At 39.0% G+C, this 72,089-nt stretch overlaps 6 protein-coding genes across 7 annotated transcripts in view; all 6 read left to right on the plus strand.

Annotated features, from left to right (window-relative positions):
- Positions 1-18,271: 18,271 nt before the first annotated feature.
- On the plus strand, positions 18,272-30,423 carry LOC117376324 (ectonucleoside triphosphate diphosphohydrolase 2-like). The gene is made up of 9 exons (XM_033972766.2): positions 18,272-18,466; positions 22,493-22,610; positions 24,099-24,249; positions 25,732-25,891; positions 26,831-27,058; positions 27,770-28,042; positions 28,615-28,728; positions 29,334-29,468; positions 30,060-30,423. Exons 1-9 carry the CDS (start codon positions 18,350-18,352, stop codon positions 30,264-30,266), a joined length of 1,503 nt encoding a protein of 500 aa, XP_033828657.1. The 5' UTR covers positions 18,272-18,349; the 3' UTR covers positions 30,267-30,423.
- Positions 30,424-31,290: 867 nt separating this feature from the next.
- Positions 31,291-42,807, plus strand: nelfb (negative elongation factor complex member B). The gene is made up of 13 exons (XM_033973162.2): positions 31,291-31,551; positions 32,116-32,276; positions 32,355-32,454; positions 33,038-33,268; positions 33,969-34,154; positions 34,407-34,519; positions 34,593-34,695; positions 35,152-35,247; positions 36,034-36,176; positions 37,123-37,229; positions 37,624-37,765; positions 40,504-40,612; positions 41,932-42,807. The coding sequence occupies exons 1-13, from the start codon at positions 31,450-31,452 to the stop codon at positions 42,088-42,090; spliced, it is 1,752 nt and encodes a 583-aa protein (XP_033829053.1). The 5' UTR covers positions 31,291-31,449; the 3' UTR covers positions 42,091-42,807.
- A 5,187-nt stretch (positions 42,808-47,994) lies between these two features.
- Positions 47,995-48,971, plus strand: LOC117376148 (P2Y purinoceptor 2-like). Its single transcript, XM_033972554.2, has one exon. It carries the CDS (start codon positions 48,003-48,005, stop codon positions 48,969-48,971), a length of 969 nt encoding a protein of 322 aa, XP_033828445.2. The 5' UTR covers positions 47,995-48,002.
- A 5,468-nt stretch (positions 48,972-54,439) lies between these two features.
- On the plus strand, positions 54,440-57,523 carry LOC117376149 (lysophosphatidic acid receptor 6-like). Its single transcript, XM_033972555.1, has 2 exons — positions 54,440-55,361; positions 57,372-57,523. Exons 1-2 carry the CDS (start codon positions 54,440-54,442, stop codon positions 57,521-57,523), a joined length of 1,074 nt encoding a protein of 357 aa, XP_033828446.1.
- A 9,198-nt stretch (positions 57,524-66,721) lies between these two features.
- LOC117376150 (P2Y purinoceptor 2-like) lies at positions 66,722-67,702 on the plus strand (the record flags this gene model as incomplete). The annotated part of the gene is made up of 1 exon (XM_033972556.1): positions 66,722-67,702. A coding segment is annotated over one exon (981 nt), but the record flags the coding sequence as incomplete, so codon positions are not given.
- A 1,428-nt stretch (positions 67,703-69,130) lies between these two features.
- arrdc1a (arrestin domain containing 1a) overlaps positions 69,131-72,089 on the plus strand; it is a 16,524-nt gene continuing 13,565 nt past the window's right edge. For both annotated transcript variants that reach the window (XM_033973375.2, XM_055224101.1), the window contains exon 1: positions 69,131-69,308. In XM_033973375.2, coding sequence (XP_033829266.1) covers positions 69,191-69,308 — 118 coding nt within the window. In that variant the 5' untranslated portion in view covers positions 69,131-69,190. The remainder of the gene's footprint in view (positions 69,309-72,089) is intronic.

Raw genomic sequence — 72,089 nt, forward strand, 5'->3', positions numbered from 1 at the left:
AATGTAAACAAGTCTAACAATTCATCTGAGGTTTGCTGCATCACGCTTTTTAACTGTCACCCATTCATCAAAGTAATGTTTTTTACAATTATCAAGCTATCTTTAAGTCATTACAAATATAAGTACCAAGACCGTACCTTCAAGTTGTTGCTATGAAATGTGTGAATGTATCAGTTAGATTAAGTATTGATTTAGTATAGAACTTTATATGAAATGCCGAATCGTAGTTGTGTGAAGAAAGCAAAGCATCCAAACAATTTGACCCCTGAACGCTGCTATTGGGAAAGTGTTCATTTATTAGAAATTAGTTCTGGCTGAAGAAACACGTGACCCCATGTTCCCTGAGGACACATCGGCCCATTCTATTTGACTGGTTTGGGATTTTGGCCGCTCATTGATAGTCATTTTCAAGATTTATTCTGTCATCGGTCCTCAACAACACGTCAGACATATGCGTGGTGAAGTCATGAATCCTGCAGTCAAAACATGTCCAAAACCTCAGAGGAATTCATCCAAAATCAAAAGAATACAGCAGGCAGACTAGGTTTAAATGGTGTGAGCTAGAGTGGTTGGTAACTCACAGCACTGGTTTCATCCTGGTACTTCAGTTTCCTTCCACAAATACAGGTATAATATTGGCTAGTCTTCCAGAAAAGTCCTAAATCAACATCTGGGGAAGGGTTACTGGGCAGTGCATTTCAGTTGCACCGCTTCCAGCAATGTACCCTAAATGTTTCAAATGCAAAGCTATATCTGAATAGCAGTATTAAAAAATTGGCCTGCTCCTTTTTCGTTTGTTAGAAGTCTCCACACAGCACTACGGTTTCTACTAGAGCTGTGCAATTAATCCAATTTTAGTAGAGAGATTGAGATTCTGTCATTTTCTGATTTCCAGTGAGAGGTCAACCAATGCCATTACACTTAGAATATTATGTCCCCCGATGTTCATATTACTAAGAATTGATCATTGGCCACAAATAAATGTCCAAGTATGTTTCTAAAGTTTACATTCATGAAAATGCAACAACACACAATCAGCTGGGCCGCATGAGGTAGAGTAGAGCAGAGTGGTCCACGGGGAGCACATCTGCAAACTGTCACTCACCCTCAGCTACTTCTGGGAAATTACTTTATTTTAGCTAACCTAAGACTTTTGTTTTAATATGCGATGACTGACATTTATTTTGCATATGTTATACACCAGATGCCCTTCACTACACAGCCTCATTCATTTGTCCCTGCCTGGTACTAGTACAAAAGAGCAGTAAATTGTGATGACAAAGCTAATGTAATGCAATATGCATGTTCAAAGTGTTGAGTGGTAAAAACTTCCATGTCTTCTGCTGCTTCTTCTAACTGTCATAAGTAAAGTTTAGACTTGAGTCTCTATATTTCTAATGAGCTTAGGGTGAGGGAAAATGATTGATGGAACTTTTAATGCAGGTGCAAACCCCTGAAACAGTAATGCTATATCTATAATCACAATTCACATTTCATTGTAAATTAATTGATAAACCCGAACACCACTGGTTCCCGCTCTGACCCCTGTCCCAGCTGTCCCCTCCCTCCCCTTCTGCAGTTCTCACCTGATCAACACTGACTGCACTTCACACAGGAATTTTCCATTTTCTATTTTCTGTCTGCTGAGCCCGGGCCGCCTCCGCCCCCTCCACGCCACGCAAACACAAGTGCTGCCCTACAACACAAACGGCCCGGTGACACAACAGCATGCCTGGTATTTCAGGACCACCTCCATGAGTCCAGCGCTGTGGACACAGGGTTATCTGGGTTGTCTATACATTCTTCAAGGAGCTGTGGAGATTGGGACATTTATTTGACATGGCTTTATGAACTGAATAATGAAGTCAATATGACCACATCAGTGAAGAAAACAATACCTCAATACAGCCACCTACAATACCTCAATACAGCCACATAGTGAACCTACATAGGTTCACTATGTAAATTTTCTGGTCGGGGTTCGGCCTCCTGCTTGTTTTCATGGAGATGTTATTGCTTCGCCAAGAATGTTCTTCAAAATGGAAATATCTTATTTATTTTGCATCTATCAATAACCTGAAGAACATGCATTCTGACTATGAGTTCACAGTCAGAATGCATGTCAGTCACCTCTCCACAGATTTGACCTGTAATGGCAAATGCCATACTATGGAATAGTATAATAGACTAGGTGAAGAAAAACAAGTGGTGGACACTCCATCAGAAAAGTTACATAGTGCATGTTTAAGCTTTCAGTAATTGAGCTTCTCTGTGGTGTTAAAGTTACGGTAAGTTTAAGGTTTGTTTTCCTTGTAGGGAAATTTATCATTTGCATTTCACCCATCCGCTGCTATCTGCTAATGCTACCTGTCAGGAGCAGTCAAACCCAACAGTCCAGACCCATCTCCAGATGTTGTGCTCGGCTTGGTCAGGACTACCTGTTGGTGGCATGAGGGTTAGATTTCAACTCATATCAGGAAGGGCGTATGTTTGATTCCTGAGGCATAGTGATGGAAGAATTGATGAATGGTGCACATAGAGTTCAAAATTCTCTGTGGGGGCAACAAAAAATACAATCTATAAAAATTAAATTTGAAAGATACTTTGATTTTTTCCCAAAGCAAATTAGCAAGTATAAGTGAGTTATCTCACAGAGTTGATTAATTGAGTTCATAGAGTTGGCTCTTATTACATTAGGTGTCAAGCTCTTACCTGGCCGACCTCTTTGGAAGGACTTCACTGACCCCTGTCCATCTCGTCTTAAATCTGCCCCTCTCGCAGGCTGATCTGAGCCCATATGCAGCACAGGAGGGACACACACACACACAAGTTCAGAGCCTCAGAAATGTGTCCCACACAAAGCACAGCAGGTAGGGAACTCGGCAGTTTATAAGTTTATAAGTTTTTTGTGCAACTGATGGAAACGATAATGATTTGATAGATTTAAATTGTCATATAGCAAAGCGGGTCACATGAGCCACATATAATAACTTAAATGTAACACTTACAGTAACAAAAATGTCGCCATTATTAACATATTTATTAACTGATTATTTTATCTTTAAGACAATATGTTACCTAGCATTAGCCGTTACTATAGTAATAAAGTGTAAATCCCTGTAAACTGCCCAGATTAGCGGTTAACGATAGGCCTATGGTAGTAGGCCTATTAGCTTCCCAGTTCAGGTCTCACTTCTTGTGAAGGAGCGGGTTCAAGTAGCCCCTATCTGTGCTCCTCTGATAACAGCGTTTGATGTGCTTTGGCCCAAGTGCAGAGCAAACACGGCCGGGGGTCAAAGACGTTAGCAGCAACGCCATTAGCCTGCACTCAAACAGGTCACAGGAGCATGAGCTGAGAGCTGCTGCCATTGCATCTTCAAAAGAGCGTTAGCATGCTATTAGCCGGCAAATAATTACCATCTAATTATGCCCTAATGAGCCCAGCTGATAGCATGACAAACATAGTGCCTCTTGAAGAGCTGAGGAGGCCTGGGTTTATAAAGAGCAAATACCATGAACTTCTGATTCTGCCATTTCACTTCACTTTGCCTGGTCCTAAAAATCTTAGTAACATAAATGAATATATACGTCTGGAAATATATAGCACTATTATAAACATCAGGTAGGTGAGGTTACGCTAGGACTATATTCACAGAGCATGCATTCCAAAGAAATTTGATTGGAATTCATTTTTTTATAGATCTTTTTCAACATTTATTTAAACAGGAAGCTTAAACAGAATATAGAAATTTGTGTCAAAATGAATGGCACTAGGCTAGTTAGTAGATGCAATTATTTGTTATTCAAGCTAGTAGCTTAGGGAGAACCAAAAATTACATAATTGGAAATAAATAAATAAATAAAAGAATAAATGCTGGAATGTATTAAATCAAATAGTGAATAAAATATATATATAAATAGATAAGTGCATTTACACATGTCCGTTCTGTGGATTCAACAGATAAAATATGCTTGTTTTTACATTTCTGTATTCATTTATTAATTTCTACATTTATTTCATTATAAAAGTATTTATGCTTAAATATATTTTTCAGATATTTTTTATAGATTAATTTTTAATTAATACATTTTTTATTATCAAATAACAATATCAATTTTCATGTATTCATTTACACAATTATTTATTTATTTACACATTTATTTTTACTACTACTTCTACTACTACTATCACTGCTGCTGCTATTACTACTACTAGTAGTATTATAGTATAGTATTTGAAATAGTGGTATTGGTACTTGAAGTAGCTGTAGGAGTAGTTGTAGGAGTTGTATCTGAAGCAGTAGTATTTGAAGTAGTGATAATAGTATTTGTACTAGTAATAGTATATATAGTTGCAGTAGTAGCCTAGTAGTAGTAGTAGTAGGAGCAGTGTTTTATGTGTTCACTGTTAGTTTGCATGTACAAATTTGCTTCCTTTTATATAGTTCCTGTTTTGTGTTCAGACAAATTTTATGAACTCAAATAAAGTACGCTATTGTATTCAACAGACTAAAATGATGAAACCAACTTTAAATGCATTGTCTTTAAACTGCTTTACAAAGAACTACACACAAGTCCACTCAGACCAGTTGAGAACCACTGATGTACTAGCTCTGTGGCTTTATTACCTGTACGACTTCTCTAAGTTGTCCTGTTCTCGTAGTTACTCCATAAAGCCCCTTAAGTGCCTCTAACCATCCCTTTGGTTCAGACAATTACGAGGAAACCACAGGGGCTCTGCAAATGTTTATTCCTCTCAGTGTCCCGATCAAACCAGGCTGCCTGCACTGCACTGGGGCAGGCAGGGGGCAGTCAAGGAGGCAGGAGAGGGGGGTAGAGAGTGAAGGGAGAGGAGGGGGTATACAAACGGGAGCAGCAGTCAACAGCTCAGCGCAGATAAGGCTCAGATCTGACAGAGGATATGGTTACATGTCACTTGTGAGAGCTCCCGCATTCCTGAGAAGAAAAAAAGTCTAGTGCCTAAATTTCACTTCAGCACCTACTTGGATCCCCCCTACACGCCCCACCCTGTCCCGCTGAGATGGCCTATACAGACTTTAGTAACAGCAATATATTCATACGGAGTTTTACACAAGATTAACTGCAATTAAAGTTGAAATTGCAATTTGAATGGGTACAATTAGCAAAAGTACAAAATCTCCTGTCTAATTCTGCATAAAAAAGACTCTCGCTGCAGTTTTGGAGTTTTTCTTCTGGATAAGTTTAAAATGTAAACATCAAACAGAATTCTATTATAAAAACATAAATTGCAAATCTAATCACAGTTGCAAAGTTTGTCAGAAAAATCCTAGTGAGATTTTTTTTTTCCCCCCAAATCATTCAACCCTAAGACTTGGATGCAGGAAAAGATATGGACATCATTGCAATTATGGTTAACTAAAACGCTGTTGACTTTATTTTAGCCATTTCAAAGTGTGATTAGCTCATCAGATTTGTACAGATGGTTGTAGCTTGAACTAATGATCTAATTTGCAGTAATGAAATGCTTGCAGACACTGGCTTTGTTTACATGCACACCAAAGTCTGATTATTATCTGATTTCTGGACCTTTAAGGGTATTTAAATGACATCCAAACCTCAAAGTAATCAGCGGGATCATGATCAAAGACAAATCAGATGATTTTGCAGTTCACATGTCATTTTAATAGTCTTATAACTCCAAAAATCTGATTTTGAGTGTGCGTATAACCGCAGCCACTGAACATCAAACATTGGTTGACAAACTGTTGAGGAGTCTAGTGCGTGTTTGTATGTAAGTATCATTTCATGTATCTTCTTTTTAGTTGTGCATTGTTCTGTCTGATTCTTCCTTTTTTTTTGACTTTTTTGGACTTGAGTTAATCCAGATTTGTGCTCATTTACACCACCAAACTGATGCTTGACATTCTTGGGGCTGTCCATGGAACCACTGACCCATTTTTAAGAAATATCTTAATGCATTTTAAGTGATTCATACTTTGAACTTACCTCTGTCATGCAATAGTGGGCCTCAATTAGCCTATGTTAGAATAAGGCTGGAAAAAATTTGAATTTGCGGTCTATGCGGTTGATTTGCAATGATTTTTTTTTTTTTTTTTTTTTCAAGATTAAGTTCACAGTTCACATTTTATTTTTTTACAGAACCATTTGTATTTCAGATAACATGTAAATATACTGAACTATTTAAATAAATGCACTTTTTAAACAAGCATGGGACATTTGTTTGCAGAGGGCATTATATAGTGCAATATTTGTAAACATACATACAACAATTAAAGAGCCTTTACCTGTTTTGTCCTAGTGCAGATAAATGGTATAAGCAACTCTTGAGGTCAACATAGGTCTGCTGTGTACTCTTTACATGTAATTATAAAGTATTTTATTGTCTAACCATCAGGAATTGTGCTGTGCATGCTAATTGTTGGTAGCCTTACTATGATGGTAATGAATAATTAGGATGCTAGGAAAGTGAAGAACAACTTTGGACTTTCGCAAACCTTTTAAAAGGACCAACTTTTGTTTTATAGTATCTTTAATCTTTCAACCCTATGATATGTTTAAACTAGTTAAATTAGCGTATTGCTCTAAACTGTGTGTTGTAAAAATGTGAAAATATTAGCATGCACTGTATCACTCATCCCCTGCTGCAGATAACTGTAATAATGAATCGTCTAACCACTACATGTGTCTCAAACATCAGTTTTCATGTCCGGACAGTTGCTCCAGCCACACATAGCGCTGCATTGGGAGGGGAGTTTTGGTTGTCTTGCTGTCTTTTTTTTTTAACACATTCCGGAAACAAGCGATGAATGACACCCTGCATCCGCCTCAATACACAAGTGCACCTGAACCGTGAAAGGAAGGTGAAAATTAAGTCTACTTTGCCCCATTAAAAACGTCCTATAGGGCTTATCTACCCCCATAGGTTTTTGGAATGATGCCCTCCCCAATTTGACACACAAGGAGGCAGCGGGGAACAACAAGTCAGCCCTTTACAATGGAACACTATAGAAACAATTAGTCCAGAGTGCCAGGGTCTTGATTCTAGCGTCTAATTGCCAGTGCAGACATTGGGACAGTATGCATGTGTGTGTGTGGTAGTCGTAAGCGCCCCAAGGGAAAAACCAGTGTCCTACAATAGGTACCTTTATTTCGGGACAAAGTGGGTGTGCTCCTAGCTTAATCCCGCATTCAAAGCTGACAAGAAAAGTCATTCATATTGAAAAAGGTGGGTACAACACTGTTTCAGGTGCCTCCGAAGCTAATCCCATAGGAAAGAAAAAAAAAATTAGGATACTCCTCTCTTTCCAATCGCCAAAAGAGGAACTTGATACGTTGCTATCCGTGAATGAATGGTGGGGCTTTCGCTCAGACTAGGGACCATTCCTGCAGTGTGAGTGATGAGTGGTTGACATAAATAACAGTAGTCTGTGCATGTAAAAGGATGAGACCGCGCATTACAGTGCTGTTTCAGAGCGCAGCGTGGGATTTCAACTGTTCTCAAAGTTGTTTTTTTTCTTTTTCTCTTTTTTTCAGTAGCACATACCAGATCCCCCTGCTCTACTCTTAAATATCACCTGGGCCTTTAATCGCCCCAACAGCATTCCTTCAAGCAGTTTACAGCAGTCTGTCATGCACCGGTACAGGATACAAGGAATCCACTCCAAACAAATGTGGGACAAGATGAGACACTTAAGTAGAGTCAGATGCTATTTCACTAATTGATATACACAATTTGGATAGTAAAATCGTGATTTTTCTCAAAGACATTCTGCAGCATTGATAAAGACATGTTTCTTATGTATTAATTTACAATAAATATGTCATATTAGGTCAAATAAAAATCTTTGTTGTTAAAAGTTAAGAGTTAAAGGTATATGGTATTCCTGCGCTCTTACTGGTTTCTAAAAAGATCTACAATCACAGCTGTGCTGCCAGGGCCTTAACCTGCAGGTAGATCACACGTCATACGTTTTTCTCATTTTTAGTATCTGGATATGCCATGTTTCATGTGAAATCTCAGCCTTCAGAATTCACTCACTGAACTGCAGAGGCTGCACTAGCACTGATTAATAACTGGCTCCAGGTGCTGGGGTTTAGGTAGTGATTATTTGGATCAGAGGCCTTTTAGGTTTAAACCAACTAGATTTATGAGTTGAGGATGTCCATTGTGTTAGAGGGAATAAATACGTACTGCTGGAAATAAATACGTACTGCTTGATTTGAACATATTTACCATCTGGCAACACAGATATTTTTTTACATTTTAAACCTGCATCTCCTCACCATGTAAAGATGGTACATGGTGGAGAATTTGTCTGAGGGTCAGTAGTCTACCCTTCTACCCTCCAGTACCCTCCAGGGTCTAATTCCTCAAATGGGGTGGTATGGTTCACTTTAGACAGTCGGAAACACTTACAGCACATATTGATCCACTTTAAAGCTAACCAGTGGCAACGAGGCACATTAGGTTAATATGTAAAACCTTTTCTCTCATCACATGGCATGACCAGATAATAATTATTGATTGAAAAATTGGATATAATTGGTTGCACAGCTTATAATTTATTTATATGTCAAGTCATCTGCATGATAGAAATAGAAATAGAAAGTTAAAACCATACTTCTCCATTCTCCTTGGGGATAGATGAGTTGTATGCCATACTGTTGAATACTATACCTAAAGGAATAACATTCAGGAGAAGGTCCTCCTACGTTTATCTATGTTTTTCAATACAATAAAAACATAAAAAACAAGCTTACTCTGGATCTGACCACCATAACCTTTTAACTGTGTGTCTTCAGAGTGACAAAGCGTGTTCACATTCAGCAGAGAAAACCTTACATTTCCACAGTGCATGAGCTTGTGAAGCCACATCAAAGCCCAGCTCAGAGGGCAAAAGTGTCCCAGGACCGACAAATGCACCCGTTGTAAAACTTAACAAGGTGTGAATGCCCCCTGCGCGCCCCTCTCTCTCTCCACTCCCTGACAAAAATGTGGATTCAAATGACAGGTTTCTGGGTGTGTTGATCAGACAGAGGGGAAACCAGACCTATTTTTAATACACATTAGACAGTGCGTGAGAGGGGTGAGGGAGTTTGTATATTGACAGTTTTGGTTAAGTGGGTCTTAACTGTTCAAATCACATCTAATCAGTCGTTTGCATATCAGTCGCACTGTAATCTGTTTCCTATTGTGACCCTGAAGGCATGAGCAATGAGGAAATTGCCGAAACTCTTTGAAAACAGGAAGTCTCTAATATCTTCATTCAGACTGGGTCAATATCACACAGCACAAAACTTTCTAATAATTTACTTGTAAATATGCAAATCTGTATGTACATTTTAATTAGACCCCGTGTTACTCACATTTAATGTCGACTTATATATTATTATGTTATTAATTTAAAACAAGTTTTATATATATATATATATATATATATATATATATATATATATATATATATATATATATAAAGCAGTGTCAATAAAGCAGTGTTTCCAATAGATTCTGGGGAGACTACGGTGCCATAAGATTGTAATAATTTCATTTTTTTTTTAACAATTTTTGGAGTATAAATTATTATTATAGAATTATTTATTCTTAAATTTGTCCTTTTAGTCCAGTATAGTTACGTTTAAATGTTTATGGTAAGACAAGGGCCAACAAAGTGTGCACTTCCTGTACTACCACATGACATCACAAGGTGGAACACAATGTTTTCAGTTTGAGAGAAGGCCTCAGCCAAAATATGCTGGATTTGTGTGTTAAACATGTGTGAATGAAACAAAACACAACTCCAGGTATGTTTGTAATAAGGAAAAAACTTTATAACATCAGAAAACAGCGTAATATGGGCACTTTAATCCAATTTATCCACTTTAATCGTTTTTGTTTCAAATTGATTGCTAAAATGCATATTTTCAAACATGTTTTAGATCAATTAAATACATTTATATTCAGTTTTTGTACATCAATGCATGGGTTTGCACTAGTATTTTATCCATATTCTATACAGCTTTTGTGATTCAGATGTTGCTGTACATTTTAATTGCAATTGCTGCTAAAAATGAATTAGATATTAAAAGAGATTGTAAAAGTTTGAATATTATACAACCAGCAAATACAGCTGACATACTTACCCATCCTTGCTTCTATTATAGGAGCGACTGGCGCTGTTGGACCTTGTTCCCTGGACACCTCTGATTCATCTGAGCATTTAAGAATTATGTCCCGACCTTTCCACCTTTCAGCCATTTGTGTCACCCCTGAACACTCTGCTCGGGCAATCACCCCCTCCTCCAACCCTCCCCCCCCCCATCCCATGTACATCTCACTGTCCACTGCTGCAGACATGAGACAGACACTGGACAGAATTCTATTATATTAGACTCTTCCATATCTCAAAAGACCTCCAGAAACATAGATATTACCAGAGGTGGGTAGAGCAGCCAAAAATGTACTGAAGTAATGTTACTTCAAAATAATATCAAAAGTAGTGGTCCAAGAAATTACTCATGAAAGAGTAAAAAAGTATTTGGGAAAAGTACTAGTAAGAGTCACTCAAAGGATAACTGTTGGGACATAACATCAGATTTATAATTTGAAGTGAATGTAATTTGAAAGAACAAACATTAAATGACTTTAGTAACATTAAATAAATTGGTTATGTTCAAAAGATAGACATAAAATTTAGAAAAACTACATTATATCTGAAGGAGCGTGACAAGAAACACAAATCATTTCATATTGTCAACATAAAGGTTTTGTCACTGGCACATTCTCTGGGTATAAGCTAAGCAAGAAAAACATTAGATCCAACAGGCCTTTAGACTGCGTAGGAATAATTTTCTCAGTTAGGCCTACACCCATAATCTCCTCCCAAAAGAGTGCACTTTCCTACAAGAAACAATTGAACCAGTGGCCCATTCAGTACATTTGGACACACATCCGATATATCACTTTTATATATTGAGATGCACTGGTGTTACATAAATTCACATCCATTTGAACTGTGTTAATGTGTGGCATAGTATATATGAACAGAATTACGCACGTATTAGGCCTATGTAGTGCACGGTATTAAATAACCTCTACATTTCATATGTTAAATATTTTCTCAAAAATATGATCACAGCTCCCTCTTGTGGTCACTAAAATATACTAAAAATATACTTTTTCTTTACCCACACTTGTGCTTTTATTGGGTTTTGGGCGACATCTGCTGGTGAAAGTGAGGTGACAATCTATCAGTGGAGGCAGTTTTGTTTTAGAGTAATTGTATTGTAAGTGTGTAAATTGATTTAAAAGCTTTGTACTATGCCTATGTCTTAATTTAAAAGTCATAAACCAGCAGCGGCAGTTTGAACTGACACTTCAGCCTCCTTTTCCAAGTTGTGTTTTGTTTCATTCACACATGTTTAACACACAAACCCTGCATATTTAGGCTGAGTTTTTCTCTCAAACTGAAAACACTCTGTTCCACCTTGTGATGTCATGTCGTAATACAGGAAATGCTCCACTGTGTTTTAAAACTCCACACACCTTCACTAGAATCATTTGGATAATTTCAACCACAGAATTGCCAATCTCTACTGAACTAAAAGTAAAAGGTAACTGTTCACTTGAAATGTACCACTTCATGACATCATAAGGTGGAACAGAGCATTTTGAGCTTTGGAGATGTAGACAGACTAATAATAAAGGGCTACTTAAACGTGTGAATGAAACAAAACACAACTCTAGGTGTGTATTTGAGGAGGTAACAACATTATAACATGGCTTAAAGCTTAAAGAGTGAGTTTTGTGTAATATAGGACCTTTTATAGATTCTTAAAATCAAAAACCTTTAAAAGTGAAGCTGTTTTCATGGGTATCATCATGGTTTCATCTCGAGTAAAAGTTGAAGCAGCAGGTTTCAGAGCTTGTGCAGTGGAGCAGGCGCACAGGGAGCAGTGCACAGATCAGTTTCAAACCAAACACTCACATGAAGGACAAATCTAAACTTTTGGGAGGAATGAATTCAGGATGAGGCTATTAATAATGAATCCCGCACGGAGAGTGTGACCATTAGGGGGCATTGCTTCATTGCTCAGAGCGGAGCTGTTCAGGGCCTGACTCACAGAGGGTCGTCTAATCCCATACCTCACTTTAGACCACATGTGTCAAACTCAAGGCCTGGGGGCCAAATGCAGCCCACCATGTCATTTTATGTGGCCCACGACAAGGTAAATTTAAATGCATGAGTGTCTTACAATGTCAGTTTATCAGGAGTTAAGCAGTTACACAAACATAGATGAGGCCCTGTGATGGAGCTATATCTACAGTTACAACACGTAGACTGATTAACAGAAGAACAGTTAAACTGTTCAATCAGAGACATTTAGTTTACATTCCCTGTAAAACGATAACATCCAGTCCCACTGAAACTAATCTGAAGCTTGCTGTGCTCAATGTCAGATCTTTATGTAACAAGTCCTTTTTAATTAATGATTTTATTTCTTCTTTTAGTCTTGACTTTATGTTTATAACTGAAACATGGCTTGACAAAAACACAGGTAATGCAGTTCTAGTGGAATCAACTCCACCCAACTTCAAATTTGAATCTGAAACATGAGTAAACAAAAAGGGTGGAGGTGTGTGTGCATTTTTTAGAGATAATTTAGTTGCTCATTTGGGGTGTTTTCATCTTTTGAGTATGTTTCATTCAAAATGGAGCTAAAACAATCAAACTTAGTCATATACAAACCTCCCCACCACTGTCTGAGATTTATTGATGATTTTACTGAGATGCTTTCAGTCGTATGCACAGAATTTGATGGTTTAGTCATTACAGGTGATTTTAATGTAGATGTGGATAATGTGTTTGACAGAAACGCTAAAAAGCTCAGTTAGGTCCTTGAAACCTTTGGTCAGACTCAGCATGTCAGCGAGCCCACCCACAACAGAGGACACACTCTGGACCTGCTTATTACAAAAGGAGTAAATATTTCAAGTGTCAATGTGGTGGGTGTTGCTCTGTCTGATCATTTCTGTGTCTTCTTTGACCTGTCTGTTATTCCCAAACCAGCGGCTCGTCCTGCAGTTGTTCGAAGGAGACACATAAATGATAACACAGGTGCACTGTTCATGGAAATGATACACTTTGAAAATGCCTCATGTTCTAATGTTGATGATTTGTTCAACTCTGTAACTTCGAGTGTTTTGAATGTTCTGGACACCATTGCCCCAATGAAGGTTAAAATGGTTAAAGATAAGCAGAAAGCGCCATGGAGGAATGATGACTTGGTCAGGGCACAGAAAAGGGAGTGCCGGAGGGCCGAGCGGGAATGGCGCAAGTCAAAGCTCCAGATTCATTTTGAGATTTACAGAGAAAAGATGCATATGTACAACCACAGTTTATGTCGAACAAGGCAAAGGTATTTTTCTGACATTATTGGAAGTTGCAGTAACAACTCTCGTGTCCTGTTTGCAACAGTAAACAGATTAACAAACCCCCCAGCTCCACTGCCGTTAGAACTAATTTCCACATCTAAGTGCAATGAGTTTGCAGTGTTCTTTAATGACAAGGTTCAGGGCATTAAAAATGCCATAAATTCCACAACACCAATAACAACCCAGCACCCACCTAGACACTTAGAGCTGACTCACTTTGCACCTGTAACTGACAAAACTGTCCAAGAGATTGTCACCAGTCTGAGTTCATCTACATGCTGCCTCGATGTGTTACCCACTAAATTTCTAAAGTCTGTGCTCAACAGTTTGCTGTCACCACTCACTCACATAGTTAATATGTCACTTCAATCTGGAACATTCCCAAGCGCTTTGAAAACTGCAGTTATCAAGCCTCTCCTAAAGAAGAGCAGTCTTGATGCCACAATATTGAACAATTATCGATCAATCTCAAATTTGCCGTTTTTAGGCAAAGTCCTCGAAAAAGTTGTTTACCAACAACTTATTAACTTCCTCGAAATGAACAACTCCTTTGATGTCTTCCAATCAGGTTTTAGACCCCACCACAGCACTGAGACTGCTCTTATCAAGGTGACAAATGACATCCGCCTGAACACTGATGCAGGCAAAGTCTCAGTCTTGATCCTGTTAGATCTGAGTGCTGCCTTTGACACTGTGGATCGTGGGATCCTCTTACAGAGACTAGGGGACTGGGTGGGCATCTCTGGTACTGCACTAAACTGGTTCAAGTCCTATTTAGAAAACAGGGAGTACTTTGTAGAAATTGGAAAATGTATATCAGATAAAATGTCCCTGACCTGTGGGGTGCCCCAGGGTTCCATCCTGGGACCCCTGCTGTTCAATCTCTACATGCTGCCGTTAGGCCAGTTAATACGCAGCAATAATGTGTCCTACCACAACTATGCAGATGACACTCAGATCTATATCTCACTGGCAGCAGGTGAATATGGACCAGTGGATTCACTCTGCCACTGCATCGAGCAGATCAGTGTGTGGATGCAAAACAGCTTTCTTCTGCTAAACTCAGACAAGACTGAAGTCATCATCTTTGGCCCACAGAAACATAGAGAAAGTGTCAGCAGTCACCTCCAGTCTCTCTCTCTAAAACCTTCAAATCAGGCTAGAAATCTAGGGGTAATAATGGACTCAGACTTGAACTTTAACAGCCACATCAAATCAATAACATTTGCAGCTTTTTACCACCTAAAAAACATTGCAAAAATCAAAGGTTTACTGTCAAAACCAGACTTAGAGAGACTTATCCATGCATTTGTCTCCAGTAGTTTAGACTACTGTAACGGCCTGCTCACTGGCCTCTACAAACGAGCCTTAACACAGCTGCAGTACATCCAGAACGCTTCTGCTCGGGTCCTGACTAGAACCAGGAAGTACGAGCACATAAGTCCTGTGCTTAGGTCTCTGCACTGGCTTCCTGTAGCTCAAAGAATAGACTTTAAAGCAGCTCTGCTTGTGTATAAGTCTCTCCATGGCCTAGGTCCAAAGTATATCTCCGACATGTTAGTGCCATATGAACCATCTCGCAATTTAAGGACTTCAGGGACCGGCCTCCTGCTGGTGCCCAGAGTCACGACTAAACATGGGGAATCAGCGTTTCAGTTTTATGCAGCTAAAACTTGGAACAGTCTTCCTGAAGATGTGAGACAGGCCTCTACTTCGACAATATTTAAATCCAGGCTCAAAACGGTTCTGTTTAGCTGTGCATACGACTGAAAGGTTTTTATTCTGCACTCCTCTCTTTTAATGGTAATTTTATGATGACAAAAGAAACATGGACTGATGGACTTTTATTAGACATAGTAAAGTGACAGGAAAGTATTTCAGAAGTGACAGGAAAGTTTTTTTGTAAAGTAATGGGAAAATTCTTAAACTGAGCAAGAGTGCGAGAGAGAGTTTTTAAAGGGTGCAAACGAGTTGCAGATTGGGCGATTATTTATGTTTTGATTTGTGTGATTTTAATGTCTTTCTTATTCTGTAAAGCACTTTGAATTACCTTGTGTACGAATTGTGCTATACAAATAAACTTGCCTTGCCTTGCCTTATATCTTTGCAAATTTGAGACGGACCATTTTGCTGATATGGCCCCCGGTGAAATTGAGTTTGACACCCCTGCTTTAGACAAAAAGAGACTGGCCCTCATTTACAAAAACCCCATAAGGTGAAATCACTTTGTATATTGGATGTAACACCAAGACGAGGCTGACAGTCTGAGGTGGCCTACCATATACCAGTTCAAACAAATGCTAAACTGCAAGAAAACTACTTTTAAATGTATGAAACGTATTGCCCCTTAATATCTTTGTTTATTTAGAATCAGTTGCGCCAAAAATGCAGTTTAGGTTTTTGAAGTTTGACAATCATAACCTTGTTGCTTGTTAACTATTGCTGAAGGTGCGCTTTTTAAATGTCCAAGTAATCACCATGAGCTCATTGCTTTAAATAAAAAACTGCAGCATGCATAAATTTGAGCACAACACGATGCTCGCAGCCAGGACCAGCCCTAGCTTTCAGGGGACCCTAAGCTGAATTTACCTCTGGGTCCCGCGGCAGTGGATGGATCCTGGCTCGGCTATTGGTGATTCACATTTGACAACATTATGACTCTGCTCTCATCACCTTGACCAGTTGCATTTGTATTTATATGACCAACATCAGACTGAAAACATCCAGATTGTCACAACTACTATAGCCACAAGAAAAGTACACAAACATATAAGGGAGGTCAAGAATTCTAGACAAGTTTCTGGTGGATTTTAATGTCTTCCAGTTGGCGACAGTGGGCTTATATTTACATTATAAAGTGTCCTTGCACCAGTGTAAACATGTAGACTTCTGTCCGTCAAAAAAACAAATGTAGCAGCAGCAGATATTTTGCTACTATAGATATAAAACAAATGTAATTGTTTGAGAGTGATATTTAGGCTGCTATTTTGAGTAAAACTTATATTATTATTTTTCTTTTCTTTTCTTTTCTTTTCTTTTCTTTTTTTCTTTTCTTTTCTTTTCTTTTCTTTTCTTTTCTTTTCTTTTCTTTTCTTTTCTTTTCTTTTCTTTTCTTTTCTTTTCTTTTCTTTTCTTTTCTTTTCTTTTCTTTTCTTTTCTTTTCTTTTCTTTTCTTTTCTTTTCTTTTCTTTTCTTTTCTTTTCTTTTCTTTTCTTTTCTTTTCTTTTCTTTTCTTTTCTTTTCTTTTCTTTTCTTTTCTTTTCTTTTCTTTTCTTTTCTTTTCTTTTCTTTTCTTTTCTTTTCTTTTCTTTTCTTTTCTTTTCTTTTCTTTTCTTTTCAATATAATATATTCTCTCTTGGGCACCTCTGGTGGCCTCGGGGCCCTGAGCAGCTGCTTAGTCTGCTAATAGGCTGGGCCGACCCTGCACACAGCCTGGAACATAAGCCATAAATACGGGTAACAGCAGCAGTCGACAGCGGTAAAGGCACAGAGGCACTGACAATAACGCGCGCTCTTGTCGTATCTCCACGCGCGGCACCGAACACCACTACCCGCTCCATCTCCTCTGAGCCTGAACCAGAGCTGCTCTCCGCTGCTTCATTTATAGTCCTTTGCACGTTGAATTAATAAATAGCCAAAATAAAAATGTTTATAGATTATTAAATGTACAAATGTAGGATATTTGTGTGGTTAAGGTTTGTTTTCTACAATACCACACATTTTCTGCATTTTCCAAGAAGCCAAAACATATTTCCAAGAAGCCAAAACATATTTCTTCTTCTGTTCTATGGAATTCTTTATGATTTTTATGTAATTCTTGCGTAATGAACGCAGCATTTGACTGTACAGTATTCTGTTCCCACTTCAGATATGAGTATTTTGGGGCGTTTCATTCAAATTACGCAGTTTATCCGCAGCTGCTCGCGGGGGTTTCGTGTAAAAGTTCAGAGATACCACGCTGCACAAATATACACACAAATATCCAGTCTTTTCACAGCAGTTTTAGTAAATGAGGGCCACTGTCTTTGTAAATGGACAGTGGTGATGAGTGGTGATTCAGGGGGGAAATTATACTGTCTTTTCATTAGCACTTCTGAAAATGGATGCATGTTGTAGAATATACACTGCTTTAGACTTTACTCACTTGACTCCGCTTTAAACTGCTTTGAAGGTTTCTGGACACTGCCTTTAACCTGATTGTATTGCTGTAGCCGAGATCTATAGAAGGATTTCCGTGCCTCTGCCCCTGTTCTTGATGCAACAGAACAGAAACCGACAAAGCAGGCATCTAAACCATGGCATATGCATTTTCTCTTTGCCACGCTCCTGTGGTTAGTGGACTAGGTGTTCTCGTCACACAGTCATAGAGGGCAGGAAGCGTGATGACATTTGTGTCAGTTACAGTCTTCATCAAGCCATATGCCTGGTTCTATAGTAGGCTCTATGGTCCTAGTGTATTTTTGTGTGTATTTTTGTGTTTTTTATGAAGACGTGTAGATCTGTAGTCCTTATGCACTGACGTAAATAAATTGAAATTGCTTAGGCTCTACTCTCACAATATTCAGTCTCAGCCAAAATAATTGTACTAAAACGTCTTCATTGGCAAAACAGAGCCTCATGGTTAATTGATTGTTTGCAAAAAAATATTGCCCATTACTGCATAAAGTGAATAGAGGAAGCAACCATATGATATAATCTGAAACCTGAACTAACAATATACGACCAACCAACCACACAGCTTTAAACTTTTGTACACACGCCCTAATGTGACTCCTCCACTGTGGTGCACGTGGTTTGTGCTCGGAGCATCTGTATTAAAAAGCACCTCACGAAACGAGTCATTATAACCAAAGTCACCGAGCAGCAGAAGCGTGCGTAACCAAAGACACAGAGCAGCAGAAGTGCCAGCCAAGATGACTCTCCGTTACGCACAGGTCGTTCCCGCCTTGGTGCTCCTCTTGTTGGGGTTGATTGGGATTCTCCTGCTGGCCCTCTCCACGAGTGTGATAGAGAAACCACCAGAATATGAGGTATGGTGAGAGTTTATGTTTAAAAGGGACATAGTGTAGTAAAAAAAAAAAAAACCATTGGCCTTGAATGATAAACGAAAAATGCTGATAGATATGCAGGAAAATAACCAAAGCAAGCAAAATAGTCTACATTATAATATTGTATTAAGTTTTACCAATCACCATTTGACTTGAAACAGTAAGCAGTGCCCAGACAATGAACTAAAAGGAGCGCCAAATACACTTTAATATAAAAAAGTGTCAATTTTGTGTTCAAAGCTTCAGTTCAGGCTTGGCGGCTGCTCTATACAATGAACTAAACTGTATTACATAAAACACTATTCTAGACCTAATATTTGTTGTGAAAGGTAGATTAAAAAATGCATTCAGCTGCATCTGCATTTGTTTTGGGATTTTTTCAAACAACTCACCACACACCAACTGAAAACAAGATTGCATAGTGGGTTTTTTGGGGGGGGGTTTTTATTACAATTTTATTACATAGACTAGGGCAAATACATCTGTTCAGTTATGTTGCCCTGCAGACATTTTCTTTAGTTTTTTATGCTCCTGACTATAACTACCATTCTTCTCTGAAATATAGCTAGACAAGTTGGTACAAAGTTTTAGACAGGTGTAAAAAGTAGGTCGGTGACAGAAGTACATTCTTTTTATATAGTTGTCCAACGAGTAGTGGTCACAAGCAGAAGGACTGTACGGTCTATACAAGTGGTTACATTTTACAAACTGTATAGGTTTTAAGTTACACACTTCTGGTTAAAATACAAAAAAGTTACACAAAAACTTTGAAAGAACTATTTTATCGTTCAGTGCTTCCCATGGGCAACCTCTTCAGATGATAAAGGCATATAATATATCGTTTGTGGACAGCTTTGAAGTCAAACAATACAAAAGTACTAAAACATATTGTAATAGAGTTGAATGGGAGAGATACAGTTAAGCTTTTGATCCAAGTCAATACACTTTGCCTTTTCACAACCTATTATGGTAAAGAAGTGGATTCATTAATCTCAATTAGTCATAAAACATATGCCTCATACTGCAAGGTTGGGTTCTAATTTAAGTTGATTGCTGTCGGACAACACTAAATTCATCAAGATAAATTAATGCTAGATGTAATAAGCAGAAGAGACACATTAATAAGTCGATTCAAGCTTTTATTATTTGTTGAGGAGGATACCTGCCTTTGTGGAAGAAGAAATAGTGAGGCTCAGGATGACGGTGAGAAAAGACTGAAAGTATTTGAATGACATGAGACGTGATTGGTCGAGAGGCAGAAGTAGCAGGTTGTGATTGTCATCGACAAACAGGTGACAAAATTATGGTTTGTCATAGAGAAGCATCTGGAGGGGAAAATAAAAAGTAACCTTAACCTATGACCACAAATTTGTTTTTGCCGCAATTCCTGTACATTTACCTCTATATATTAAGAGGTATTTAACATATATTTAATAGTGTATTCAAGGTGCACTATGTATGCCTAGGGCAGTGGTTCTTAACCTTTTTGGAGGTACTGAACCCCACCGGTTTCATATGCACATTCACCGAACCCTTGTTTATTGAAATAAATAAATAAATGTGTGTATATATATATATATTTTTTTTTTTTTAATTCAAGACATATGTATGTTTTACTGGTGCACAAAATGAATCATGCATTAACATCACTGTGTTAAAAGAATAAAACCAGTACAATGCATGAACTCAACAAACTCACCTTTTTTAATTCTACCACACTGAAATTATTTACATTTTTAACCTTATGTATGTCAATAATGAACTTATTGTATTTATGCTATTTATTATTTTTAACATTTTAACACACACCCATCACCTAATTTCCATCGGGCTAGAATAATAATGAATATTTACTGCAAATCAGTGTGACTTCTGCTGTTGCCTTTGAGAGACCAGTTCAGAAACGCGTGGCTTCACCTTGGCAAGTGCCACTCTCATGTCATTTTCACAGCAAAGTCTGTTCCTTTTCTTCATTTTTATGTCATTTTATGTTTTTATGCCGTTCAAACGGCTTATTTAAGTTGGGCAGGTACTTTGATAGACACATCAAAGGGTGCATTTGTTGAATTGGGCCAACGTCTGAAGATGCTAGCAGTCTGTTAATCATATGAGTCGGGTGTGTGTCTTGACCTCCGCCGAACCCCTGAGAGTGACTCACCGAACCCCTAGGGTTCGATTGAACCCAGGTTAAGAACCACTGGCCTAGGGTCTGCCACCTGCTTGTTACCATGGAACTGTTATTGCTTTGCCTGGAATGTTCCACTCTATGGCATTAAACCCGGAGGTGCCACCAGCTGCTTGTTGCATGGATTTAAATACATTTAATGTCATATTATGTGACATTCCAGGCTAAGCAGTAAGTTCTCCATGGAGACAAGCAGATATAGCGGACCCTCCACCACACAGTTGAAACCAGATGTTTACATACACTATGTAAAAAGACACATCGACTTTTTTCTCACTGTAATATCAAATCAGACTAAATTTTTTCTGTTTTAGGTCATTTAGGATTACCAAAATTATTTGTATTAGCTAAATGCCAAAATAATGAGAGAAGGATTTTTAAAAGACAATTTTTCAATACTTTCTTGAAAGTCTGATGTCAAAGTCACAAGCTTCTCAATAGTTAGCAGGAATTTTGGCCCATTGCTCTTGACAGAACTAGTGTAACTAAGCTATGTTTGTAGGCCTCCTTGCTTGTACATGCCTTTTCAGGTCTGCCCATACATTTTCAATAGGATTGAGATCAGGGCTTTGTGACGGCCACTCCAAAACTCTGACTTTGTTTTCCTTTAGCCACTTTGGCAGTATGCTTCGGGTCATCGTCCATTTGGAAGACCCATTTGCGCACAAGCTTTAACTTTCTGGCTGATGTCTTGAGATGTTGCTTTAGTATTTCCATATAATATTCTTTCCTCATGATGCCATCTATTTTGTAAAGTGCACCAGTCCCTCCTGCAACAACCCCACAACATGATGGTGCCAGCCCTGTATTTCACTGTTCAGATGGGGCTCTCAGGCTTGAAAGCTTCCCTCTTTTTTCCCTAAACCGTTGTTCGTTATAGTCAAACATTTACATTTTTGTTTCATCAGACCACAGGACATGTCTCCAAAAATTAAGGTATTTGTCCCTGTGTGTGTTTGCAAATTGTAATTTGGGTTTTTAATGCTTTTGGAGTAATGCCTTCTTCCTGACAGAGTGGCCTTTCAGCCCATATTGGTACATTACTCATTTCACTATCAGTAATGACACACACTTACCAGCTTCAGTCAGCATCTTCACACGGTCTTTTGCTTTTGTTCTTGGGTTGATATGCACATTTTGGACCAAAGCATGTTCATCTCTGGGACACAGAACCCATTTCTCTCCTGAACCGTATAATGGCTGGACATTGCCATGCTATTTATACTTGTGTATAATTGTTTGAACAGATGAAGATGAACCAAGTCTCCATTTCTCTTCCTGTTTTCGTGGCTGATTTCTTTTGACTTTCCCATGATGTTGCACAAAGAAGCAATGTGTTATAGGAGTGCCTTCAAATACATCCACAGGTGTGTCTATAATTAACTCAGATGTTGTCAATAAACCTAGTAGAAGCTTCCAAAGATGTGGCATCATCATCTGGGTTTTCCTGGTTTGACTTTGAAGAAGGTAATGAACCATAGTTTTTAAAAATAGTTCTCTCATTATTTTGGCATTTAGCAAATAGGAATAATTTTAGTGATCCTAATTGACCCAAAACAGGAAATGTTTAGTCTGATTTCATTTCAGACAGTGAGAAAAAAAATCTCTTGTGTCTTTTTATATAGTGTATGTAAACTTCAAGTTTCAGCTGTATAAAAGTTAAAACGTACATCTCTGAACAGTTTTGGTTTTATAGGTGCATTGCTTGTGTAAAATGTGTCTTTCCCTGGTACTTTATGTGTATGTCAGTGTACTGTGTTAAACAATAAGGGGGAACAGCTATTTTGTAATATTTATGTGTACCATGTCTCCCCCTCTCCTAGTATGGAATTGTCCTGGATGCTGGCTCCTCCCACACATCTATGTACATCTACAAATGGCCCAGCAATAAACAGAATGGGACAGGCATTGTCACCCAGCACGATGAGTGTAATGTGAAAGGTAAAACATTTGACACCCAGTACAGACTGTTTTTTTCTGTGGTTTTAGTGTTATACAATACAATATGCTTTAACCACACCATGACTTTTCTGAACACCTTTATGCTGAGAAGGTGAGTTAATACAAAAGTTCAAACCATAAAATTGTCAGCGGTTAATGAATCATATGTCAAGTCCTGATGTGCACATTTTGACCCCAGTAGTGTGCCTTTCACTTCCTCTGTGTGGCAGTGCCAGGACATGGTCAAGTGCAGTTTGTGTTCAATTTTGCAAGACCTCTGAGTTTAGTTCCCTGCTTCTCTGTCCGTGCCTTCTTATTGAGGGGCACTGATTCCTCTTCTTATTTCAGTTTGTTGTTTGGATTTCCTTAGAGACATTTTTTTTGTTTTGAGGAACCTTGATTGCGTCATAGTTCATGTAAAGGTAATCCATATGCCATACCATTTGAAAAGGTGAATTGTTTGCCTTAAAGCGTGACTAAACACCTAAACTCGGTCCACAGCCACATTTCAAATAGAGCTGCTAAACTGGGCAGTGTCTGGACTAAAGAAGTGAGTGAGGGGGAGGAGGGGCAGGGCCTGGGGGTATAAGGTACAGTGTGATGATAATGGTTAAGTCATAATCATTAGCAGATAATAAATGATCTTCACCTTTAAATAAATAAATAATATTCAAGGGGTCATGCAAAATAGAACTTTATGAGATGTAATCATGTTATATTGTTGTTTCCTCATCATTGGCTTACTCAAAGTTACATCTCGTTGGCTTCTTGCATGTTTGAGTATTCCTGCACCATCCTGCTTTGAAGAAATTTACGTTTTTATCTACCCCCTACATCTGTCCACAGTTTCGAACCTACTTACTATTCTCTTAAAATTGCATACTCCAGAACGTATAGGGTTAAACATGTTGTGCATTCCTCAGAAATGAAAACTCATAAGCGAAAGTCCTTAGCTTGCTACAGTAAAAACGCAACTAATAGGAGATTGGGCAGAGAATCAGTTCTGCAGTTTTGAACAAGAAGTCAGGGACCTGTTTCTAATATTAACACATATCTGTGTAATCACTCAGTCATCCAGGTTCGATCCATTGTAAAAGATGGATGAGCATCGAAACGTCTTCACTCCTACAACGTTTTGTCCAGTTGACAGATTTTATTTTTCTTTGGCAAATATTGATGCATATTAGATTAGATGATGTAGATTAGATGTAAAATAATGATCTATGCATGTCATAAATTACCACTAAATATCAGGAAAAAGCATATTATATTTCTTCAAAATAAACAAATTATAGGAATTGTTTTACCGCATATTACTTCTACTTCAACCGCTGCTATTACTATCCACATTGCCACTGTTCATGCTCTATGCAATACAGTTTTCTGTCATCTTCTTAACCAACAGCCTATAAAATCTCATAATGAATTACACTGGATTAAGCTGCTGAGTTAAACTTTATTTTCGCGTGCCTGTGTGTCCCTGTATAGGTAAAGGAATCTCAGGTTATGCGGGTGTTCCCGGTGGAGCGGCTAAAAGTCTGGAGGAGTGTCTTCAAAAGGCTGTGCAGAGCATCCCCAAGGCCAGACATCATAAAACCCCTCTGTACCTGGGGGCCACGGCGGGCATGAGGCTGCTAGAGTGAGCACTTAAAGGGAACATGTTGTGCAAAATTGCCTTTTATGAGTTGTTAAGCATGTTATAATTTCTGTTTTCACCTACCCCTCATCTCTGTCCTCATCCCTGTATTAGTTGCAATCATTTAAATGAGTAAGCCTATTAGGGGTATTATGTTGTGTTTTATAAATAAAAACACATAAATGAACACCTACTGCTTGTAAAGACGTAAACTCAGTAATGACTCAGTTCTGCAGTTTTGAAGAGGAAGTAAAATGTCAATTAATATCTATTTATATTACTAAGCTAATGATTCAATGCATAGGGAGGGTATTACTATTATTAGGCCCGAGCCCATACTCAGGCCTATTGCTTCACAAAGTTGCGCTCTTCGCGCGCAACTTCATGGCAGCACCGCACCTTGCAGACTCCTGTGTCCTAGCAACCCATGCCGTAGGCATGGGACATGCATATTTGTTGTTGCTAGCATGTCAGCGTCAACATTGAGTCAATGGGCGAAGCCCATTAACTCAATGACTTTGCCCATTGACTCAATGTTGATGCTGACGCTGACGCAGCGCGAAGCGCTGATGTCCCCAAACACACTCCTGACATCGAGCCCTGTCCAAGCCCCCATGCCGCAGGCATGGGCCATACTTGTTACTGCTAAAATGAATGGAAGTCAATGGGAGGTCAATGGCGGACCCCTAACGCGCTCGTCATTCGCCATTGACCCCACGGTGACGTGGGGAAAGTCGAGAGCTTTCAAAAAACGTATAATATGTCATTGTAATGTTATCGGATATATTGTTTTTGCTAAAAAATATTATTTTGCACAGTGTTGCCATGGCGATGCCTGGAAAACCCATGTTTTTGCATTTTGTGCATCAGCACTTCCAATGTGTTTTGACTTGTTTTGTGCAAAATGCAGCACAAAGCCCCAATAAAAAAGGGACAAGTGGCGCGTCAGCGCCACCCACAGGGAGTGCCGGGTCGGCCGAGTGCGAAGCACGGCCCGCAAGGGCCGTCCGATGCCGCTTGCGGCTTTTATTATTATTATTATTATTATTATTATTATTATTATTATTATTATTATTATTATTATTAGTCTATAAATTCTTCCAGGAGAATTACTTATACATAGCATAAATATGTAGTAAATCAAAGGAGGATAATCAAAAGCAGCCCAAAAATATCGCCAGAGCTTGAACAATCGGTATCAACACTGGCCATAAAAAAAATATATTTGGCAATTTCTATCACAGGCCATTAAAACTGTAATTGAATAAATACTACATAAATGTGTTAAATGCCATACTGTGGAACAAAGCAACAATGTCATGGAGATAAGGCGATGGCATATATCCTTCTCCAGAAAAGTTACATGCAGTTTTGACGTCATAATTATGTATACCTAAACTAATATGTCCCACTGTCTTCTATTTATTCTTTATTACTACGTATCAGCCCGTCTAATGGTTAATATCCACACTGTATTGTCTACAGAATAGTGAATACCTCAGAGTCCCATCGTGTTTTAAAAGAGGTGGGCGCCAAACTGAAGACGTACCCTTTCAACTTTAAAGGATCCACCATTCTGAGCGGACAGGAGGAGGGGGCTTATGGCTGGGTCACCGTCAACTACCTACTAGAGAACTTTGCAAAGGTATATTCTGTACGACCAAATCCCTCGAGTAGGTATTGTGCAATAATCCAATATATATGTACTTGGAGGTTATTACACAAAAAACAAAATTCCTATTATTCAGACGTTACATTGCAGTCTTCTCTTCAGTGTTGGGAACTAACCAAATTGTAGCCTTCTGAAAATATGTCATCAAAATACCATTATTCTGATGCAGTTACTTTTTCATTTTGCATATTCAGAATACATATTGGACCATGTAACGGAATATATTACAAAAAACACATTTTAATGCTAGTATTTTGTATTCAGTAACTAAGTGTTCTTTCTTGCATCACTGCTTGTCTTCCCATGGAGGGTCTGCAAGGTTGAAAGGTGATGCCTTGCACTGATATTGTCTGTGGAAACTGCTTACACATAACACTTTGACCACTTTCGCAATAAGTTAAACTTCCCTGAAATCCTTCCTCTTTTAGTTTTACAACTCTTATTACTAAAAGCTGCATTGTCATATAAGGGCTTAATGTTGTTAATTACGGCATCACATCATTTTTTCCTCCATTAGACTGTGTGGTGGTGTGATACTATGGACAGACTCATCAACATGATGTTGCCATTTCTGCACCGATAACTCCTCCTCGTGTGTTTTTGAGTCCGGTATATTTTTTTCCTTTTTTTCTTGTAAGCAGCCTTATTTGTTTTGATAAGGACGGACCATGCATGTCCCTGATTGGCTCATCAACCTGTCCATCATGCCCACCTCACATCTTTGAAAAGTATTGAAGAAGTGTGCCTTTTTTGGATCCCAAGCAACCTCGAACCACCACTAATCACAATCACACTGAGAAGTGTTTTGCCCAAAGACACAACAATGTGATGCCAGTGCTAAACCATATACTATTACCAGTGATACTACTGTCAAGTCAATCTTCAATAAATTTAATCTAATCTGTTTTTCAGTATGGTTTTGTGGGTCGCTGGTTGAACCCTGGTAAAGGCACGATTGGCGCGTTGGATTTGGGCGGAGCTTCGACTCAGATTACATTTCAGACTGAGGTGCAGACCGAGAGCCCCGATACCTCTATGACCCTAAAGCTCTACGGAGAAAACTACCAGCTGTACACTCACAGCTTCCTCTGCTACGGACAAGACCAGTTCCTGCGCAAACTGCTAGCTCTCCTTATCACCGTATGTTACAGTGATCTTTTTTTTTCCACTGTGGATTTTCTTATCACTATCTTCCTTCATTGAACCCTCTCTAATACATCCTCTTTTAGGTCTTATATATAATTTATTTTTACAAACACAAATTCTTTTACTGTAGACAAATAACAGCAATTCTACGCCAATGACCTGCCTGACCTATAAAACGTGATGTAATAAAAATAATTAATATCACGATGTTGTGCAGTTGTGAAATATAATCACACCTTAGTTGCAATCAGCTTTTTCATGTAAATATCACTTACTATTCCTTTTCCTTTTGTCTTTGGCTGAACTGTTTTCTAAAGTATTAATGTAAAATTTCTGATTTATTGTAAATAAAAATTCTATTCACTTAGTTTCTTTCTAAATGTGCACCAAGGTCCGTCACCTGCTTTTTCCATAAGATACTTTGCTTTTTTCAATTAAAGGTGTTTTTATTAGAATACCTCGAAAAAAAAATGCCTTCTCCACAGATCTGACCATAACTTAAATGCTCAACTGTGAAATATTCCAGCAACAACATCTCCATGGAGACAAGCAAGTGACAGACTCTCTACCAGAAAACTGAAATAGTGCATCTTTAAAAATGTCTATGAGCATTTGTGAGAAGATTGAAACTGAAACAAAATAATTGAAATTTAGTTTTGTATTTTGATTTGCAGTTTGTTTGTTTGTTTTTTTTTCTTTTTTCAGACTCAAGGTGTAAGTAGTGGCAAAGTACTCCACCCCTGCTATCCCAATGGCTACGTCACATCTGTAAACTTGGAGGCAGATGTTTTCTCTCCTTGCACCGAGCAATACAAACCCAAAAACATTGACCTGAAGAAAGATGTTACGTTACAAGGCACAGGCAACAATCAACAGTGTCTATCCACTGTCCAAAAAGTGTTTTCCTTTGACAAATGCAATTTCTCCAAGTGCAGCTTTGATGGAGTCTACCAGCCTGCCACATCTGGGAAATTCATGGTAAGAAATGGAAAGAACTAGTTATATAGTGTGTTATATAGTGACAAATTCCCACGTTATGATAGAGTTCTCAGTAGTTCAAACATCAGGCATTGTTATGTTATCTTATCCAGACCAGTGTAGTCACAATACGAAAAGTTCAAACTCCATTTGCTTAAAAAATATATAGAATTGATACCATGGAATGCAACTGTCAGTAATAGTAGTTTCTTTGTTATATTACCATAAGGTCTTATACTAGTTCTAATATAGATCAAGATTATTCTAAAACTATTCAGTAAAACTCAAATGTAATCCTATGTGTGGTTTTCTTTATGTAGTATTTATACTTGTTGAAGTCAGTGTTTAGATTCAATACTAGTTTTACTTTTTTTTGATAACCCTAATCCAAGCTAACATTGACTAAATCAGGATTGAACTAGGACTTAACCACAACTAACTCAAGGGAAATGAAGAACTAAACCAAAACTAAATTACAACCTGACCCTAATAAGTCAAGTCTCACTTAGTCAAAAAAAATGGCTAAACCAGGACTAACATTTTCATATGTGACGTTCTTGTCTCCTCTACAGGCTTTCTCCGCCTTTTACTTTTCCAAGAGCTACGTCAGCGCACTCACCAACATCTCAGACCCACGCCTTATGAAGATGGCAAGCCAGCGTGTCTGTAACATGAGCATCAGTCAGGTGAAACAAATTAGTTTATCATACAAAAAACACAGGGAGGATTTACTGGTACATTAGAACAATAGGTATACTGTCGCAATTCATAATAAATCAATGAGGAAGTAAAACATTGATTCTCCTTTCTATGGTATTTTATGAAAAGAGGATGTAAAAATGAAAACAAATTATAGGTACAGAAAATGAATGTATTGTATTTTGTCTAGTCAATGAAATCTTATCTTAAAGTATGTCCAGCCAGGTGGGAATACTATGTAACTTTTTTTTGGAAGATCAATCACCATGTAGAAGTTACTGGTTTGCAAAGAATGTTCCCCAGTGAGGCATTATATTCATCTATCTTGCATTTATTCAGTTACAGTTTTTTTATAAATCAATATACATTCTTACAGTGTGTGCGGTCATCTCTGCACAAATCTGACCTGTAACTTGGCCTGGTGACACCCGTTTGTCTCCATGGATTTAGACAAGTTTAATGCCGTATTGTGGAACATTCTAAGCAAAGAAGACAAGCAGCTGGCAGGTCCTCCATCAGAAATGTTACATAGTGCACTTTTTAGAAGAAAATTCTATATTTATGAAATATACATGATCTTGCATTCTCACAGATGACCACAATCACCAAGCAGCCCGAAAAATACATGAAGAACGTCTGCGCTGTGTCCAATTTCATCCACGTCCTTCTGACACAGGGTTATGGTTTCAACAACTCTACGCTTCCCATGATTTCCTTTGAGAAGAAGGTAATAAGAGAAATACACACAGAAATAGGTGCTGTGCGAAGATTATTGAGAAAAATAGAGTTTTAAATTCAAATACAAAAATAACACACATTCTGTAGCGTTTTTTTATCACTGTTGTTAAAGAGGGGGTATTATTAGAGGTGTTTTTATAAGTCATCCATGCATATTTAAGTAATCTTGCCCGGGCCCTATTCAAACCCACATTATGGCTAGGAGTCCACGCCTCTTATACAAGGCTCAGCCAACAACCCTAAAGCCAAACGTCACAAACTTGGGTGCCGATTTTGCTGTGATGGCACACTGAAAGCACGGGGAGCAAGAAGAGAGGGGATTTAGAGCCTCAAAAACAAAACTGAAACCAATTAATCATTTTAGTAACTTGTTTTGGGCAAATATTGAATTTTCAAAACAATAAATGGTAACATGATGAGCTAAATATGTTATGGGTTAACGATGAAGACCTCATAGTCTAATAACTCCTCTTTAAATTATCATGTGTGAGCAGCATACCGAGTTGTAGCTTGGTTCAAAGTAACTATAAAATGGAAAGGAGCAGATTTGAGTAGTAAGCCTTTTTTTTTTATTTTGCAGGCAGGAGGGGCATCTGTGGGCTGGTCTCTGGGCTATATGCTTAGCCTTACCAGTCACCTGCCACAGGAGAGCGTCAGTGTGTTGAAGGCCATACCCTCCGGACCCTGGACGGGGCTCCTGATCCTCTTTTCCGCTCTGCTTCTCATGGCTCTGGTTCAGTTAGTGCTGCTCTGTAGAAAAAGCAAATCTAAGATGGACGTGATATAAAAAATAATACTTTTATGCAACTGGACACCTCTTTTAGTGGGACGCTTGTATTTTAGATAAAAGTTTGTGGAACATTTGTGCTGGAAAATATTATCACCACAATCTTTCACTCAAATGACCCTCTTTGTAATATTGAATAATTAAATTCAGAAATGAGAATATAAAAGCATTGATTGTGTCACTTTTTTTTACATTAGTGCGTTTGAATTTGAAACAATCTATGTATGGTTTTCAGAATGATAAGAAATTAGTGTCATTACCAATTGACAAATAAAAACAAAATATAATATCTTTTGAATGGAAAGTCCTCAAAATATAGCACATAACAGAAAGCTGCTACCCATAAATAGTACATGCACAGACACATTCCAGTGATTTTCTACTGCTGACTGATGTGTCCTTTTTACCTCTTAACTCTTTTTTATGATTTTGCCATGAAACTACACACATAATAACGATTTGAGAGTCATTTGTTTTAAGTCAGAAGCCAGCTCCCTCATTTTCTAAGTAATGACTGTACCATGTCAGTCTTTAGGGTATACAGTTAAATCTGTAAAATACTGTTTATGTTGGAAATGTTTCACTTTTTAGACCTCATTTTGATAGGAGAGGAAACCTAGGTCTTGGCCCAAATAAACTATTGTGGAGCACCGCACCCTTGTGGTTACACTCTGAATTGAATACAACTAGCTACTAGACTAGGTGGTTTTCAGCATGGTTTTCAGATTCTTGATGTCGTACTTCCAGATGAGGGCCAAGAACCAGCTCTTGCTATTGATTAGATGGCATTTTCATGTCATATATTTACTTGGAAAATTCACAAATGCTGAACCTGGTCATTAATGTTAGTGACTAAACCCTAGAACTAACTATATAACTATATATATTACAACATTGCCCTGTTCACTGAAAGAATTCATGTTTTTCAAGGCAGTTTTGCACTAGGGGGCAGCAAAACCCTAACTCCACCACAGTGGACCAAAAATAAGTAAGCGGAACTATCGAACTGTCGTAATTGTTTCTCGGGGACTGTACAAAGTCGTTACGCGGGATGTCTGTGGTTTCCATTGGCAGAGAAAGTGCAGAAGTGATTATTCATAGCCAATTTAACTTGTAATTCACAATAGAATTATTAATTTAACGAATGCATAAGTTGTTATTTGTGTGAACAATTATCGGCAACATGTTTGCGGGGCTTCCGGAGCTCGGGATTTCCAACGGAGAGGATTTAAAGGAGACTCTGACCAACTGCACAGAGCCACTCAAAGCTATCGACCAGTTTCAGGTTTGATTAATGATCAGGAAATAAATCTATCACACTTAACATGTTTTTCTAATGGTATTCCATTTGTGTAATTTTAGATTAAATGGCTTTCTAATTTTGGCTGCAAGGCTTATTATGTTATATTTGTTGTGTTGGCATGTTAGCGTTACCATTTATTAACTCTAAATAAAAAAGCATTGCGACACATTTATGACCTTTATGACAAAACGCAGAGAAAATCATTCCTTTGTTATATCATTTCACTAGCTTTATGAAATTAAACGTTATGAATGAAGTAATTATATTGAAATAAACAGCCAGATTAAAAAGCACTTGACATGTAGATGTACATTGAGTATAGATTGCACTTAAATGACTAGTTATTGCTTTCAATGATTCTCAGTTATTATTATTATTATTATTATTATTATTATTATTATTATATAATTAACTGTATAATTACAGTGATCTATTAACTAAATCATTTTGTCATCCTTGCCTATTGTATGGCATTACTGTAGCCACTTTTGAATTTGATTAGACCCATAGTGTAAATGTATCCTATTTGCTGTCCTTTCCTTACAGATGGAAAATGGCATCCTGCTTCCCACTCTTCAGTCTGCTCTCCCATTTCTGGACCTTCACGGGACGCCACGGTTGGAGTTTCATCAGTCTGTGTTTGATGAGCTGCGGGAAAACCTCATGGAGCGAGTGGCCATTATAGCAGAGGGAAAAGAGGAGGACAGGTAATGTTTGCTTCGGAGGTCAAATTTTACATATATTGAGACAGTGTATTGGTTAGTTTTTTGTTTATAATTTTCTAGATATTCCAAACTGGAGGAGCTGTTGGAGAAGAGCTTTCCTTTGGTGAAAATGCCTTCTATTCAGCCAGTGGTGATGCAAGTGCTCAAACATCTTCCAAAAGTAAAGAAATAAAACCATGAAATATTTTAATAATGTAATTTTATAAATGTAAATATACTGTGATGTATTCTACAGTTATATTATCATAATCAATTTCATGTTAAAGCCACAGTATATAACTTTTTACAAAGTCAAACAAATGCATGTTTTTTGGGGTTTTTTTTTTTTTTTTTGGGGGGGGGGGGGGGGGGGGGGGGTTGTTTATTACACTGAAATACAAACGTTCATCCTTACTCTGAGCCAGCTAGCATAACTGCAAATGTGACTATTGTTTGACCTGGAGGAGGACCTCTTCCTCTTTGTTTCCATGGAAATAATGTTCCTTTGTCTATAATTTTCCACAACATGGCATAAATCTTCATAAAATCTAGCACCATGGAGAATGTTTGAAGTATGGTTTTAACTTTCTATTTCTACTGAACATGTGGAACACACTGTATCTTTAAGTTGACATAAAATTTGCCATGTAGACAGAGAATAAATATTAAAAACAATTTTGCTAAATTTTGGAAATAATAGAATATTTTCAATGCAAATATGCAATACAATCATGTTTTAAGTAACATATTTTCTGGTTGTACAGGTGCCGGAGAAAAAGCTAAAAATGGTAATGGCGGACAAAGAGCTGTATAAGGTGTGTGCAGTGGAGGTGAAGAGGCAGATCTGGCAGGACAACCAGGCGTTGTTTGGAGATGAGGTGTCACCCCTCCTCAAGCAGTACATTGTGGAGAAGGAGTCGGCCCTGTTTAGCAGTGACCTCTCCATCCTCCACAACTTCTTCAGCCCGTCACCCAAAACAAGAAGGCAAGGAGAGGTGAGAGTCAAACCGCTTTTTCTTCTAAGATTTTGAATGTTTTCAGGGCAATATTTCCTGAACTGAATATGGTTTAAGAAATATCCAAAAGACCTATTAAAAAACATCGAAAACTAAAGGTCAATTTGATGTGTATGAAAATGAACCATAAGTGACAATGCAGCATGCATGTGTGTCCTATATTCCTGTTTTTTAATATGATCTGTCCAGACCAAAAACAAAACTAACCTCCCACACGGGTCCAAATCTTAGGTGAAATCTTTACTCTTTACTCCTGACAAACCCTACCGTAGGAGCTGGAGATGGGTAGCCAGGCACACTGCACTAAACAGGTTTTCATTGTTGTGTCCATAGCTCAAGATATGAACATTAATGACAGACAAATTAATTGCCTTCTTTCCCCGAGGTCCCCCCCACGGTGCCTTCAACAGCTTTGCTCCAGATTGGCTATTTGGTTGCTATGATACTCGTCATCAGAATTTCAAATATGGCGTCTGGCTCCAAATTCACCCTATAACCACTAGCCTCGATAAGTTTCATTTGTCTTGAGGTGTATGCTATGGGTGACATCACTCAAAAAGAAACAATCACAAAAACAGTGTCCAGATGTGATCCACTTCTGGATGAATGTTTTGCCATACATCGAAGTGTCTGATTAGCTGCATTGTTTTTTATGTACTCTTATTTTGACTACCTGTAGGTGGTGCTAAAGTTGACCCAGATGATCGGGAAGAACGTTAAGCTTTATGACATGGTGCTGCAGTTTCTCCGGACTCTTTTTCTACGAACGCGCAACGTTCACTACTGCACACTCCGAGCTGAACTGCTCATGTCCCTCCATGACCTGGACATCAGCGAGATCTGCACTGTGGATCCCTGCCATAAAGTAAGCCGACATAAAAACAAACCAATAGACAAGACAACCATATAGATGTGTAATGAGATGTATACAAGTTGGGATGGCAGGAGCTCAGAACGAAGGGCCATGTAGCTTCTGTGTGATTGTTCAGTGCATGAAACAAAAGGTAGCTTCTGTGTGATTGTTCAGTGCATGAAACAAAAGGTAGCTTCTGTGTGATTGCTCAATGCTCGAAACAACATATTTGTAATGTTCTGTGGTCGGATTCTGTTTTTACAGTTCACTTGGTGCCTCGACGCTTGTATTAGGGAGAAGTTTGTTGATGGTAAAAGAGCCAGAGAGTTGCAAGGCTTTTTGGACGGAGTGAAGAAAGGACAGGAGCAAGTTCTAGGGTAAGTTGCAGTTATAATTATGGACAAAATTAATTAATCTAAACTAACGATGTATCTTTTTACTTTTCATTAGAGATCTGTCTATGATCCTGTGTGACCCTTTTGCCTGTAACACTCTGGTGCTGAGTATCATAAAGAACATACAGGAGCTGCTTAGTCAGGACGCACTGCCCAGGGTGAGATATGGTTAAAACAGCCCAAGTTTAGAATTTGACTTCCTGGTAATTGCATAACTTTTATCTAGCAACAATTATGTTTAGATTATAATTATTTTGTTAAATTAAGGTTTAAATTGCCTGCCTGCCTTGTGCATAAACTGTCCCTGTATTTTAGGTGGAATCTTTGGTGTTAATGACATAGGCGGAGGTATTTGATACTTCCTGTATTTTTTACTTTTCTTCTCAACTTTGTTCCCCACAAACTGATACTTTACTAATGTAAAATTATGTTACATATTTACCACAGGTACAATCCCACCAAATTAAGTCATATTTACAAAAACCTGTCATGAGCGCTTATAATTTTCATTAAATTTCATTCAACTGTAATAGTAAATATAATGTTTAGGGTTACCTACTGATTTGCCATGCCCTGTTTTAATTTAAATCATGTTGCTTGTGCTACTTTAACAGGACAGTTCAGATTTGATGCTTCTCTTGAGGATGTTGTCTTTGGGTCAAGGAGCGTGGGATATGATTGACAGCCAAGTCTTCAAAGAACCTCGTCTGGTCAGTCACCTCATTTTAGTTCAAGTCCCTCTTAGTCACTTCGGTTTAGTTTTACAGTTACAATGCCTGTAATTTTATCTTTGTCAGGGGCTGATCCTGTTTTAGAGTTGGATCAATCTTGATCTAAGTCTTTTATTAGTTTTTCCCCAAAGGCTTTCATATATTCAGTTATACAGTTTGGTCCTATGTTGTGTCCTTTCTTAGTGTCACGATATTAAAATTTCAAACTCATTTTCAATACTAAGGAAGAGACTCGATGATGAGTACCAATTCTGATATCACTAGGATAACAAAAACACTCTTTATTTAGACAACAAAATGGAATTTCCAATATTAAATTGTTGTAATTTATTTTATATTACCATGTGGTCTCCTATTTGTGTAATCCCTCAGTCGCTTGGGTAGCTTCCATAGTGGTCTATGGGCATATACTAGTCTATGTGGTTTTATATTTGTTCTGATACAGCTCAAGATCATTCTAAAGCTATTGAGGAAAGGTTTATTTCTGTCCTGTGAATGTGACTTTTTAGTATCGAAATCTGCTCAAATGAATATCTAGTTTCAATGCTACTTTTAGTGATTAGTATCTGATTCTCAATACTTTAGACAACCCTAGTCCTACCTTTTCTATTCTTCAATTTTAGTCCAGATTTTACTGTTGTTTAGATAATAAAGGCTAGTCAAAACACAATTGATGGGCAGTTAAACTGGTGACTAGTGATGTCAAAATGAACATATTAAACCATCATATTATTCACCTGATTCTGTCTGTATCTCTGTCATCAGGATTTGGAGGTAGTGACTCGTTTCCTGCCGGCCATGATGTCTGTAGTTGTTGACGACCACATTCATGTTGTCGAACAGAAGCTCCCCAGTGAAGAGAAGAGCTCGCTGACGTATCCCACTGCATTGCCCGATGCCTTTATCAGGTATCATGCAAACTTTAGCACACATGTGTCAAACTCAAGGCCCGGGGGCCAAATGTGGCCCTTCATAACATAATTTTATGTGGCCCTCGACATGGTAAATTAAAAGGTATAATGGTCTTAACATGTAATTTTATCAATAGATATGTTGTTACACAGCCATATTTTTACATCTATGCAAATATAATATGCAATAATTTGAAACTTGAATAAGTAATAAATACAGAAACAGTTAATTAACAAGTTAAAAAAGTATTTACATCTATTTTACATCTGGCCCTTTGAGGACAGTCATTTTGCTGATGTGGCCCTCGGTGAAAATGTGTCTGACACCCCTGCTTTAGCACCTTGGCCGTGTCACTTCCTTTGTCAGAACTGCATAGAGGTGTGAAAAACTAACCAAAAATCAGCTGTCTTGGCAATATAAAGGTAGCAACTATAGCTTTAGATAGTGTATATTTGGATTCCCATAAACCATGAATCAATAAATCAGTGCACAAATTAGACAATTAAATTATACATTTACTATGATAACAGACATGTGATGAATCAAATTTAAATTACTCAGTGTAATACTTAGTGTAATATGTATATCTCCTAAATCCTTTGTGGAGCTACTTGGAATGAGGTGGAGAGGTACTGGCTGAAGACCACTGATATAAGTTAATGTAGTAATTTTTGGAGAGGTCAGCAATATTCATAGAAACATGCCTAAATTCAGAAGCTTCGTAAGCATAATTAATACTTATCTGAGCTGCAAACAAAATAAATAATGGTTTTGTCTTTAACTTTGATTAGCAATTAGTAGGTGATGGTCCACAGATTGCAGTCAAAACAGGTAACAGAAACACATAAACAGAATGTATGACACAAAACTCAATACATGAAAAGTTATTAAAAAGTGATCTACAAGAGGATAAATGTGTTGAATTGCTTGTCTTGTCCTTAGGTACTTACAGGACAACAGAGTGGCATGTGAGATGGGACTATACTATGTACTGCACATTGCCAAACTACGGAACAAGAACGCACTGCAGAGACTCCTTCCTTCTTTAGGTCAGTCTGATTCTTTCCCTATTCTTAGATTCCTTGACAATACTATGACATTAAAGGAGCTGTATATAATTTATACTTTCTCCAAAATGTGAAAAGACAACAATTTTCTCTTAAACAGTTTGCAGTGGTCCAATGTTATTCCTCACTTCCCATATGCAGCTTAATGATTCACGTGTTATAATTAGCTGCACATAGCACACAGCAGTTTCATTTCTACCTTGAGAGCTGCTAATGCAATATATCTGTACTGGGCTAAAACTAATTTTACTCACCTACACAGAAAAAAAATCTGTCATTTTAAGATATAATGTACCCAGAATGTAATTAAATGTTTTACTTTTTTAATTTTTGTTAGCTGTATCCCTCTTATACAAATTTCTGTGTTTTATTCCAGTGGAGACGTACAACGACATGGCGTTTGGGGACATCTTCCTGCACTTGCTGACCGGGCACCTCACTCTGCTCTCAGATGAGTTTGGGACAGAAGACTTCTGTTCCGTCGTCTTTGATGGATTTTTACTCACGTCATTTTCAAGGTGCCCTCAATATCTCTTAGCAACCCTTTTATTGTTAAAAAAAAAAAAGAAAGTGGAAATTGAAAAAATATTGGCTGTCAAGCTAGATACTTAAATGATGAAGCTTTTTCTGATCAGAATCAGAATCAGAAGACTTTTATTGCCATAGTCTGTGAACACAGTTCACAAACTAGGAACTTGCTTCAGTGAAAAAGTGCAACATAAACACACTGAATAAATACAAATACAAATAAGGGCATGCACAAAGTTAAAAAGATATGCTTAAAAAATCAAATGAAATACTTAAAGGGAGAAAATATATACAACAGCAGCATCAGAACAACAGTGCAAACATGGCTTACTAAAGTGACCGGTATTATAAAGTGTCCAGTTTAGTGCAGATATTATAAAGTGTTCATGAGACAAACAGCAGAGGGGAAGAAACTGTTCTTATGCCGAGAGGTTCTGGTCCCAATGGACCGTAGCCTCCTGCCAGAGGGAAGTGGCTCAAATAGTCCATGTCCAGGGTGAGAAGTGTCAGCTGCTATACGGCCTGCTCACCCCCGAGTCCTGGAGACGTACAGGTCCTGTATAGATGGAAGGCTGCAGCCAGTCACCTTCTCAGCAGAGCGCACAATGCGCTGCAGTCTCTGTCTGTCCCTGGCAGTGGTCCCAGCGAACCACACAGTGATGGAGGAGGTGAGGATGGACTCAATGATGGAAGTGTAAAACTGCACCATCATCTGGACTGGCAGCTTGAGTTTCCTCAGCTTCCGCAGGTGGAACATCCTCTGCTGGGCTTTCTTGATGAGGGAGCTGATGGTCGGCTCCCACTTGAGATCCTGGGTGATGCAGGTGCCCAGGAAGCGGAAAGAGTCCACAGTGGTAATGGGGGAGTCCGTCAGGGTGAGGGGAGGCAGGGGGGCTGTGACTTTCCTGAAGTCCACAATCATCTCCACTGTCTTCTGGGCGTTGAGCTCCAGGTTGTTGCTGCTGCACCAGGACACCAGCCGGTCCACCTCCCTCCTGTAGGCAGACTCATCGCCGTCCGAGATGAGTCCGATGAGGGTGGTGTCATCCGCAAACTTAACCAGTTTGACGGAGGCGCAGCGGCTGGAGGTGCAGCAGTTGGTGCACAGGGAGAAGAGCAGGGGAGAAAGTACACAGCCCTGTGGAGATCCTGTGCTGATAGTCCGAGTGTCCGAGACATTCTTCCCCAGCCGCACGCGCTGTCTCCTGTCCGTTAGGAAGTCAGTGATCCACCTGCAGGTGGAGTCAGGCACGTTGAGCTGAGCGAGCTTGTCCTGGAGCAGAGCAGGGAGGATGGTGTTGAATGCAGAGCTGAAGTCCACAGACAGGATCCTGGCGTAGGTTCCCGGGGAGTCCAGATGCTGGAGGATGAAGTGAAGGGCCAGGTTAATGGCGTCGTCCACAGACCGATTGGCTCTGTAGGCAAACTGCAGAGGGTCCAGGAGGGGGGAGGTGAGGGACTTGAGGTGGTGCAGGACCAGGCGCTCAAATAACTTCATGACTACAGATGTCAGCGCCACAGGTCTGTAGTCATTAAGTCCAGTGATCCTGGGCTTCTTGGGGACGGGGACAATGGTGGACAGCTTGAAGCAGGCTGGGACATGACATGACTCCAGGGAGGTGTTAAAAATGTCCGTGAAGACAGGAGCCAGTTCCATCCTCCTGATGGTGGGCTAGTTCCGTTTTAGCACTCATTTAGTACTAGGGCTGAGTCTTTCAGATACAGTAGTTAAACAATGTTGTTTAGCCATTTTATTTTCCCCAAGCAATCGACTAAGGAGTTCAGTTTTTTGATTGGCTCTTTGGTTTCTATAATACTCGTGGTCATTCTAAATATGGAACTTGGTTCCTAACTTGCCCCTGCAACCGCTAGCCTCAATGATCTTCATTTGACTGGAGCTGAACGCTATTGGTGACGTCACACTCACTTAGTCCACTTCTTTTTACAGTATAAGTTATTATCACAACTTTATTCACTGATTCTCCTGCTTTACATCCAAAGGACAGAGCAAAAGGCTCCGGTTTAGCTCTTGTTTGATGTCGAATCCCGTTCTCAACATAAACATCATTGGTTAAGATCCATTGACCCACAAGGGTGGCGGTGCGATTCTAGCACCCAGAAATGAATACTGTTCTTGTGTCCTTGGGCAAAACACTTAACCCCCCCCCCACCGCAAGAGTCTGTGCACACTGGTGTGGGATGTGTCTGTGAATGGGTGCGTGTTTCCTTGATGTAAAGCATTTTGCCTTGAACGTGGAAATATTTACGGGCGTAGGCTGCTTTGGGCCACTGTTACGCACAGCAGAGATTGAGCACAAGTTACACATTTCAATGTAATCGCATCATTTGAGCACCTTACGCACAGAATGGCAAGATGGGGCCCACAATGTTTTTATACCAATTTTTTCAAATTTTACCATAGAAGTAACATTTATTTATTTGGCCTTGTACATTAATTTACATTTCTATAAATATCCCACAAGTTTTTTTTATCTGTAGTCCTCAGATAGATTTTAATTTTTTAAAATCACTTTAAAAATAAGATAGGACATCCAAAACTATTTTAATTATGGTTTAATAACAGTTTTACCTGACAGCTCTTCTAAACCTTGTAGTTCGAAATATTCTATCTGTGCTAGGTTGTGTGTAAAGTCTATTATCCACTGTTTTAATATATTTAATTTGTGTCTCTATTATTATTGTTTAATTGCTGTCTCCTCTATTACAGTAAAGAGAATGTCCACCGACACGCTCTGCGAATGCTGGTTCACCTTCACCACAAAGTCCTACCTTCTTACATGGAGACCCTCATGAAGACACTGGAGCCTCCCAAACAGGTTAGCTATACAATAAGTTGTCCTGATGCTCGTGTTTACGTGTGACTTGAAACCAAACCATAGATGGCCACTAAAAGTTTCTCATAATGATATCAAACTTCACAAACTAACTCAGAAGTTTCATGTTCCCTAACAAAAATGACTGTAACATTATTTATGTTTGCCGGACACATCTCTTTTATGCATTTAAGTGGAACTGAAGACTAAATCCACAATTTTCACTACTAAACTGTGAATATGGTGTGCTAAAGGCATTAGCTACTGTAGTATTTTTTTGAAAACTTTAGTGCAAACTAGTTGTATTTGGACCTTTTCTAAATCTAAGGTGGTTTTCATACTGCCAGTAGTTAGGTCGATATAAAAGAGCATTCTCTCTGAGAGCAGTGCGCTTGGGCCAGTGTGAACCTAACAGTTGCATTCTGCTTCACATTAAAAGCCCGCTCCAGAAGCACTTGAAAGAGGTGGTCTCGGAGCAATGTGAACAAGGCTGACCTCAGGCCAACCTACGCACTCTGGGCAAAAGAGTGCTCGGATCATGTATATTTGTATGAATGTGCACAGCAGGGCTGCTGTTTGCCATGTTTGTCTGACGAGGCCATTTGGATCAATTTAATATCAGCGACAGACTCCTCCTCAGTCTGTCTGCGCAGGTAAGCATGGGATTGTCTGTGTCGCTTTTTCTCTTTCACTACCAGCACATACAGTCCTCGTGGTGTATTTAGCCACAGGTGACAGAAAAGATCACCGCATACAGGGGAAGGATGCTGTCTGCCTGTCATAGAAATAAGTTTGGCGATCAGCTGATGGATCCTCATGTAACTCTTGGTGCGTGTTTGAGGTCAATGATGTGGTACTTGTGAACAAGACCAACCCAATCATAAAATAAACAGAACTAACTCGAATGCACTCTGGGGTCATTCCACAGAGTATGCTAACATGTGTGAAAAAGGCCTATGTGTATATGCAGCCTCTAGAGTCCTTTACAATTTCCAGTAGTTGGTAATGTCGTGCAGAACTTCCCTAATTACAGCCAGGTGTTTCTGATTACAAATACCTAGCTGCAGAGTTTAAAGAGCAGTTACCTGTTCACACTGTTCCTCATACCCCCAGACCCCGCCCCTCCTTTGAATTACTTACTACTGTGTACGAAGTGTGCTATACAAATAAATGTACAAAAAAAAGCCAAAGGAGCAATATTAGTGAATGTGGTAGAAGGTCCGTGAAGCCATCCAATTTGATTAGACTTTATTGGTTAAAAATAATATAATGCTAAAAACTAAAATTCAATATCAAAAACAAACATTTCTGACATTCCACAGTGCAGTGAACCAGTGAAGGAGCTGTACATCCAGCTGACAGAGAAACTCGAAGCCCAGAAGAAGAGCCCTCCACCAGCCGACGAGCCTCCATCTTTAGACCTGGGACTGCACCCAGTGAGCGTGCCTCCCTCCAGCTCCACCCCCTCCACACCGCACTGAAGACTAAGGGACATTTAAACCAACTGACCTGACCTGGTGGCATTACACTATGTTGAAATGCCGGGTTTCAGATGACATTACAACTTTCTATAGGATTGTAGCGCTTAATTAAAACAACTACTGTATGTTCATCAGTTATGTGGTTATTTTTGTCCTTTTCACTAATGTATATGATTCGTGGTCAACATTTGTGCATTTTCCTTTTGGATATTTCTTAAACAATCAATCAAGAATACTGGCTTCCTTGAAATCCTTTGTTTCATGTGGAAAGAGACTTTACCATGAACTACGACTTCACCATAAAAATTTCCACCAGATCTATTTTGAATTTATATGTTTTCATTCATTCATAAATACAGCTTTCTATTTTGGTGAGGAGAAATGGCCTTATTAATGATGTATTTTGTACATTTGTTGTTGTCCAATTTGTTTTATAGCAGTGTAATGCGGCCAGAAAAGCAAGAAAAAGTATCTTTTGGTTTATCCTGTGATAATGTAAAAGTATCCCGGAAGTTGGTGCCCACTGGTTCACTTTGATATAAAAGCAAATGTGCAACTCTCTCTAGTGTGAGCAGTGTTTGATGCAACTGCAGTTTCTCTACTGTTACATTTGGAATACTGTCCAAACAGATATTTTCATATAATTTGGTTTTCACTGATTGACATTTTGGTAGTGTCATAATGGAACATGTAAATAAATAATTTCGTAATACTCAGCTGACTCATTTCATCCATTTAAAAATTACCATAGTATATAAAACAAAAACATTTTTAGAGAAATGGATTGGATTACCCAACCTCCTCTTTGTTTTTGTATCACTAGAATCATATATGACGATTTATGTGTTCCTTTCTCTAGTAATGCCTCCTGTGTTTTAGTCTTAAAATGTGAAATCATTCAATGCCAACAGTTCCACTTTGACACCTCACAGCAAATCAGCATAGGTAGGTTTTTATGGACTTACTTTTTGTGCCATTTGTAAAAGCATGTATCATTTATAAAAAGAGTTGTATCTAGTTAGTGCGATGTGTTAACCGATTGATTGGGTTGATGTTGTTAGTGCCTTGCATTTCTCAGTGTCAGTGTAACATTGATGCCTTATTGTTTATTTAGTTATAGTGTTTTTTTAAGTTTACATTTGTATCCGTTGGCATAAATCGTTTCCAAAACACAAAAGTGCTATAAAATAGGACTAAATTAATATTTTTCTATTTTAAATTGCTTAAATATTTTGTCACCTTACCTTCTTTTTCTTAGATCTGGGCCAGTTTTGGTGTAAATGTCACAATTTTGTAGATGCTAAAAATGCAAATCTTTCAGAAAATACATCAGAAGTGGATTATTTGGTTTGATTGGTATTTACAATGGCTCAGGCAGCACCTACTATATAGATGTTACAAATATGATTGTTTTATTCACAAATGACTTTCAATTAATCTTTTGTTTTAAGAATAGAACATGAGTTTGTAGAATATGTAAGTGTTCACAAAAAGCGTGTTGTGCCATACCATAGTGACCATAAACTGCTCTGGGCACAACTTGTCTGTCAGTCTTCTCCACAACATTCATGTCGTAGATCTTATTGGTCATTATGTTGAACTCAAATGCAAGTTAATAGCAAGCAGTAGTAGTATTGATACAAATACTGTTTCAGATACTTTTAAATGCATATCCAAACAGAAAATCATTTAGTCTCATATGTTTTTTTGGAAAGTAGGGGAAGCTTACGCCCCTGAATGTCTGATGCCTTCTTGAGGACTGCATAACATGTGTGTGACAAGGTGTAGGCTCCCTCATCTCGATTTATGCTGCTTGGACCTTGTTTGCAGATCTTGATCTGACCACTAAAAGAGACAAAACCTCATTATGGACTCGATTAATGCCAGGGTTATCTGTGCTGAAAATAAATACCACCGCTGGATCAGAGCGTGCTATTGAACTCCACAAACAAAATTCGAAGGAGCATAAATCTAGCATTAGTCCAGCATTGTCCAGCATTTACAGACTGCGAACTATGTTACATTAATTATAACTGGACTGAACTGCTGCCCAGAAGACGGTGCCCCCTGTTTTACTTTGATATAAAAGAAAATGTACCACTTTGTCCCTAGTGAACAGTGTTTGGTCCAACTGCAGTTTCTCTACTGCTGCATTTGGATTACTGTCCAAACATAGATCTGTTCATATAATTTGGTTTTCACTGTGTGAAGTTTTGGCAGTATCAAAATGAAAAATGCTTGTAAATAAATAATTCAGTCATAGTAAACTAACTTATTCATACCTTTGCTTTTATCCTATGAACCCTTGCGGCCCCTGCGTTCCTCTGGCAGCAGGCTCCTAGTCATCCCCAAAGTCAGGACACACGGAGAGGCCTCTTTCCAGTTTTATGGTCCCCGTCTATGGAACAGTCTGCCGGAGGACCTCAGGGCCGCAGAGAACATTCAGGTTTTTAAAAGCAAGCTCAAGACCCATCTTTTTAGCATAGCTTTTGATTAGTATGTATCACTTTAGTTTACTTCTCTATTTATTTAGGCTTATTTAGGCTGGTTAGTGTGTTTATGTTGATATCCATATTTTACTTATGTTTTATTTACTTGTTTAGCTTTGACTTATTTTATTACTTTTAATAATTTTAGATTTGCCAGTGTTTCCTCTGAGGAGCCCTCTGCACCGGGAGCTGTGGTTGGCTGTGGCTGCTGGGCCCTGGCTCATGGGCCCTGGAGGTTTGGTCTTGACCTCATCTCTTCTCTGGGCACTGGGCTGGTGTCCTGTGGCTGCGGGTGACCCTGCTCCTGGTGCAGATGGTTCCTCTGGTGGCGCTCTCTCATCTGGTTCATCTTTATCCAGCCTATTGCACTTAAACATATTTTAATGAAACCAAAAGTATTTTAACATGTGTTGGGGTGGTGGGTGGGAGTGTGCGTTGGGGTGGGGGGTTCTCTGGTTGTGTTTATTGATGTGTTGGGGTTGGGTTGTTTGGCTGTGGGGTGGTTGGGTGGGTTTGGTGGGTAGGACTGTTTTTAATGCACTGTAAAGCACTTTGTGTTACATTTTTTGTATGAAAAGCGCTTTATAAATAAAGTTTCTTGTTGTTTTGTTTGAGTACATCTAAGATGATCGGATAAAAACATTTTTGGAGAAATGAACTATTATGCATATATAGAGGATTATGCAACCTCTTCTGATTTGAATCAACTATAAAATTCCTGTGTGTTCCCTTCACTGGTAACACTGTGTAATCATTCAGTGAAATCAACAGTTCCAGATTGACACCTCACAGCACATCAACACAGGTAGGTTTTTATGGACTTGCATGCTTTTACAAATGCAAATAAAAAATAATTACTGTATAAATACATTAGTTGTATCTACTACCTTACTATGATGTTTTTGACCCATGCACACACCAGTATTTTAGGTCACCTTTGTACTATTAGTGCTAAAACACCAAATATGCAATATTTCCAACATACATTTTGGTGCAGTGTATTGTATACTGAGCTATAGTGGTTTACAAAAAAAGCTGCATTTGTACCCTGTAGACATAGATTATTTTCTTTGATTGTTGCATTAAAACAAATACATTTGTGAACTGATTTTCTAATGACTCATTTTAACATGTCTGAAATGGTCCCAAAGTACAAACCTAGGAAGGAACCATAAGAAATTAGTTGTATCTAGGTTAGTTAGTAAATTAACCATTTTAAAGTAGCCTAAAGTGATGTACTACAAGTAAAAATGCCCAAAAGATATTTTAATTTTGTTTCCAGGTTTTTGTTTTTTACCATATCATCAAAGCCCGTCTTTTAATTATACTGTTATTATTCCCATAAACTTCAAGGGAAAAAATCATATTAAACATTTGAAACAGTAGAGAAAATGCAGTTGGACCAAACATAGATCTGTTCATATAATTTGGTTTTCACTGTGTAACATTTTGGCAGTGTTGTAATGAAAAATGCTTGTAAATAAATAATTCAGTCATACTAAACTGACTTATTCATACTTTTAAAAATGACCAGAGTGCATCTAAGATGATCAAATAAAAACATTTAAAGAGAAATAGACTACTGGATTATGCAACCTCTTCTGATTTGTATCAACTCTGAAACAGCCTACAGATGGAAATTTATGTCTGTTCCTTTCACAGACAACGCCTCCTGTGTCAGCTTTAGCTTTAACATGTGAAATCATTCAGTGCTAACAGTTCCAGTTTGACACCTCACAGCACATCAACACAGGTAGGTATTTATGGACTTACATGCTTTTACAAATGGCAGAAAAATAATTATTGTATAAATACATTAGTTGTATCTACTACCATACTATGATGTATTTGACCCATGAATACACCGATATTTTAGGTCACGTCTGTACTATTAGTTCTAAAACACCAAATATGCATTATTTCCAACATAGATGTTGGTGCAGTGTATTGTATACTGAGTTATAGTGGTTTACAAAAAATGTTGAATGGTACAAAAAATTCAAATCTTTTGTCAGCCTGTCCTCTGTCTCTGTCCATATGTGTGTGTGTGTGTGTATGTATGTATGTATGTATGTATATATGTATATGTATATATATATATATATCTATATATATCTATATATATATATATATATATATATATATATATATATATATATATATATATATATATATATATATATATATATATATATATATATATAAACAAAATAAAAAACAAAATATGCAAAATATACAAAAAACATTTGCAAATTAATTTTTAATGACTCATTCTAACATGTCTGAAATGGTCCCAAAGTATAAATCTAAAAAGCTAAATCTAGGTTAGTTAAAGCAGCAAAAAATTATGGACTACAAGTAAAAATGCTTAAAAATAATTTAATTTTGTTCCCAGGTTGTTGTTGTTGTTTTTTTTTTTTTTTTGTTTTTTTTTTTGTTTATTTTACTATAATCATCAAGACAGTTAATTATACTGTCAGACTTAAATCAGCTATGCTCCGTTTTCTGAGTCAATCTACAGTAAGTTAGTAACAACCAGGAAATGCTGTGGGCAGCCAATCTAATCTGCACCATGTGTGGAGTTGTGGGGGAAGTAACAAATCCAAATGCAAAGAACAATATCAAACTACAGAGTAGTTGTCAAATAAATTATTCGACTATTTAAAAATACTTTTACAGGATTGTAATGATGATATGTGTTGATTAAACTCCAACAAAAGAATTGTTGGAGTTTAAATTAGATTAATTTGCTTGAATCACCAGAGCTTGGAAGCATGAGCTTTTTTCCCAAACTTATTTAAATATATAAATACCTATCTCTCTCCAGATTGGAGTATTGTGTCCACCAGCATGAACAACAGTAGTTGTATCTAGGTTAGTTAGTAAATTAACCATTTTAAAGTAGCCTAAAATGATGTACTACAAGTAAAAATGCCCAAAACATATTTTAATTTTGTTTCCAGGTTTTTGTTTTTTACCATATCATCAAAGCCTGTCTTTTTAATTATACTGTCAGATTTGAATCAGCTGTGCTCCGTTTTCTGAGTCAATCTACAGTAAATTGATAACAACAGGGAAAAGCTGTTGGGAACCAATCTAATCTGCACCATGTGTGGAGTTGTGGGGGAAGTAACAAATTCAAATGCAAAAAAACAATATCAAACTTCATACAGGTTGTCAAATAAATTATTCGACTATTTAAAAATACTTTTACATGATTGTAATGATATGTGTTGATTAAATACCAACAAAAGGACTGTATCATATTAATTTGATTGAATCACCAGAGCATAGAAATTTTTATGAGCTTTTTTTCCCAAACTGATTTTATTTTAATGGAACTAAGTTGATCAAGCAAACATAATACAAAATAAATATATAAATACCTATCTCTCTCCAGATTGGAGTGTTGTGTCCACCAGCATGAACAACAGCAGTGACTCTGGGACCTGCCTGCCTATTGCTCAACACATGTCTATCCCTGTGCTCATGTGCCTGGTTTACTTTATGGGATTCCTTTTGAACTTCTTCAGCCTGTGGATCTTCTGCTGCCGTATGTCGTCATGGAGCGCTGGGACCATCCTGCAGTTCTGCCTGGCTCTAAGTGATGCCCTGGGCACTCCTGTCACTCCACTCATAGCTGTGTACTTTGCCATGGGTAACAACTGGCCATTTGGAACAGTGGTGTGCACGGTCAAGATTGCCCTCCTGAGCTCCCAGTTCTACGGCAGCGCTATTTTCCTCACTCTGATCAGCTTTCACAGATACAAAGCCGTAGTGCACTTCAACAAGAGCTCCAGAATGAAAAACAAAAGCTTCATCAAGAAGCTGTGTGCTGGAGTGTGGCTCTTTCTGATAGCGCACTCATTGGTTTACTTTGTTGCTATTCCCTCCACTAAAGTAGGAAAAGTTACACAATGTCTCAGCTTCAGCCAGAGTTCTCTGACAAACTCTTTCTTCACCATTGGCTGTGTCCTCGTCTCAGTTGGCTTCCTGCTTCCTCTCAGTATCTCTGCCACATGCTATTTTCAAATCAAAAATGCTCTCACTCGTTTGAACAACATCACAACCAAAAGTCTAAAAGTCAAACTCAAATCCCAGCGAATGATCCAAATGTGCCTTATCATATTTGGCATCTGCTTCCTGCCCATGAATGTGACCCGCACTGCAGCAATAGTGATTATAAAGTTCTATCCTGAGCATTGCCACATGGTCCATCATGTCCAGACTGCGTACTATGCTTCATGGATTGTAGCTGGACTGAACTGCTGCCTGGACCCAGTGCTCTACTATTTTGGGTCACAGAACTTTAAAGATGCATTTCCTTCTTTCAAAGCCAAGCCAGCAGAGCCTCAGCAAAGTGATACAGAAATGACACCAAATCTCATGTAGGGACAAAATAATTGCAGTGTGAGCCATTCATGGAGATCATTGTGTTGACAGTGTATATATATTTTTTTTATTACTGAATTACAGCATGTTGTAACTGGCTGCAGACCTCTACCGAGAGTGCCCTACACCGCAGAGTTGCAGACCTCTACCTCCACGGACATGTCCCTCGCCATTTTTCATAGTTTACTTAACGACTTAATTACAGTTTATATTTACACATAGCCTAACCCAATCCCTGAGGGTTATTCTTTGTTATAAAACAATGTCAACTTTTGTTGTTGTTTTGTACTATGTTGAAAACAGTGGCCAGGGAACAGTCAAATTTTGTTGTCTTTTGTCATGGCTGGGTGGAGGTCTGCAGCCAGATTCCTCTTTTCTGGTGGGGAGTCTGTCACATGGTTGTTTTCATGGAGGTTTGCCTGAAAGTTTTGCAGTGGTCATAAAGCTAAGTTACAAGTCAGACCTGTGGAGAGGCAACCTCACCAGCTCCTCCAGAGGGATCGCAAGACATTTCCTGGCCAGCCAGGACACATAGTCCCTCCAGGATGTCCTGGGTCTTCGATGGGGCCTTCTTTTGGTAGGACATGAACACCTCCCCAGAGAGGCATCCACGAGGCATCCTGAATGGATGCCTGAGCCACCTCAGCTGGCTGGAGTAGCAACTTTATTCAGATCTGCTCCCATGTGACCAAGCTCCTCACCCTATCCCTAAGGGTGCACTCAGCCACCTTTGGAGGAAACTCATTTCTACCACTTGTATCCACCATCTCATCCTTTCAGTCATGACCATAGGTGAGGGTAGGGATGTAGATTGAGAAGTAAATCGAGAGCTTTGCCTTTGGTCTCTGCTCCTTTACCACAACAGTCCAATACAGCAACTGCATCACTGCAGACGTTGTACCATTCCACCTGTCAATCTCACGCTCCAGCCTTCCCTCACTCGTGAACAAGACCTGGAGATACTTGAGGCAGGGACTCTCCACCTACCTGGAGAGGGCAAGCTGGAGAAAGTGTTCAGGGTGAGCGAAATCGGGGAGTTCCTGCTTAGACTGCTGCTCCCGCGACCCGGTATCCAAGATTATGGATGGAGTAATTAATACTAGATTGATACATGTAATGCCATACTGTGGAACATTCCAGGAAAGCAGGTGGTGGACCCTCAACCAAACAAGTTGGTGCAACAACAGTGGAACTATACTTTTTTACACTTTACACTTTTATCCATAGCCTATAGCCTGGCATGACTTCACTGTTTAACTGTTAAACTCTAAGAAGGTTTCTTTGTACATTTCTTTTATGGTGATAGATAAAAAATGAAAGATGTAAAAATATATTTAGCCAGTTACTTGCTTGCAGATTTGAGTCATATGAATATATATGTAAGGAAACACAAAAAATATTTCCAATAAATACATACTGCTGATTCGTTCTTGACTTTTACTTGATTTGTGGTGTACTGGGAAACCCCTCCTCTGCACGGCTTTGTATGAAACATGAAAGCGTCAAAAGTCAGTATTTACTTCAGATTCAGACAGGAAAGACCACACACAGTCATCACAGGTAAGAGCTATTTAAATAATAGTAATGCCATTCATGAAATATGACTTTGGACGACAACGATTTCTGTACTAACTCTTCAATCACTGTTCATATTTAAGTTTGGAGAAAGGGATTATTAAATGGGTATTAACAAATTACTTAACACATTCTGATTGCAATGCTAGAGACTCATCAAGTTACTCCAAACTTCCAAGCACATCATTTTGAAATATATAAACTATTAATTAATGTATTTGTTTAGTTAGTTAATAAAGCTGGATAAAATAACATTTAATAAGTCCTCATGCGAAACTGGATTCCCACTTCTTCTTTCATACCAATAAACAGAAGTTACTTATGCCAACAAACCACATGCCCTTGTTTTCCTCATAGGGAGTAACATCTTCAAAAAAATACTTTACTCATGCGTCGCACCATGAGGCCTCAAAGAAGCTGAGAATATGGAACAAGTGGCAATGAATAATAAATGTAAAGATAGGTTAGGTATAGTCAGCCAGAGGTAAAAATAAGATCAATTCAACAACTTTTAGGCTGTGTTTATACTTCATCACATAAAAATTGGACTAGAATTGGACTCTTTTATGAAATTCTGACAGCAACAGTTTTCACTTGAACACAATGAGTAAGAATCAACTCCCTTTATACACTGCCTGGACAAAAAAACAGTCGCCACCAAAAAAAAAAAAAAAAAAAAAAAAAAGGTCACACACTCTAATATTTCGTTGGACCGCCTTTAGCTTTGATTACGGCACTCATTCTCTGTGGTGTTGTTTCGATAAGCTTCTACAATGTCACAAGATTTATTTCCATCCAGTGTTGCGTTAATTTTTCACCAAGATCTTGCACTGATGATGGTCGAGTCTGACCGCTGCACAAAGCCTTCTCCAGTACATCCCAAAGGTTCTCAATGGGGTTAAGGTCTGGACTCTGTGGTGGACAATCCATGTGTGGAATAATCTAGTCATTCAGTATATTCAGGTGTCAGCTGACCTCATTCTTTGAGCACAGACTGTTGCTGAACCTAGACCTGACCAATTGGAGGAGGCACGTACCTTTTTGCTTAGTTAAATCCAGGTGGTGACTTTTTTTTTTGGCCAGGCAGTTTATGTTTAAGGCACAAATGTAGGAAGTCAGTACCAGTCTAAATAAAAGCTTGCAACTAAAAGTGTTCTTTGAAGAAAACTCAAAGTATCTTGAGTATATAAATAACAGACATTTCTATTCCATTTGTCAAAATAAATTGTAATGCTGTTGACTGCAGTTACATTTTAAATAACGGAATCGAGAAAATGTCAATTGTTTGTGAAGTTGTTTGAGTTTTCATTTTAAGCTTATTGGTCTAACAAATGTCCCAACTTATGTAGTTTATGTAGTTTTACCTTGATCATTCCAGAGTTCGTAAGAAGGAATTATTATTAAGAACTATAATCCAAGTTGTGTTCTAGAGCATTTCTAGGTGGAGGTAGACAAGATTGCCTCATTAGTCCCAGGTACCTCATCCATTAGAAATCACAGTGGTGGAAAAAAGAGTGAGTAGCTGAGTGTATGTGTAACCATATTCATAATCTTTCACTTTTGGGTGTATGCTCACACAGGCCTTTATGTTGATAAGCTGATTTTAAAATAAAGTAGTCCTTTTAAATGCTGTCACATTGTGTATTGAGTCTGTTTAAATTCACTTTTATGAAATGTCACTATGTAATGTACCTTATGCTTTAATCCCTTCATTCCGCTTTATAGAGAGGAGCGGTAGCTCTAAATGCTCTACCCGCTCACCACACCCATCTGATACAATAACTACATATATTACCTGTCAATTTCTCCACTCACATCCATGCTCTCTCCTTCTCATGAACACTCCTCCATCCAGCTGAAAATTGCCCCTGTGCATGTGTAAAGCGCTGGCCAATTGCAGCCACATCATAATCTGCAAAAAAAACAAATCTGCCCTGACCACACCTATAATTCTGTCCCTAATTATAATAAACAGAATAGGTGACAAAGGGCAGGCCTGGTAGAGATCACTGTCTGATAAAAATCTGAAGACAGCTCCTACTTCAGTCATACTGTGACCAGATAGCTCTTAACAGAGGCCTCCTGACCCCACACTCTGAGAGCATCACCGAGACTCTGCCACATAAAAGAGTGGTTGATTTGTTGGGTGAACTTCTGATGGAGGGTGCTCTGCGACCTGGACAAAAACCACTCTGCTTCTTCTGACTGACTGAGTTTGGACTACTGCCAATCCAGAGGACTCTAAATAAAACTTCAGCTCAGACTGATCCCTCTATGCACAGATTATATCCACAGATGTACTAAGAAGATATTAATTGGAAATATATTTGCACCATTTCACATGAACTCAAATCACATACAACATATACCATTTGTAGGCCTAACACCAACCTGACAGGCACAGTAGGCATACCATGTGATCGGAAACAGGTTTCATTTTTAACAGTAGCTGGATCAAACCAGACTTATTTTGTTGCTTAGCACATCGACTTTAACTTATCTTTCTGAAACCTGTTTCACAAGTGAAGTGAAGAGGTAATTGTTGGAGGATATGTATGAAATGACTAATAACCTGATGATGGCACCATTACTATATTTCCCTTTTTCTAATTTGATTTAATCCACTACATTTTTAAAGAGTGACATTGCAGAGACAAACCTCTTTAAGGACCACAGCATCAGCACAGGTAAGGTCTTTTTTCCATGATTACTAAGAACGTTGGGTAGGGTAAATGAACTTAGTGTACTGTGGGTTTCACACATTTCTGCCAGAGTCATATCAGAATCAAGCATGAAAAATACATTTAAATACATAAACATGAAATGTGAAAGAAATTAAAGAAAAAAACACCACGCCTGAATCACTGCTTTGCAAAGGGGCTGGTGCTTAGCAACACTGTCAATCAAACCTGTTGCTAACACTACTGGGGAAAGAAAGAAAGAACATCCGGGAAAGAAGGCAGCTGATTTGTCTGATATTGATGTTCATATCTTGAATTACGGACACAATAGCGAAACAAAAATACCAGGATCATGTAGACTGGGTCAATACGAACATTTTAAGACCAAAATGACAAGTCTGACAGGAGCGTTTATAGAGAGGGGGGGGCCACAGTTTTCAAATGTAAAGTGTATTGGAGCCAATACACTTTGTATTGGAGCCAGAGTCAATGGAGCCGGACGTGCAGCCCATGCTCACTTCCTATTTGGAGTTAGCAGGTTAGCTATGTCCATTTATATATACATTCTATGACCTGGACTAAACAGGACCACATTAAGCATGATAACAGTGTGAACGCACCCTTGAACTCAGGGCTTGGTGAACCTCTTCTGTGAAATTCTGTACAGGTATATGAAACACATTCACCTTGAGACACTTTGTTTTCAGTGGATTCTGGCTTAAACTCTTAAAATTAAATTCTTATCTTATCTCTTATCTCTGTTTATCAGAGTTTGGTTTTTGTTTTGTTTTTCCTTTCTATAAAAGGAAGGTCTAAAGACAATGGATGCTCTAGGGCAGTTAATCATTTGCATGTTTCCTGTGAATGGTGGTCAATGTGGTTGTGTTGTATCGACTGTTTCATTGTTTAATATTCTGTTGGATAAATCAATAATTCGGTGAAGCCCTGCACGAATTCTGCTGTTGATTTTGAGGTATACAAAAATGTAGTGAACAGCAATAGTTTTCATTTGAACACAATGAGTAAGAATCAATTCCCTTTATATATTTTTAAGGCACAAATGTAGGAAATCAGTACCAGTCTAAATAACAGCTTGAAACTAAAAGTGTACCAATGTTGCTTTTATTTACAAGGCCAGATCGCTTAAATTTCCAACATTTTTCTCTATAAACATCAATGTTCTGCCTGTCTTTAGGTTTGAAAACTATAAACATGAACAACACCAATGAGACCTGCCTGCCCATCACCCAGCACATGTCCATCCCTGTGCTCATGTGCCTGGTTTACTTCATCGGTTTCCTCCTTAACTTCTTCAGCCTGTGGATCTTCTGCTGCCATCTGCCGTCATGGAGTGTTGGGACCGTCCTGCAGTTCAACCTGGCTCTAAGCGACGCTCTGGCCACTCCTGTCACTCCACTCATAGCTGTGTATTTCCTTATGGGCAACAACTGGATTTTCGGAGAATTTCTCTGCCAAGTCAAAATCTGTCTGATGAGTTCCCATTTTTACGGCAGCACAATTTTTCTCACTTTGATCAGCGTTCACAGATACACAGCAGTGGTGCATTTCAAAAAGAGCTCTAGAATGAAAAACAAAAGCTTTATTAAAAAGCTCTGCGCCGGAGTGTGGCTGTTTCTTTTAGCACAATCTCTGGTTTATTGTTTTGTTGTTCCCCCAACTAAAGTCGACGATCGTGTGCAGTGTCTCAGCTTCAGTCAAACGACCCTGTCAAACTCCCTCTTTGTAATTAACTTTGTTCTGCTTTTGCTTGGTTTCCTGCTTCCTCTCAGTATCTCTGCCATTTGTTATTTCCAGCTCACAAATACACTCACGAGCTTGAACACCAGCTCTCCCAAAGGTCTCCAAGTGAAACATAAATCCCAGCGCATGATCCGAATGTGCCTGATCATTTTTGCTATTTGCTTCCTGCCCATGAACGTAACCCGGACGATGGCAGCGGTACTCACAAAGTACTTCCCTCGACATTGTGACATGGTCCATCATGTCCAGACTGCGTACTATGCTTCTTGGATTGTAGCTGGGCTGAAGTGTTGCCTGGATCCACTGCTGTACTGTTTTGGATCACAGAACTTTAGAGATGCATTTCCATCTTTGAAGAAAAGTCAACCAGAATGTCAGCAAATAAGTGAATCTGAAACAACAGCAAATATGTAAACTGCCAGAGTTTTACTTTTCCAAGACATTCTGTCAAACCATCTTGAGTACATAAATAACAAAGATATTTCTATTCCATTTGGCAAAATAAATTGTAATGCTTTTGCCTACAATTACATTTTAAATAACTCAATCAAGCCAATGTCAATTGTTTGTGAAGTTGTTGAATTTTAACTTTAAGATTATTGGTCTAACAAATTTCCCAACTTATGTAGTTTATGTAGTTTTATCTCGATCATTCCAGAGTTTGTAAGAAGGAATTATTATTAAGAACTATAATCCAAGTTGTGCTCTAGAGCATGTCTAGGTGGAGGTAGACAAGATTGCCTCATTAGTCCCAGGTACCTCATCCATTAGAAATCACAGTGGTGGAAAAAAGAGTGAGTAGCTGAGTGTATGTGTAACCATATTCATAATCTTTCATCTTTGGGTGTATGCTCACACAAGCCTTTATGTTGATAAGCTGATTTTAAAATAAAGTAGTCCTTTTAAATGCTGTCACATTGTGTATTGAGTCTGTTTAAATTCACTTTTATGAAATATCACTATGTACATGTGGCTTTACTATGTAATGTACCTTATGCTTTAATCCCTTCATTCCGCTTTATAGAGACGAGCGGTAGCTCTAAATGCTCTACCCGCTCACCACACCCATTTGATACAATAAACGCATGCATTACCAGTCATTTTCTCCACTCACATCCACGCTCTCTCATGAACACAACAACAAATCTGCCCTGACCACACCTATAATTCTGTTCCTAATTATAATAAACAGAATAGGTGACAAAGGGCAGGCCTGGTAGAGATCACTGTCTGACAAAAATCTGAAGACAGCTCCTACTTCAGTCATACTGTGACCAGATAGCTCTTAACAGAGGCCTCCTGACCGCACACTCTGAGAGCACCACCCAGAGGCTGCCACATAAAAGAGTGGTTGATTTGTTGGGTGAACTTCTGATGGAGGGTGCTCTGCGACCTGGACAAAAACCACTCTGCTTCTTCTGACTCTGAGTTTGGACTACTGCCAATCCAGAGGACTCTAAATAAAACTTCAGCTCAGACTGATCCCTCTATGCAATGCACAGATGTATTAAGAAGATATTAATTGCCAATATATTTGTATCATTTCACATGAACTCAAATCACATACAACATATACCATTTGTAGGCCTAACAACAACCTGACAGGCCCAGTAGGCATACCATGTGATCGGAAACAGGTTTCATTTTTAACAGTAGCTGGATCAAACCAGACTTATTTTGTTGCTTAGCACATCGACTTTAAGTTATCTTTCTGAAACCTGTTTCACAAGTGAAGTGAAGAGGTAATTGTTGGAGGATATGTATGAAATGACTAATAACTTGATGATAGCACCTTTACCACATTTCCTTTTTTTCTAATTTGATTTAATCTACTACCTTTTTAAAGAGTAACATTGCAGAGACAAACCTCTTTAAGGACCACAGCATCAGCACAGGTAAGATCTTTTTTCCATGATACTAAGAAGGTTGGGTAGGGTAAATGAACTTAGTGTACTGTGGGTCTCACACATTTCTGCCAAAATCATATCAGAATCAAGCATGAAAAATACATTTAAATACATAAACATAAAATGTGAAAGAAATTAAAGAAACACTAATTGATAGTAACAGAATGTAAACATATATCTTTGAACTGGATAATAATCATTCATAATAAGCCTTTAAATCAATCACTTGATATTATTATTATTATTATTATTATTATTATTATTATTATTATTATTATTATTATTATTATTATTATTATTATTATTATACAATACTTAAAATACACAGACACATAAAAAATCTGAATTGAATGATTGCCTCTCATAGTGGAGGCCATATCCCTTCAAAGTGGTTAAACAGTGGCGAGGAGATAATAGTCTGTTCCCCTCAGCACAATGATAAGGAACTGATGACACTGTTCTGGATGCCTCCCTAGGGGAGGTATTCTGGGTATGTCCCACTAGCAGCAGACCCCAGGGAAAATCCTGGACACACAGGAGGGACTATGTCTCTGAGCTGGCCTGGGAAACTTGGGCCCCTTTGGACGAGCTGGAGGAAGTGTCCAGGGTGCTAGGCAACATACCGTAAGCGACGTAACGTAAGCACACAGACAGCAGTTGATGTACACTTCATGGCGTAGACCCGTCCAAAGTACCCTTTGTCAGCCGGGTCCTTTGAACGGTACTTTGAAGTGTGCAACCGTTGAATTGTGACATGGCATAAGTGACGCTCTGGCTGCCCTGCAAACCTCCCTCATAGCTAGACACTTTGCCATGAGAAATGACTGGCCCTTTGGTCAGGTGTTCTGCAAACTCACTGTGTCCCTTGTGAGCTCCCAGTTCTACACCAGCACCGTGTTTCTTACTCTGATCAGCATTCACAGATACACAGCAGTCGCGCACTTAAACAGGACCTCCAGAATGAAAAACAAAACCTTTATCAAGAAACTGTGTGCCTGAGTGTGGCTACTACTTTTAGCGCAATGTCTCATCTGTGGTTTTACAATTCCCACTTCAAAAGTCCAATGCTGCCTCGTCTACAGTCAGAGGACCCTGAGAGACTCTTTCTTCAGTATCAGTTGTGTCCTTTTCTCTGCAATTTGTTATTTCCATGTCACCAATGCTCCTTTCTGTGAACGTGACCCGTACAATAGGAGTAGTGCTGAATGAATACTACCCAGAACAGTGCAATACTCATCATATGCAGACTGTATACTATGTCTCCTGGATTTTTGCAGGAATTAACTGCTGCCTGGATCCACTCTACTGTTTCAGGTCTCAAAACTTCAACATGCCCTGAGGATGACCAGGACTGAAACACAACTGGATGCTCAGTCCAATACAAGTGGAAAAAACAGACAGAAAATACAGCTAATATTTTATTTCTCACTTCTCTGTGTACTGCGGTGTTCACGGGTAGACAACAGCGAAATGCCAAATATATATGTAATTTAGCTTCAATGCCAACTTTTAAAAGACATTTGAAAGTGTAATTGTATGTCATAAAATTTACCTGTGTTTCATTACTCTCTTTTGAAATAGATAAGTTTAATGCCATACAGTGGAACAAAGGCAAAGCCATATCATTTCAATGGACACAAGCAAGTGGCCTCCACCAAGTTGCATAGTGCACCTTTAAGTTAAATTAATTTAAGCACTTTGTCATTGTATAGACATAATTAACTTGAAATTGGTCTGTCCTGTCTTATACTATTTATTCATTTATCACATTCTAAGAATAATATTGACGTTATAGAATTCTGATGATTCACATTGGTCCCAAGGTCATCTCGACAAACATGATGTATTGCTATATATTTACATCAGATGCCCTTCCTGTCACAATTAGCAACCTTACAGTTAGATTGACGCCACAATAATAAAATGTATTGATAAAATAAACAGGCCCTATTTCAAGTTGGGGAAATTAATAAGTATCCCATAAAGGAAAAATATTAGCCTGCTGACTTATGGTTAAAAATTTCTGTCTGCCCCTTTATGGTGTGCCACTGTAAAACGTTATCACAACAAAATGTGAATGGTTACAGCTATCAGTAACAAGCAGTGAATATGAAGAAGAACAAAGAACAGAACTTTTCAGAGCAATGCAATCTACAATCACTCGAAATACAATTGAGAAAGTAAAACAATTACATGGTTAAGAGATCTTAAAAATCTATTTTTAATTATATTTATTGTATTTATTAAATATGATCATAAATTAAGTATTTTTTTAAAGTCTGTTGTTATGTTCATAAATGCACAAAAGTCCCTCACGAAAGTCACTTATTTAACAAATCTATGTCATTCAATCATATGATGTTTATTTAACCACTAAATCAAAAGAGGCTTGGGGGCGTGATTCAGGACTAGTTTGTGACCAACGCTGGTGGAATTCTGCATTGCAACTTATTTGATGCAACTTATAAGAGTAAGACATGTGCCTGTTTGACTTTGATGCAGTTTAGGTGTCATTACTCAAAAACAAGATGAGTGCAGATTATTCGCTCTGTGGTGGATGTTAGTGACAGGTGTGGTAGATCACCTTGTAATCTCACACATGTTTTTTTCCGGCCCAGCTTTTATGACCTTTTGGTGGGTTTATTTTGATACCATGCCCAAAGTGCTCTCAAAAACGATTGATGTTTCTTTGGTCTTCCAGAAGGCTTCCCTTGTTCTTCAAAGTTACAGCTATAGCTTTTGGCGTTTGCCTCTCCTGTTGCAAGACGGCATCTTCCCTTACATTGGAAATCAACAAATGCTTCTTCCAGTACTCAGTGGATTAATGAGGTTATGCCCTTTTTGTAAGTCGAGAAGATTCTAAGGAGGGTATTGTAAACATTTTTTTTTAGAAAGCAGTAACCATTTATTGACTTTTTTAGTACTGTCTAAGCCAACCCCTACCCTCCTTTTTTAATTTATATGTTTTGGGGCTTTTTTTGTTAATTATTTTATTTTATTGGTTTGTTTTTACATTTTCCACATATTTATTTATTTATTTACTGTATGATGTTCTTCGTATTTATTTATTCACTAAAAGTTTGTGTGATTTGTTATAGTTTTTGGTACATAAAAATGAGATGGTGTGTACACATTTGTTTTCTAAATGACAGTTCTATATTTGTTCACACATCAATGAAAACTATATGAAACCTAAGATCATTCTAAAGCTATTCAGGAAAAGTTCATTTCTGTCCTGTGAATGTGAATGCTTTAGTATTGATACTTCCTCAAATGAGTATCTAGTTTTGATACAAGGTTTAGTATCGATTAGTATCAGATTTTCGATAGTTTTGAGAACCCTATTACAAAAGTTTCAAGAAGAACAGGACATGGTTTTTACCTGAAAAACCCCGTCCGGCGCATAACATTTTAAAACCTTTGCCACAAACAACTAATTATGTGTGAAGACAGTGAAGCTGAGGATAGTAGGTGACATGTTAAGAAAATAAAAACTCCCTGAACCGCCACCCCTCCCTGAACCGCCACCTTAACGTGGTGGAGGGGTTTGAGTGCCCAAATGATCCTGGGAGCTATGTTGTCGGGGGCTTCATGCCCCTGGAGGGTCACCCATGGCAAACAGGTCCAGGGGGACGGGTCAGACGAAGAGCGGTTCAGAAGCCTCTTATGACGAGTGTAAAAACAAGGCAAGCTACATCGCCCGGACCGGCGTTACCGGGGCCCCACCCTGGAGCCAGGCCTGGGGTGGGTGCTCGACAGCGAGCGCCTGGTGGCCGGGCCTTTCCCCACGGGGCCCGAAGCTCAGCCCGAAGGAGTGACGTGGGGCCGTCCTCATGTGGACCCACCACCCGCAAGAGGATCCGTAAGGGGCCCGTGCTTGAAGATCTGGGCGGCAGTCGAAGGCGGGGGCCTCGACGACCGGATCTCTGGACATGGAGACTGGCTCTGGGGACATGGAATGTCACTTCACTGGGGGGGAAGGAGCCGGAGCTTGTGTGGGAGGTTGAGCATTACTGACTAGATATAGTCGGCCTCGCCTCCACGCACAGTTTGGGCTCTGGAACTCAACTACTTGAGAGGGGCTGGACTCTCCATTTCTCTGGCGTTGCCCGCGGGGAGAGGCGGCGAGCTGGTGTGACCTTGCTCATTGACCCACAGCTCAGCCGCTTCGTGTTGGGGTTCACTCCCGTGAACGAGAGGGTCGCGTCCCTGCGCCTTCGGGTCGGGGACAGGTCTCTCACTGTTGTGTCGGCCTACGGGCCAAACAGCAGCGCGGAGTACCCGGCCTTCTTGGAGTCCCTGGGAGGGGTATTAGACAGTGCACCAACCGGGGACTCCGTTGTTCTCCTGGGGGACTTCAACGCCCATGTGGGTAACGACAGTGACACTTGGAGGGGCGTGATTGGGAGGAACGGCCTCCCCGATCTGAACCCGAGCGGTGTTTTGTTATTGGACTTCTGTGCTAGTCACAGCTTGTCCATAACAAACACCATGTTCGAGCACAAGGGTGTCCATCGGTGCACATGGCACCAGGACACTCTAGGTCGGAGGTCGATGATCGACTTTGTTGTCGTGTCATCTGACTTCCGACCGCGTGTCTTGGACACTCGGGTTGGAGTTGGTGAGGAGGAAGCCGGACAGACCTAGCAGGCCCAAGCGCATTGTAAGGGTCTGTTGGGAACGCCTGGCAGAGCCTTCTGTCAGAGGGGTCTTCAACTCACACCTCTGGGAGAACTTCTCCCTGATCCCGGGGGAGGCTGGAGACATGGACTCCGAGTGGGCCATGTTCTCCACCTCTATTGTCGATGCGGCCGCTCGTAGCTGTGGTCGTAAGGTCTGTGGTGCTTGTCGCGGCGGCAATCCCCGAACCCGGTGGTGGACACCGGAAGTTAGGGATGCCGTCAAGCTGAAGAAGGAGTCCTATCGAGCCTTGTTGGCTCGTGGGACTCCTGAGGCAGCCGATGAGTACAGGCGGGCCAAGCGTGCCGCGTGTCGCTGCAACATCGCATGGCGGTAGGGGACAGTACCACTGGAGTGGCAGACCGGGGTGGTGGTCCCTCTGTATAAGAAGGGGGACCGGAGGGTGTGTTCCAATTACAGGGGAATCACTCCTCAGCCTTCCCAGTAAGGTCTACTCCAGGGTACTGGAGAGGAGAATCCGACCGATAGTCGAACCTCGGATTCAGGAGGAGCAGTGTGGTTTTCATCCCGATCGTGGAACACTGGACCAGCTTTATACTCTCCATTGGGTCCTCGAGGGTTCATGGGAGTTTGCCCAACCAGTCCACATGTGTTTTGTGGATTTGGAGAAGGCATTCGCCCATGTCCCTCGTGGTGTCCTTTGGGGGGTGCTCCGGGAGTATGGGGTCCGGGGCCCTTTGCTAAGGGCTGTCCAGTCCCTGTATGACCGGAGCAGGAGCTGTGCTCGCATTGCCGGCAGTAAGTCAGACCTGTCCCCGGTGCATGTTGGACTCCGCCAGGGCTGCCCTTTGTCACCGGTTCTGTTCATTATATTTATGGACAGAATTTTTAGGCGCAGGGGCCAGAGGGGGTCTGGTTCGGGAACCCCAGGATTTCATCTCTGCTGTTTGCAGATGATGTTGTCCTGATGGCTTAATCGAGCCAGGACCTGCAGCAGGCACTGGGGCAGTTTGCAGCCGAGTGTGAAGCGGCTGGGATGAGAATCAGCTCCTCTAAATCCGAGGCCATGGTTCTCGACCAGAAAAAGGTGGTTTGCTCTCTCCGGGTGGGTGGTGAGTCTCTGCCTCAAGTGGAGGAGTTCAAGTATCTAGGGGTCTTGTTCACGAGTGAGGGAAGGATGGAGCGTGAGATTGACAGGCGGATCAGTGCAGTGTCTGCAGTGATGCGGTCGCTGTATCGGTCCATTGTGGTGAAGAAGGAGCTGAGCCAGAAGGCGAAGCTCTCGATTTACCGGTCAATCTACGTTCCTACCCTCACCTATGGTCATGAGCTCTGCGTAATGACCGAAAGGACAAGATCGCGGATACAAGCGGCCGAAATGGGTTTCCTCCGCAGAGTGGCTGGGCGCACCCTTAGGGATAGGGTGAGGAGCTCAGTCACATGGGAGGAGCTCGGAGTAGAGCCACTGCTCCTACATGTTGAGAGGAGCCAGCTGAGGTGGCTCGGGCATCTGCTCAGGAGGCCTCCTGGACGCCTCCCTAGGGAGGTGTTCTGGGCATGTCTCACCGGGAGGAGGCCCCGGGGAAGACCCAGGACATGCTGGAGGGACTATGTCTCTCGGCTGGCCTGGGAACGCCTTGGGATCCCACCGGAGGAGCTGGAGGACGTGTCTGGGGTGAGGGAAGTTTGGGAGTCCCTGCTTAGACTGCTGCCCCCGCGACCCGGCCCCGGATAAGCGGAAGAAAATGGATGAATGGATGGAGAAATCAAAAATAAAAATCAACATTATCTGCCTTTTTAAAATATTGTGCTGTGGTGGTTATCAGGAAGCTCCTCCTCTGGCTGACTGTAATATTAGTGTGAAAGAGTACACAGTTCTCCAGAGGCCATAGGCTATTTCTAACAACCAACAACACCATCAACACTGGTAAGTAAGTTTTGAAATGCTAATGTGTGTCTGTCTTTAAAATCTTCATATTGTGATTCCTGTGTGTTCTGCTTTGTCCTTTGTGTCTTTGGTCTATGGACTTGGTAAAAGGGCAGTATTTAGGCAGACAGACTATAGAATCTACAGAGAGTGTTAAAACTACAATCTGTGTTCAAATGGTTAATCATAGTGTTTCAGATTCTGCAAGAAGTGTTTTGTAGTTTTGATATGAGAATTAAGGCTTGAAAATGATTATAAGGTTGTGCCAACATGAACTGTATTTGCTCGAGTGGTTGTTGGGATTTATGCAGAAATTTTGACTTTAGCATTAAAGCGATTACAGCCCCAGATTCCTACGTGTAAAGCATGAACCCTAATGTCAAACTGCAGTAAACCAGTGATTCTCTGTGGTCGCTGACAGCAGAGCTAACTCTTTTGAGCTGCATTGTCAAATGAATGAATCAAATTAATATTTTTTATCTTTGCTTGGTCAATAATTAGTTCTTCATATTTAAATGTCAAATTTTCCAAATGCAGGTGTGGAAATGTGGAGTTTAGAGTTTAGGCATATCCAGAACATAAGAACATGAAAAATGATACCATTTGGATGCATAATAGAAAGAAAAATAAAGAAAAGCAGATGCCCAATCAGCATTGCATGATGGGTAAAATCCAAAGGAAGAATTCCCATAGAAAGCATTGGAAGTATGAAGATTTTGGGTCATGGGTTTGTAGTGACGAAGACTGCTTCACCTTGTCCCCAATGAAAACAAAATTGTGGCAACCGCAAAGAACAGAGAAAATTATAAGCAAACAACTGACAAAAATTATAATAATACAAACAAATACTTGAACAAAATGCTAATTCAGATGAGATATACTTTGGATTAAACTACATAAAAATAAAAAAGAATATGTGACAAAAAATATTATAATAGAAAGCTATTAAATGTTTATAGTACAGTACATGGACTGTTTTTACTGTCTATTTGCATGGCTAGTAGTAAATAATGACAGTCTATGGCCCTCCACAAACCATCAACAGTATCAATAAGGAACTGATGCAAACATCTATATTAAAGTTTAAATCTAGGTATATACTGCATTTTCACTTCCTGTAGTATTTCTAATGAAAGGAAGTAATTTCCTACAACATACAAATGGAAATGTCCCTTGTGTGACCATGTATGGTATAGTATGGTATGGTATGCTTTTATTTGAACAGGGACAGTGCACAACATTACATTGACCTTAAAAAACAGGAAAGATGTCTGGTGCCAGGTTATAGCATAAATACTACCTGTAGTCCCTGGACAGGCTGATGTTTAATAAAAATAAGTTTGGTGTAGATGGATGAGAAACCTGTAAATCTATGATACATATATCAAATACAACACATTTCACATTCAAATACGACATTTCTAAAAACATTCAGCTCACACACACACTTCCATACCAAATTATTCACACACACAAACACTGAGTTTCAAATATGCACATACTCTTTCTTTCATACACATTCACTAATGAGTGCAAATTTGCTTTGATATTAGCCATTCCTTGTCACCTGTGCAAACCGTTGAAAACTTGTACATGCTATAATCTCATTTGGCAAACTATTCCACTGACTCACAGCAACAATCGAGAAAGCCGATTTAGCAAAAGAAGTCCTACGTTTTGGAACGCTGCACTCTCCTCTAGAGGTCGCCCTAGTGACTCGAGTTGTTTTTTCTGAGCTCAGTAAGACAAACCTTCTTAGAGGAGGACAAGCAATACCATGAATAATTTTAAAAAGTAGACAGATGTTTGCATATATTAACAGATTATTAAAGTTTAGAAAACCATATTTGGAGAGGATCTGACAGTGGTGATACTGTCTGGATTTTTTGTCATGAATCTTTAGCACACATTTATACATTGATTCAAGAGGCTTTAAAGCTGTTTTGCAAGCCTGCGACCAGCTTGTTATGCAGTAAAGAAAACGTGACAAAATCATAGAATTTAAATACATGTTTGATGCCTCAGTTGTAAGAGACCCTCATATGTATCTAAAATTTGACAGATTCAATTTTAAGGAATTACACAGTTGTTGTTTTTTTTACATGATTCTTAAAGGTTAAGTTTGGATCAAGAGTAACACCTAAGTAAGTAAAATAGTTGACATTTTTAATTTTTTTGTCATTAATATAGATATCAGGGTAATCTGAGTATTTATGCCTGTTTGTTGAGTATTTATGAGTATTTATACCTGTTTGTTTGTGTATTTTTGAGTAGTTCTTGCTTATAGGACCAGTGCATTAGAGGTGTTTATTTTCACTTTTTCATTTTTAAGAGTGTGAGAGAGAGTTTTTAAAGGGTGCAAACGAGTGGGTGAGAGAGTTAATACACCAGTGTACACAGCCAACCTATGAGCCAGGGGACCTGGCCACTTTACCAACAATATGTATGTCAGGAGCAGGATTCAAACCACCAACCTTTGGATCAGAGGACAAGCATCCTGATCTACTGCTGCTGCCGCTGTTGTGTGTGGTGACATGCCGTTTGTCAGTTTTTTTTATTTTTAGATTCAACATTTGCATATAGGTTTTATTGGGCAGGACATATGTAAGTCTGAAATGTGAGTGAATAGTGGGGACCATTGAGCAAATTGTCAGATCCAGAGGTCAGCCTTTTTACACAGCACATTTGTGATTTCTTTAGGAAATATTAGTATCAACAGTAACAGTGTAACTTGGATTTATATAGAGCTTTTTTGGACATCAAAGACCCTTTTATTAATTTACTCCACACCTGACGATAAGCTACTACTGTAGCCACAGCTGCCTTGGGGTAGACTGACGGCAGCGGGACTTCCAATCTGCACCAATGACCTCTCCAACCACCCCAATCTTTCATGCACACACCAGATTACTGATGCAAGGTGGGTGAAGTGTCCTGCTCAAAGAAACAGCAACAGTAGGTACCAGATACATTTGGCTCCACAGGCAAATGCTCAACCAAATGGACTATGGTGGAGGGTCCACCTGCTTGTCTGTTATTGCTTTAGCAGTGAATTTTCTGGAGCTTTACTTTAAACTTATCTGTTTCCATGGAGACAAGATGATGAAGCCACTAGGTCAAGTTACAGGCCAGATTTGTGAAGAGATGATCCCCTCATAATAAACACAAAACAGCCTTAATACAAAAGCAGTTAATTCACATTCTATAGGCAGGAATGTTACATAAAATGAATAATTTTTTTTCTATTTCTAGATTTGAAAAATTGTAAACATGAACAACACCAATGGGACCTGTTTACCAGAGACCAGCCACGTCTCCATTACCGCCCTCATGAGCCTTGTGTTTTTCATTAGTTTCATCTTAAACATCTTTAGCCTGTGGATCTTCTGTTGCCGTATGTCCACATGGAGCACTGGGACCGTCCTGCAGTTCAACCTGGCTTTAAGCGACACACTGGCCACTCCTGTCACTCCACTCATGGCTGTGTACTTTGCCATGGGTAACGAGTGGATTTTTGGTCGATTTCTGTGCCAAGTCAAAATTGCTTTGTTGAGTTCACACTTTTACGGTAGCACCATATTCCTCACTTTCATTAGTGTTCACAGATACACAGCAGTGGTGCACTTCAACAAGAGCTCCAGAATGAAAAACAAAGACTTTATTAAAAAAATCTGTGCTGGGGTGTGGCTGCTACTTTTAGCGCTATCTTTAATTTACTCCTTTATTCTTCCGGCAACAAAAGAAGGCGAGCATCGTCAATGCTTAAATTTTAGCCAGAAGAAACTTACAAATGTCTACTATGCTATTAACTTTGTCTTGTTTACTATTGGCTTCTTGCTTCCTCTTAGCATCTCGGCTCGCTGCTACCTTGGCGTTGCTAACATGCTGCCACACCTTAACACCAGCACCCCAAAAGGTCTCAAAGTGAAACTGAAATCGCAGCAAATGATACGAATGTGCCTGTTCATTTTTGGGATCTGCTTTTTACCCATGAATGTAATCCGGACGACAGGAGTTATACTGATGAAGTACTATCCTCAAAGATGTTCCATGCTTCAGTCAATTCAGACAGCGTACTATGCCTCATGGATTTTCGCCGGTGTCAATGGATGTCTGGACCCGGTGCTGTACTGTTTTGGATCGCACAGCTTTAGAGACGCTTTGGGCTTTTTAAAGATGAACCAAGTGGAGTCACCAGGAAGAAGTGCTTCAGAAACAACTGCAAATCAGTTAGAATAGAAGTAGCATACAAATTTGAGTAAAAGCTTCATGCTCTAGGCCTAGTGTTTCATGTTTAGCTTACAATGGGGATCAATAGTGACTATATATATATATACATAACATGATTTATATAGAATTTCAACAATTTCATGCTTCTCTGTCAATGTGGGGTGCTGTGTGTACATTAATGAGGAAAAAAATGAACTTAAATAATTTTAGCAAATGGCTGAGTGAAAGATTTAAGGGAGTCTGAATACTTTCCGTACCGCTGTATGTGTATGGTTATATAAAGCACTCAGGGCAGTAACCCCCAAACTGGAGGAGTGGCTAGAGAAGATCCAGAAAAGCTCATTAATAGGAACAACAAAGCCCTCTGGTAGAAGACCCGAGCTTGGAAAAAAGGATGCGACTATCTGCAAACGGTGAAGTGTGAGGATGAGATTATTCTTATATGTATGTATATGTAGTGTTCAGTTTATGGAGGTGCTAGAATAAACTGGAGAGAGGCTGGAAATAAGTTTATGTATATAGAGCAGATATCGAGGTGGGTGGGACTGTGGAGCTCCACTGCCTGTAAATTCTTCAGTACTCAAAGTATCATATTTGAATGCATAATTGCACAATGCTGGAGGGGCATATCTGTCACTCCGCTGTCTACTAAAACAATGTTGATATTTTTGAGATATGAAAATAGAGTGCAAAAAAATAAAACAAAACCCCAAAACAAACAAAAACAAACAAAATTATGTAGGCTTATACTGATTTTTTTTTTTTTTTTTTTTAACACTTAAAAAAGAAAAAAAGGTTTAACGCATATTTTGGTTTATTGCTCTACATAATGCTGTAGTTCATAATAAAATGTGTTTTGATTTTATGATATGACATTTTGATTCTGCATTATATATATTTTGCTTTCTGTAAGTTGCTCATCAACCTTTCAGTTCCATCAGCTGTCTCACAAAGTAGACTAAATAGTTCCCTCTAGTGGTGTGCCATCAAAATGATTTTCATCTTAGCAAATCCACGGCTGCACTCTATAATTATTTGGCATAATACTTTACAAAAATATCCTATTATCATGTATGTGTATTTATTTATTTGTGTGTGTGTGTGTGTATCTTAATACACAGCCCCATAGGCAATGGATCTATCCAAATAACGACATTGGCCTAATAATCTAAACAAAACTTACACATTAATTTAAAAAAAAAGAAAGAAAGAAAAAAAAAAGAATAAATACTTACTCGCACACTGACTACATACACAGAATGTAATCCTAAACAAAAGCCCAAGTCATAATCCATTTTCCTTGCATGCCATAGGCCTAATGGAAATAAAGGCTCTTTGTTGTCGTGAATCTGCCTGGTTGTCTAGGTAACCGGTGAGTTCCGGGCGTAGGGCGGAGCCACGGTGCGTGAAGGTGCGCGCGACACAGGTACAGCGCCGCTCGCCTTTTCAGTTCAGTTTGGGCAGTGTCGCTGTGGGGTGAGGACAGCGGCGACGACCATGGGGAAGCTTCAGGAGTTTGAAATCACTTTTGACGGGAATAAAGTCGTGTACAGCCCGGGAGAGAGCATCACTGGCATCGTGAGGATCAAAGTGGCCCAGGCGCTGCCATGTAAAGGTAAGACACGAGGGTCCCAACGGAGGAAACTCACCTGACGTTTTGTACGCGGCTCGTAACAAGGAAACAGAGCAAGGAGACTGGACTCAGAATTACCGTGCCTCGACATTGAAATAAATAAGCCTAATTACAATGGTTTAACTGAAATAATGTAGCCCAAATATTATTATGAATTGTAGATGTCGTCGTAGGTAAATTTAATTTAATTGACTAGTTGCAAATTGTTGTTATAAATGTGGTGGCCTTTGGGAATCTTGGGTATTGCAGTCTTACATAAAGTAAAAGGCCTACTGTAAACTGTAAGCTTACTAGTTGCACACCATTGGGATTTCCAGTCTAATTATTTTGGCCTTATATGTAAAAAAATAAATAAAATAATAATAATAATAATAATAATAATAATAATAATAATAATAATAATAATAATAATAATAATAATTAATAAATAAATACATAATAATAATAATAAATACAAAAATAAAATACATAAAATAACAGATACAACTTTTAGCTTGTAAGTTGTCACTGAATAAAATAAAAAAGTGAAAAATTATTTAAAAATAATAATAATTTTGGGCACAGTTGTCAAACTTCAGAATACTTGGTTTTACTCTCTGTTTATATTGCCATAAATAGTACCAGGCAACATTTTAACATTTCCTTTTGGTTCATAGGACTTTTTTTTTTTTTTTTTAAGTAAAACTCAACAAGATGAAATGTGAAATGCCACAACACAAAACATATAGCAATCCCATTTGGTTTTCATGAACACTAAACACCCATGAGCATTAGTTTGAAGGTTTATATTTACAGTAAACTCTTTGCCTTTCTGACTGTAAAAAGAGTTCAGTTGCATTGTTCTCCGCAGGGTTCCTCTTTCAATAACATTCTCAGTGTTTTGCGTTGTTAAATTCGATAAAGAAAATGCCACTGGAAAAGCTCAGTGTAACGCTCTGCATCAGATTTCACTGTTTTGTGATCTCCATCTGCTGAAGGGAACAAAAGGCACAGTTTATCTGCTTATAGCTCCTGTAACGGACAACTACGTACACAGGAGAAGTCAGAAGTCCAATGTTTTCTCACATTAAGATGCATTTCATTGTGTAAGTGTGGTTAATTGAATACATACATATAATTGCTAGGACGCTCCCAGTTTAGAGAAGAAAATGGGTACAATAGGTGTGATTAAGGCAAGTTATTTTCAGTTTTCTGTTGGAGAAAAAAATAAGTAAGATTAAATCCATAAACTAGATTAATTGTTCTCAAAGTTAGTGTTTTTATTTGGTAGACAACGTGTGTCAAAGGTACCATATTACCTTACCTTGTTTTCTGATCTGTTATAATGTTGTTTCCTCATCAAAAACATACCTGGAGTTGTGTTTTCTTTCATTCACACGTGTTTAACGCACAAACCCTGCGTATTTAGGCTCTGATGACATGTGATAATACAGGAAATTCTAAATGCCATACATCATCACTAGAATCATTTGGATGATTTCAACCCTGGAATTGCCAATCTCTACTGAACAAAAGGTAGCCGTTGACTTAAAAAAAAAAAGAAGCACTTTATGACATCACAAGATGGAACAGAGCATTTTGAGCCCCGGAGACGTAGACAAACGTGTGAATGAAACAAAACACAACTCCAGGCATATTTTTGAGGAGGTAATGACATCATAGCATGGGTTAAAGCTCATGTGAGTGTAATTTAGGACCTTTAATGAACATGCATGATAAAGGCTGCTGTTAACTTGCTGTATTGTCTCCGTCCATTGTCTCACAAACACGGTCTAGCCATCCCAGGGCTAATCGGGCCCAACCCTGCTTATCTTCTGAGATCAGACAAGGCCAGGCATTCTTAGGTTGGATTGGTTGTTTATGAGTTTGTACTGTGGAGTCAGCCAGAAGTCCCTTAAATAAGTCTTTTTAAACTCTAAACATGATTGATTTATGCCTGGTTCATTTTCATAAGGGTTAAACCCATGCACCCCACCGTGTAATTAACATGCTTTGTACTATTAGCAGCCTTTTGCAGTAGCAGATGCCTTGTTAGCAGTTGGAAAGCATGTTTTCACTGGCCCATTCGCTGCCCCACATAACACAAAGCCCGAGTTACTGCTCCTGTCTGCTCCTCTGAATGGGAGTGTGCCGAGAAGAGGATCCCAGACATTTTTGGGAGTTACTTCAAATCTAAGTTTCATGAATTATACTTGAAATTTATGTACTGAAAGTTGACGGTTATAACTTTATTGCGTTGTTAAGTGTGGTGACGCACAAACCAGTAATGCAAGTGTCTTAACTGAGAGAGAATATTAGGTTTCTAGGGAAATTTGTTGAAGTCTTTATCATTCAACTGTCTTTGCAAAGACGCATTCCTCCAACCACTCCTCATAATAGTTAATCTCTGTCATGAGTGAGTGATAGGTGGATTTAAAGAGAGGGTATTTTACTTCTATGGGATATTAACTGCTAATATGTCACATATTTAGATCACCATGTTACCTTTTATTGTTTTGAAAATGCTATACTTGTCATGTTAAGTCACTCCCCTTCATTGGGCTATCACAACACAATTAGCATCCATCCCACTAAGAATCTACTGCACATCACACATCACACACATCAAGATTGTGAAGTTGCTGTGTACAGTTTTTTTTAGTTACCTCTTAAAGCCACAGTATATAACTTTTTAGCCAAAATATTTTCTCAGAGGGTATGTTTATTGTACAAAAAGCATGTGTTCTTTCAGTGAGTCGGCTTGCCTCTCCACAAACTAGACTC

Source organism: Periophthalmus magnuspinnatus, chromosome 9 (assembly GCF_009829125.3).
Source record: "Periophthalmus magnuspinnatus isolate fPerMag1 chromosome 9, fPerMag1.2.pri, whole genome shotgun sequence".
NCBI lineage: Eukaryota > Metazoa > Chordata > Actinopteri > Gobiiformes > Gobiidae > Periophthalmus > Periophthalmus magnuspinnatus.

Excerpts from the sequence above, each read along its gene's own strand:
- LOC117376149 (XM_033972555.1), top strand. The coding sequence starts at position 54,440 with ATGAACAACACCAATGAGACCTGCCTGCCCATCACCCAGCACATGTCC. Across the intron at positions 55,362-57,371 it reads GAAGAAAAGTCAACCAGAAT|GGGAGGTATTCTGGGTATGT; the intron begins GTCAGCAAATAA and ends ATGCCTCCCTAG.
- LOC117376148 (XM_033972554.2), top strand. The coding sequence starts at position 48,003 with ATGAACAACAGCAGTGACTCTGGGACCTGCCTGCCTATTGCTCAACAC.
- LOC117376324 (XM_033972766.2), top strand. The coding sequence starts at position 18,350 with ATGACTCTCCGTTACGCACAGGTCGTTCCCGCCTTGGTGCTCCTCTTG. Across the intron at positions 27,059-27,769 it reads TGCTAGCTCTCCTTATCACC|ACTCAAGGTGTAAGTAGTGG; the intron begins GTATGTTACAGT and ends TTCTTTTTTCAG. Across the intron at positions 29,469-30,059 it reads TGATTTCCTTTGAGAAGAAG|GCAGGAGGGGCATCTGTGGG; the intron begins GTAATAAGAGAA and ends TTTATTTTGCAG.
- nelfb (XM_033973162.2), top strand. The coding sequence starts at position 31,450 with ATGTTTGCGGGGCTTCCGGAGCTCGGGATTTCCAACGGAGAGGATTTA. Across the intron at positions 32,455-33,037 it reads TGCTCAAACATCTTCCAAAA|GTGCCGGAGAAAAAGCTAAA; the intron begins GTAAAGAAATAA and ends CTGGTTGTACAG. Across the intron at positions 36,177-37,122 it reads TTGCCCGATGCCTTTATCAG|GTACTTACAGGACAACAGAG; the intron begins GTATCATGCAAA and ends TCTTGTCCTTAG.